At 40.3% G+C, this 72,089-nt stretch overlaps 1 protein-coding gene across 1 annotated transcript; it reads left to right on the top strand.

The window, feature by feature from the left end:
- The first annotated feature begins 3,566 nt into the window (after positions 1 to 3,566).
- Positions 3,567 to 40,646, top strand: LOC145113317 (uncharacterized). Its single transcript, XM_079049424.1, has 2 exons — positions 3,567 to 4,061; positions 40,398 to 40,646. The coding sequence occupies exons 1-2, from the start codon at positions 3,567 to 3,569 to the stop codon at positions 40,644 to 40,646; spliced, it is 744 nt and encodes a 247-aa protein (XP_078905550.1).
- Positions 40,647 to 72,089: the final 31,443 nt, after the last annotated feature.

Below are 72,089 nucleotides of genomic sequence, written 5' to 3' on the forward strand. Positions count from 1 at the left end.
TAATACATAATATAAGGGTATTTTGGGAAATCACCGTTCGGGCGCTGGCTGATCGTAGACACTGCTCTGCTATGCTCTTTTCAAAACCTTTTACTATTTTAGAAAATTTTTGGTTTATTTTGAAAAAAAATCTCTCAAATCCTCAGTTTGAGTTCAGATACGCCCGAAGGTGCACCCGAATCCCTCAAACCAAGGCTCTGATACCAACTTGTAACACTGTAAATTTTAAAACAAATTTTCACTTTTAAAAGTGTAATTTCATTCATAAATATTCTCAAATCTCAATGTATCACATATCAAATCCATAAAAACACATCCCAAGATCAAAATGTATAAAAACTCCAATAGTGTGTACTGATCATGCCGACGCCTTCCCGCGATCCTCACTGGTACCTAAAACACATAACACAAAACACTATAAGCATAAATGCTTAGTGAGTTCCCCAAAATACCACATATAACACATATTAGCCACTCTAGGCTATAACTCTGTGGACCCTCTGGTCCTAACTCTGTGGACCCTCTGGTCCTAACTCTGTGAACCTTCCGGTTCTAACTCTGTAAACTCTAGAACATACACGGCATAAATCACATAGAAATAATGTAGTGCAACACATCACATACATAACACACGATATACTCTGTCACATAACTCTAATTACCACTCAAGGTAAAGTATAGTGAGAAGACTCACCTCAGGTGTCTCGAATAATCTTGCACACGAAAACACTGATCTTGCCCCCGCCTAATCACATAAACAATACTCTCAAATAAATAATGGCTCTCAAAGGCTAGATTAAATCCATTCCTACAATCCCACAGAAGGGTAAAAGACCATTTTACCCCTCCCTAACCCAAAAGTCCAAATGTTGACCAAAACCCTAAAAGTCAACGAAAGTCAACAGGAGACAGTACGCGACGCGTACCATCTCTGTACGCGGGGCGTACGCCGACGATCCATAATCGGGGTCTCAACCCCTTACGCTGCGCGTTCTGAGAGTTACGCCCAACGTAAGTATCAGTTTCAGCCTTTCTTGGATTTTGGTCTTAAACGGTTAAGACATAAACTCAAACTCCAGATCTGACTTCTCTAAGACCACTTAATCCATAAAGTCGAGACCTTTAAGCCTTTGCATGGCTGTAAAGGTTCCTAATCACTCTAACACCTTTCCTTATTCCTCATAAAGTCTAGATCTCATGCATGGCTCAATATTCACGTCCAAGATTGGATTTTTATGAACATACAACTCATATTACCCTGAAATATGGCAGATCTAGACCAATGGAGACCATTTGCTCATCAAGTCTCCACCTTGGGACCAAAAACCCTAAAAATTGGTCCAAGAAGCACAAATCACAAATGACAAGGAAAGCTTTGAGCTTTTTACCTCAGAAAGAAGCTCCAACCTCTGTAGAACTCGGATCTACTCTTGTCCACCAACTTCTAGCTCCTAGAATGGCCTCCTCTTCTCTTTCACCACCTTGAAATAGCACTTTGAAGCTTAGAACACACACACAAGCTAGGAACGAAGGGCAGCTCTCTATTAGGGTTTCATTCTCTGAAATGGTGGCTGAGGATAAGGCCTTAACATTCCTTTTATAGTGTACAAGTCACAAATTAGGGTTTGCATCTGCTCCCGCTACGCCCAGCGTAACCCTGGGTACGCCAACATACCTAGGCGAGTCCGCGTCCAACTTAAGTGCATGAGTACGCACAGCGTACTCTTCAGTACGCCCAACATACTCATTTGCCTTAATATTCCAATTAAGGGCTTAACTTGACAATCTTGGAAAAGGAGAAGGGTTTAAGAGACGCACCTGGAATTCGGGATGTTACAATGTGGAAGGTTGCTGGGGCTCCATGGAATATGGTTTCTCTGCCATTCACGCTACTAGCAGGTCTGGCGGAGTTATAAGCATGTGGGATAATCATATTTACAAAGTGGAAGATGTAATCAAAACCAGGCATTTCTTAATCACCATTGGCACCTGCTACAAATAAAAAGAGAAAAATTGGGAACCTGGATAGTGATGGGGGACTTCAACACAGTACGAAGGCACGATGAGAGATTCAATTCACAGTTCTGCCCTTCCACAGCGTATGCATTCAATCGATTCATTGGTGAAGCGGAACTATGTGACCTTCGTTTGGGTGGACACAAGTACACTTACTTCTGTCAAATGGATTTAAAGATGAGCAAGCTAGATCGTTTCCTTGTGAGCCCTGAATTCATGGATCAATTCCCCTCTACCTCTATGACGGTCCTATCCCGAGAGCGCTCGGACCACTATCCAATCCTTCTCCAGACTTTGACTCAAGATTTTGGGAAACCTCCTTTTAGATTCTTCAACTCATGGATGAACAGGGAAGGATTTGATAAAGTTGTTTCTGAAACATGGTCTACTTTTGTTGGGTATGGGACCCCTGACATGTTTTTACTGGGAAAACTAAAATATCTAAAAAAATGAATTAAAAAATGGAGAAGCCCTGAGTTCCCAAAGGAGAAGATGCAACTGAAAAATCTAAAAAAAAATACACAAACTTGACATAGTTGTGGAGAATCAAACCTTAAGTAATGATGAGATACAGGAGAGAAGTGTGGGCTTTCAGAAAATCGCTGATTTGGAGAGGATGGTCGTTCTTGATCTCAAACAAAAATAAAAAATAAAGTGGGCAGTGGACGGGATGAAATACTCGTTTTTCTCATGGGTACGTTAATAATAAGAAGAATAAAAAACGAATACATGGTCTAATCATCAATGGTGAATGGAATACGGATGCAAAATAAATCAAGAAAGAGGTATTTAACTTCTACAACAAGAAATTCCAGGACAAAATGGCCATTAAGACCAAAGATTCTCAATCATAGATTTCCTTCATTGAGTATAGATGTTAGGAACATTCTTGAGGCCCCTTTCAGTATTGAATAAATTAAATCTGCAGTATGGGCGTGTAGGAATTAGAAGGCCCCAGGACCTGATGGATTCAGTTTCAAATTCATGAAAAAATTCTGGGATTTACTAAAGGAAGATATATTCACATGCGTAAAACATTTTGAGATACATGGGTAGCTCAACATGGTATGTAACTCATCCTTTATAACACTGGTTCTAAAAGTCAAAGACCCACTCAAGTGAGGTGATTACCGACCAATCAGCCTTATTGGTTGTATTTATAAAATTATTGCTAAGACACTTGCAAATCGATTGAAAGGAGTCATTGGGTACAACATCGATGAAGTACAATCGGCATTTGTAGAGGGAACAAACATACATGATGGACCACTTATAGTTAATGAACTATGTTCATGGGCAAAAAAGGTGAGAAAAAAACCCTTCTTTTCAAAGTCGACTTTGACAAGGCATTTGACTCAGTAAACTGTGAGTATCTTGATTCCCTCCAAAACCAAATGGGATATGGTGAGAAATGGCGTAAATGGATTAAATGATGCCTTGTATCTGCTAGAGCTTCTGTCCTTGTGAACGGTTCTCCCACAGTGGAGTTTTCCATGGAAAGGGGGTTTAGGCAAGGTGACCCCCTCTCCCCCTTTCTATTCATTATCGCCATGGAAGGCTTAAACATTGTTATGAAAGCAGCATGGGAAAAAGGAATCTTCAAAGGTATCACAATCCCACATGGCGAGGCGACAATATCACATTTGTTTTATGCAGATGATTCCCTTCTTGTGGATGAATGGAGTAGAAGTAACATAAGGAACCTTGACCGAATACTAAGATGTTTTCAAGTGACTCCCGGATTAAAAGTGAACTTCCAGAAATCAAAGGTATTTGGTATTGGTGCAAGTACACAAGAGGTGGCTAAATGGGCGACTCCATTGGGATGTGAACCAGCAACACTCCTCTTCACTTACTTAGGAGTTCCTGTAGGAGCAAACATGAAATTAAAAAAATACTGGAAGCCGGTGATTGAGAAGTTCCATGCTAAACTCTCCACATGTAAGGCGAATACACTTTCCTTTGGGGGTCGGATGACCTTGATCAAGTCAGTTTTGGGGAACCTCCCAACATTTTATCTTTCTTTGTTTACTGCTCCTATCGAGGTAGTAAACACGCTTGAATATATTAAAAGAAGGATCCTTTGGGGAGGTCATGAAGAAAAGAAGAAAGTACATTGGGTATCTTGGGAAAAGGTCAAAATTTTAAAATAAATGGGTGGATTGGGAACTGGATCACTGAGATCTCTAAACCTACTCTTGATCATGAAATGGTGGTGGAGGCTTAAGACGGATCCCTCACAATTATGGGCTCGAGTGATTAAAGGAATTAACCATCGAATGTCATCTCAAGAAAATCCATTCCAGGGTAATGGAAAAATGTAGTTGGAATCAAAGATGATCTCAAAGAACTGGGGATTGATATGGATGTAGTACTAGAGAAGCACATGGGTAAAGGAGATAACACTTTATTCTGGTCTGACCAATGGATAGGGACACATCCCCTAAAACTAGTATTCCTGGCTCTATACCAACTGGAGAGGTACAAAACGTGTAGAGTTGCAGATCGACTTCAGGTTGGTCGACACACCTGGAGGTGGAAATCAGCCCCTTCCTCGGCTGACCATGTAAACGAATTGCAGTCATTATCCTCACTGTTAGGAACTTTTCAACCATCGACGTCGGTGGATAGATGGCGATGTGGGATATCATCTAAAACATCCCAAAAATATAGGCCAAAAATTTCTTTTTAAAATCATTTATAATAAAACCATACGTCATCAATTATCATAAAGAAAACCATAATCGTGTATCTCAAAACATCGTGTCAAAATACTGTATCAAAATCTTATGAAAATATCAGAGTCTAAACATCCTAGGCTGAAGTTGTGGTGTATGCCATGCGATCATCCCGAGCCCTTCCCCTTGCTAGTGGAAGTACCTGAAACCAAAACTGAAAACCATAAGCACGAAGCTTAGTGAGTTCCCCAAACTACCACATACGATACAAATATCATGCAACTAGGAGATATGGGCCCTGCCCACTCTCTTTGAGATTCGGCCCCCACCCACACTTCGTTGTCTAGGAGATTCGGGCCCCGCCCACACTCCGCTGTCTAGGAGATTCGGGCCCCGCCCACACTCCGCTACTAACATGCATCCAAGTATCACACAGACAACAAGTATATCTACCAAAGAATCACATATCTATACTCAAATGGGGCTTCCATGGTCATAAAGTTTGCACCTTTATGCCATGGAACCCTTTCTAGATCCTAGATCTGAGATATAAGTCACTTGGGACGTCCCAACCCCAAGGACCAAGGTTCTTGACCCAAAACTTTCATAATATGGAGATAACTAGATCTAAGAGAAGAATGATCAAGTTGGAAGCTTGATTACCATAAAATATAGCAAAAGAAGTGTAGCTCCTGGATTTACTCCTTCCCTTTTGAGTCTTCAATCTTCTACTTCTTCCACAAGCTTCAAAAGGCACAAATAACACTTAAAACGACAAGAAATAGCTCAAGATCACTTATGGCGGATTAGGGTTTCAAGAACATGGTTTGGAGATGATGGAGGCTGGAATGGAGGCCAGATATGATGCTTAAATAGGGTGCAAACCCTAAAGATTAAGGTTTCATCCAGCCTATCCTACTCGTCGAGTCAGGGCTGCGACTCTGCGAGTAGTTCACTTAAACCCCGCACACAAATTGTCATCTACTCGAGGAGTCAGGGCTACCAACTCGTCGAGTCCCTTTTTAAAATAAACAAATACTTAATTAAATGCGTACCAGGGAACCAAGCGTTACAATTCTCCCCCACTTGTCTTAGACTTCGTCCTCGAAGTCTACTGCGTCTGAAAACAACTCCGGGTAGTGCTCCCTCATCTCCTCCTCGGGCTCCCATGTACACTCTGAACCCTTGCGTTGTTGCCACTGCACCTTAATTAACTCAACCTTCATGTTCCTCAGCTCCTTCGTCTTGCGATCTAGAATCGCCACTGGTCTCTCGATGTAGTTCAGGCTGTCATCAACCTGAATATCCTCAAAGGGTACCACTGCTGAATCATCTACTAAGCACTTCCGTAACTGAGAAACATGGAAAGTGCTGTGAATCTGGCTGAGCTTCGCTGGAAGATCTAACCGGTAAGCAACCCGACCCACCTGGGCCAACACCCTAAACGGACCTATGAACCTGGGGCCCAGCTTGCCCCGCTTCTGAAACCTGATAACACCCTTCCAGGGTGACACGTTCAAGAGGACCATATCGCCCACCTGGAACTCCAAGTGTGAATGCCGCTTGTCGGCGTAGCTCTTTTGCCGACTCTGAGCAGTCTGGAGCCTGCTCCGGACCTGCTGGATCCGCTATGTGGTCTTGAGTACCACCTCCGTACTCCCCATAACTCTCTGACCGACCTCACCCTAACAGATTGGGGTCCTACACTTCCTCCCATAGAGCATCTCAAAGGGAGGTCGGTCTATGCTGGCATGGTAACTGTTGTTATACGAAAATTCCGCTAACGGAAGATACGTATCCCAACTGCCACCGAAATCTAACACGCATGCGCGTAGCATGTCCTCGAGAGTCTGAATCGTCCTATCGCTCTGCCCACCCGTCTTGGGGTGGAAAGCGGTGATGAAGTGGATACGAGTACCCATCTCCTCGTGAAACCGCTTCCAAAATCTGGACGTGAAACGGACATCTGGGTCTGACACTACCGAGACAGGCACTCCATGACGTGCCACTATCTCTCACACATAAATCTCGGCCAACTTCTCGGCCGAGATGCTCTCCTGGATCGTATAAAGTGGGCGCTCTTGGTCAATCGATCCACGATGACCCATATCGAATCGACCCCACGTGCGGTCTTGGGAAGCTTAGTAATGAAATCCATGGTGATATCCTCCCATTTCCCATGCGGTTCCTGCAGGTCAGTCATCTCTCCACGTACCAAGCTACGACCCGCTTCATGCAGGGTCACCAGTAATCAGGTCGAAGATCTCCGTACATCTTCGTCGCCCCCGGATGGATGGAGAACCTGGACTTGTGGGCCTCATCCATCAATACATGTCATACTCCGCCCCATGCAGGGTCAGCAAACCTCGGTTGTCATAATCAAACGAGGCCACCCGGCCTACAATTTGCTCACACTTCTGGCGCTCTTCCTTCAGGCCCTCGACCTGCGCCTCTCGGATCTGCTCTAGTAATGGAGTAATCACTGTCATCCTTAGAAAGATGTCTCAGATCGGGGTCGTTACCGCCTTGCGGCTCAGGGCATCGACCACTACGTTGGCCTTGCCCGGGTGGTAAAGGATCTCACAATCATAGTCCTTCACCACATCTAACCACCGACACTGCCTCATGTTCAGATTCGGCTGATCCATGAGGTACCTCAAACTCTTGTGATCCGTGTAAATGGTACACCAGACCTCATAGAGGTAATGCCGCCAAATCTTGAGGGAAAACAACACTCCCCCAGCTCTACATCATGCGTCAGATAGTTAGCCTCATGAGGCTTCAACTGTCTCGAAGCATAAGCTATCACATGACCTCGCTGCGTCAACACTGCTTCCATGCCTGTGATCGAAGCATCACAGTAGACTACGAAGTCATCTACACCCTCTGGTAGAATGAGAATCGGTGCCTCACACAATCGCTTCCTGAGCGTCTTAAAGGCTGCCTGCTGCTCAGGTCCCAGCGAAAAACCACCGACTTCTTGGTCAGTCGGGTCAACAGAACTACAATCTTGGAGAAGTCCGAAATAAATCTCCTGTAATAACCCGCTAGACCCAGATTACTCTGAATCTCTGATGGAGACCTCGGAATCTCCCACTGCATCATGGCCTCTATCTTGACCGGATCGACCAGAACACCCTTATGGTTGACAAGACGCCCAAAGAGCTGCACCTCGTGCAACCAGAACTCACACTTGGAGAACTTCGCAAAAAGTCTCTCCCTCCTCAGTGTCTCCAGTACCTCCCTCATGTGCTCCTCATGTTGTTCCAGAGTCTTGGAATAAACCAAGATGTCATCAATAAAAACTATTACAGACCGATCCAACATCGGTCTGCACACTCGGTTCATGAAATCCATGAACGCGTATGGAGCATTGGTGAGCCCAAATGGCATCACCACAAACTCGTAGTGACCATAGCGAGTCTTAAAAGCTGTCTTCTGCACATCATCATCCCTGAATCGCATCTGGTGATATCCTGACCGTAGATCAATATTGGAGAACCAAGATGCTCCCTGAAGCTGGTCAAAAAAATCATCTATCCTCGGAAGTGGGTAACGGTTCTTCACCGTTACCTTGTTCAGCTCCTAGTAGTCTACGCACATATGATGTGACCCATCCTTCTTCTTCACAAACAGGATCGGGGCTCCCCATGGTTGTAATGCCCGTGTTTCTAGGCTAGGCATTTATATTGACATTATAGTCTAGGTTAACCTTTGTAACTCATTTTGAAGAAATGAAAAGGAATTATGTGAATATTATGTGAATTATGTGTTTTATGCTTAATTATTAGGGCTTAATTAATTAAGAATAAAAATGAGCGTCAAAAATTAAATTTTAGATAAAGCCGATATCTATTAAGAAACTTGTAGTGCGCGTGACAAGGATTACGGATATATAAAGAATGCCGAAATCCGAGTTATAACGAAGAAGTTATGACCTGTCGAAGTTTCGCGACAAACCGGCACGGGGCCGGATGTCGTAAAAAGTGAGTTTTCGATAAACTACTTTTTGGCCTTAGTGATCTAAGCGAAACTTGTAGTGTTCGTTAAACCGAGAGTAGGTATAAAAAGAACGCCCAAATCTGACTTCGTATGAGGAAGTTATGATTTTTCGAAATTTCAGCTTAACAGTAGACAGCTAAAAACTCGAATTTTAGATCGAGTGATTTTTAGCCGACACGACCTAAATGAGAATCGAAGGTCTCGTCATTAGTAGCACAACGGTAAAAAGTCTGACGAAAACGGACGTCGGATGAAGAAGTTATGAATTTTTAACGGATTTCCTGTCCCGGTCTGTTAAAAATAATAATATAAAAATTAAATTCAAAGTTAGCCGACGAAGTCTAAACGAAAGTTGTAGAGCGTAATTTTACCTACGCGTGCATATAAAGAACGTCAAAAATGGAGCTTGTATGCGAAAGTTATGGATTTTAGAAGTTTTAGCGCGAAAATCGAGGACTAATGCCAAAACCGGGAATTTTCTCATACGTGGACTTCGGCCACGTGTCCTCGCCTCGCATGTGCCACGTGTCCGAAACGAGGCTGAGTCATCCGAGCTGCTGAAGCGGTCCAGTGCATGTCCGACGCGTGTCCTCCTTCACATGTCCGAAGCCCTCGCAAGAAGCCACGAAACCCTACTTCGGACCACTAGACCTCGGTCCAATCAGGAGAGGACAGCGAGGCCTTCGCACGTGCAGCTACCTGCGTACCCTCGCCTGCGGACCCCACCACCGGAACCGACTTCGGACCCGCTATAAATAGAAGGGTCATGCGAGCCTTCTCGGATACATTTAGAAAATCACCATCTTTCACCCCTTTCTTCATATTTTCTTCATCTTAGCATCCCCCAAAGCCCCGGTATCGATCATAACCCCCGGAATACGCCACGAAGAGCCCGAGAAGCCCGTAAAATTTATCTTTTCGGTTTCGAAGCCCGACCCTCGCAGAGCCCGGTTTCTGAATAAAACTCCCGGTTTTATTAGAAACGAACGTTTTAGGAAACGAATTGCTGCCCGGTTTTCATCAAAACAAGTTAGTGTATAGTCACTTTTATTTTACACATAGATATGAAGTATTTACCTTAAAATACGTGCTATGTGTAAATATATTAATTGTTTATTTGAGGTGACTGTTGAGTTGATGTTTTATACAAGTTTTAAACTGTATAAGTATTTTTATCTACAAATATGTTGGGTAGAACATGGGTAGATAGTTGGTGCGTGATGAAATAAAGTGATGAGAGGCCTCGTTGTGATTTGTGATTCAGTTATCTAGCGGAGTTTGGATGACGACCACAGACTTTCTAGACAGTCCAGTGGGAAACACTAGCAGGCCCGCAACCTGTAGGTGTTAATGAACTTGGGTGTTTATTCGCTGTACTCCAATCCCCCTCATGGTTGCCTTTAGGACATGTATGGCTAAGGAAACCCCTTAGCAGTAGTGTCCATCCCGATGATATTCTTTAGGCTAGGTTCCTTGTGAAAAGTGTTTAGGGACGTAAAGTGAGGATAACGGGAATGGGTAATCAGGGTTATTATTGTTGGATGAATTTAATAAGTTTATTATTATTGTGGGTTGCAAACCCTATATGCTCACCAGGCTCCCAAGCCTGACCCACTCAGTTTTTTATGATTACAGGTAGTGGACCCCGAGCATAGTCGGAGGATGACGTGAGATTTTTGGATTATAGGCCAGTAGTTGTAAATAACTGTAGTAAGGCTTATAATGTCTTGTTTATGCTTTTGATCTGTATCGGAACATGACATCCCGAGGTTTTGATATATATGGAAAATATATACCTTTTTAATGAAGGGTTCTGACAAACTTTTATCATATGTTGTTTGGGGACCAATTCCGCAACATCTTTTAAAAAGATTTCTCTGATTTTATTTTAAAAAGCATAAATTAAATCGGTCTTTTCTGGCCGAGAAATTAGGGGATGCCACAATGGTGAACTGCTCGGCCTGATGAAACCCTTTTCTAGCTCTGCCTGAGCGTCTTAAAGGCTGCCTGCTGCTCAGGTCCCAATGAAAAACCACCGACTTCTTGGTCAGTCGGGTCAACAGAACTGCAATCTTGGAGAAGTCCTAAATAAATCTCCTGTAATAACCCGCTAGACCCAGGTTACTCTGAATCTCTGATGGAGACCTCGGAATCTCCCACTGAATCACGACCTCTATCTTGGCCGGATCGACCAAAATACCCTTCTGGTTGACAAGATTCCTAAAGAACTGCACCTCGTGCAACCAGAACTCAGACTTGGAGAACTTCACAAAAAGTCTCTCCCTCCTCAGTGTCTCCAGTACCTCCCTCAGCTGCTCCTCATTCTGGTCCAGAGTCTTGGAATAAACTAAGATGTCATCGATAAAAACTATTACAGACCGATCCAACATCGGTCTGCACACTCGATTCATGAGATCCATGAACGCGGATGGAGCATTGGTGAGCCCAAACGGCATCACCACAAACTCGTAGTGACCATAGTGAGTCCTAAAAGTTTTCTTCTACACATCATCATCCCTGACTCGCATATGGTGATATCCTGACCGTAGATCAATCTTGGAGAACCAAGATGCTCCCTGAAGCTGGTCAAAAAAATCATCTATCCTCGGAAGTGGGTAACGGTTCTTCACTGTTACCTTGTTCAGCTCCCGGTAGTCTATGCATATACGATGTGACCCATCCTTCTTCTTCACAAACAGGATCGGGGCTCCCCATGGTGAACTGCTCGGCCTGATGAAACCCTTTTCTAGAAGCTCTTGCAGCTGCATAGACAACTCCTGTATCTCGGGAGGAGCCAAATGATATGGTGCCTTGGCTATCAAAGCCGCACATGGGACCAAGTCAATCCTAAACTCAACCTGTCTCTCCGGAGGTACCCCAGGTAAATCCTCGGGGAATACATCTGGGTATTCTCGCACTACCGGTACATCATCAACGGTCGCCTTACCCTTATCCCCGGTATCCATGACATAGGCGACGTATCCTGTGCAACCCTGCTGAAGGTGGCGCCTCGCCCTCGCCGCTGAACATAAAATCGGTCCGTGATGTGGCCTCTCGCCCTGAATCACTAGCTCTCCCCCACTAGGAGTACGAACCCTCACTAGCTGCTGCTCACAGCCATCACTGCCCCATTGGAGCTCAACCAATCCATACCCACTATAACCTTATTCTCACGCAGGGGAATAGGAACCAGATCCACTGAAAACTGCTGATCGAATAACTGTAGCGTACATCCTCTATGAACCCTCGCAACCCTGATAGTCCTATCATCAATTATCTCTACATCAAGTAGGCAATCCAGCTCCCCCGGAGCTCTACTAAATCGCTTGCTAAGTGCGAGCGACACAAAAGATCGGGTAGCCCCTGAATCAAACAGTACCATAGCTGATATGTCGTTCACTAAGAACGATCCTATAGACCAATACACATACATGAGTAATAATCAGAAATAATAAAGAGATAATGGAGAAGATACATACCCATAACCACATCAGGAGCTGCACGTGGCTCCTCTGCTGTCAACTGGAAGGCTCTACTCTTCGCCGCTGGCGCCTCTGCCCGGCCCTGACGGCCGTCTGTAATCCTCATAGTGGAAGGAGCGGGTGCCACCACCTATCCTACTGATGCTAACTGGGACTTCTTGTGTCCCCTCTGATTGCAATGAAAGCAAATCAGATCAGATGTTGTAGTGGTGGTGGTAGTAGCAGTGCAATCCCTGCTGACATGTCCAGTTCGGCCGCACTTGAAGCAGCCCGAACTACCCGCCCTACACGGCCCCTCATGCCCCCTGCCGCACTTGCCACAGTGGCCTCGATCCTGCTGGCCCTTCCCTCGGGAATCTACCTTTGGCTTTTTGCCCGAGCCCTCCGTGCCAGACACTGCCTTTGGCTTCCTCTTCCTCTCCATCTCCAAATCAATCTCCCTCTCACGAGCCCTCTCTATCATATCCTCCAGCGTTTTGTAGCTGGACCGACTCGCAAACTGTCTGATATCACTCCTCAGCATCTCATGGTATCGAGCCTTTTTCATCTCCTCGTCCGCCACGTAGTCACGTACTGTGGAACGAGAAGCGCTCTCTCCCTAAACTTGGCGGTAATCTCCACCACTGTCTTTGTCGTCTGTTGGAGATCCTGGAACTCCCTAGCAAGCTGCTGCACCTAAATAACAGGTGCAAACTCGGCCCTGAACTTGGTCGTGAAATCATCCCAGGTCATTGCATCCAACACTGTATCATCACCAATAGCTCTCCCTACCTCCTCCCACCAGTCACGCGCCCTGTTCTTCAAAAGACAGGATGCAAGCCTAACCTTATCCCCCTCGGGACATCTGCTGGTGCGGAACGAGTTGGCGACATCAGCCAACCACCTGCTGCTAGCAATGGGGTCCCGATCCCCATGATAGTCGGGAGCTCCACATGCCCTGAACTCCCGGAAAGTAAGTGCGTGCGACCCCATCATGGCCGCCACCTCAGTACGGAACGCGCTCAACTTCTCATCCAGAAGCTCCAAAATACCCTCCTTGACCGATCCAAAGATTACAGGAGTCTGATCTAGAATGCTGTGTGTAACCTCAGACGAAATAAACTCCATCGTCTGCTCATCCAACTGTCCGGCTCCAGAGCCCGAGCCTGATCCCTCACCACTGCCTGAAGTACCCACTGGCCTAGTGCGTAGAACCACCATACTGAAAATACACCATAACAAACATCAGTATACTCATCATATCTCGAGGGATCTAACATACTACAAGTTTCCTGGATTCATCTCAGCCTTCCTTGATTCGAGTACGGATCCTCTACTTTCAGTAGTACGGGCCCATACTACCTTCCACATTTATCCGTACTTTCCTCAAGAACTACCTCGACTCCACCAAGTCCCTTCTACTACTACTACTGCTGATCTCATGCTAACTCATCCTAGGCTTGCCCTAGGATAACCACCAACCCACTCTCCGCTATCAGCTGCATAAGAAGTCCCTGCTACCTCCCCCCGAACTAGCTTGTGAATACTATTACATCACTAATACTATATAATTCTTCGAATGAGAGATCCTACCCTACAACGGTTGGACTCAAACAAGAGTTGCGCAATAGAGCTAGACCTAACCTTCTGAAATTATTTAATCCTCGCAATATGTAACGTAACATATTCACTTACTAGTTAGTAAAAGATAACTAGAACTCCTAAAATCACAAAGCAAGCAGCATTCGAGCATCGAGTAAATATAATCAAGCATATCTCTTTCAGGCTATCCCTGACTAATCTGTACTAACATGTAGTTCATAAAGCTGAGATACATATAACAGGCACATAAGGCATCCTTCCATGATCCTTAGTCCTAAACTTGTATGCAATTCTCATAAAGCTCATACACATATAATATGCACATAAGGCATCATTCCTAGATCCTTAGTCCTAATCTAGCATGATGTTCTCATAAAGCTGATAATCATAACATAACATAAACTTGTATGGGTAATTTTGGAGTACTTACTTGAGCTCGGCTAATTGCATGCACCACACCCTTTCCTCTCTTTCAAAGTTCTTTTCTCTTTTCAAAATTCTTTTCTTTTTCTCAAAGTTCTTTTTATAAAAATGATTTTCTTTTGAAAGTTTTCATACCAATTCCTTAGTTTGAGTTCAGACACACCCGAGAGCGTACCTGAATCCCTCAAACCAAGGCTCTGATACCAACTTGAAACATCCCAAAAATATAGGACAAAAATTTCTTTTTAAAATCATTTATAATAAAACCATACGTCATCCATTATCATAAAGAAAACCATAATCGTGTATCTCAAAACATTGTGTCAAAATACTGTATCAAAATCATATGAAAATATCAGAGTCTAAACATCCCAGGCTGAAGCTGTGGTGTGTACCTTGCGATCATCCCGAGCCCTTCCTCTTGCTAGTGGAATTACCTAAAACCAAAACTGAAAAACGTAATCACGAAGCTTAGTGAGTTCCCCAAACTACCACATACCATACAAATATCATGGAACTAGGAGATACGGTCCCCGCCCACACTCCGTTGTCTAGGAGATTCGGGCCCCACCCACACTCCGCTGTCTAGGAGATTCGGGGCCGCCCACACTCTGTTGTCTAGGAGATTCGGGCCCGCCCACACTCCGCTACTAAGATGCATACAAGTATCACACAGACAACAAGTATATCTACCAAAGAATCACATATCTATACTAAAATAATACTATGAGAATCGGGCCCCACCCACTCTAGGCTGTTACGAGATTCGGGCCCCGCCCACACTAGCTATTAAAGGAACTCACCTCGCAAGACTGACTGCTGAAGTTTTGAGCGAGGAATCCCTATCTGCTGCTCCGGCGACTCTCCGGCTATCAATTCCATAATAACACTTAATCAGAATCTTCTAATCCTCTCTTAGGGTAAAATGACCATTTTACCCCTGGTCAAAGTCAAAGTCAAGGTCAACTCCCAGTCAACCCAACTCGTCGAGTTATCTCCCAACTCGGCGAGTCCCTGAATGCTTAAACCTGTGGTCAACTGAGTCAACTCGTCTAGTGTAACACCAGCAAAATTTAGGTCAAAAATAAATTGTTCAATAACCTTAATTGGGATAAATGAAGTAATAGAGATCGTAACTAGGTTTCCAAAAATATAAAGAACGCTAAAATCCGAGTTATAACGAAGAAGTTATGACCGATCGAAGATACACGACGGTACTGGTAAAACACTATTAAGCATAAAACGAGAAATTTCAATAAAATACTTTTCAACCTTAGGTATCTAAATTAAAGTCATAGATATCCCAAAACCGTAAACATACATAAAAAGAATGCCCAAGTCTGACTTCATATGAGGAAGTTATGATTTTTCAAAGTTTCGGACATAGCAGTAGCAGCTAAAAACTCGAAATAGAGATCGAGCGACTTTTTACCAACATTACCTAAACGAGAATCGAAGATCTCATCAATGATATTACAACGGTAAAAAATCTGACGAAAACGGACATCGGATGAAGAAGTTATGGATTTTTAACGGACTTTTCCTGTCCTGGCCTGTTAAAAATGTAATATTAAAAATAAAGTCAAATTTAGCCAACAAAGTCTAAACGAGAGTTGTAGAGCATAATCTCACCCACGCGTGGATATAAAGAACGTCGAAAACGGAGCTCGTATGCGAAAGATATGAATTTTTGAAGTTCGAGGCACGATTTTCGACGCTGTGTCAGAATTTGTCAGAGTTCAGGACGTGAACACTAAAGTTCACGACGTGAACAGTCTGAATGACCATTCCAGAGCCACTTGACAGATGACGCATGCCATGAGCGAATCGGGACAAACTCACGACGTGAATTGGCAAAACTCACGACGTGAACTTCGATTTTTAGCCTATATATAGAAATTAAAGCCTTCCGAGTTTGGTTGCTCATTCCTAACCTCTCTCCCACTTCTACTCTGTGATAAGCATCCCGAGACCACCCCGAAGCCCCGATAACAACCCTAGCACACGACGCAAGGCTCGGAGTCCTGAAGTTCCCGATGACTTGCTTCTTTCCAGTTGAAGTACTGCCCGAGTTTAGTCTCGCCATCTTCAACTCACCACTTCTACCAAGTGAGTCCATACCCCTATTTCTACGCTTTTAACTGATTTTAAATGCTTTTGAACACTTTACGGGGGAGAATACAAGTAAATACACGGTTAAATTTTGTGTGAAAACATCTATCTTTCGTTATACATTTCAGATTGTTTTTAATAACTATCATATGGATCTGTTAACATGCAAAACATCTTACCTTACTTTACCCTCTCGGAATAAAACCTGATTATAAATACTATAAGCTTATTTATATGTTTGCATCATATTAATGGTAACTATTTTTCAGTTTACCACTTTTATACATACAAGAACATCCACCTTTTATTATGCCTTTGTTAACATTGTGAAAAATGATAATCATTTCAGAAACAACATATTCATTTTAATACGCGACTTAATTGAGAATTCGTGAGGTATTCATCTTCAATATACCTTTTAAGGTACCACTAGAAGTCCTGTTTATAACCAGAATCTCCCGTCCGGAGAACGTGACAAGTGTGTATAGATCTATACGGGACTAATGATCCCGCGCCCTGACTGCTAGCAACAGTCCCCGGGGTGACAAGTGTCATCTCCTTTCGACGCCTGAAGAACGTCGCTACAGGCAAATTATGATAGTACGGTTATAAAAACTCACTGGATAGACAATTATTATGGTATTACGTTTTTCACGGGAAAAGTAACAGATACAGTTCTTTTCACATACAAATACAAATCTTCTTATAGTTTTGTTTTACAATAAGACTATACATCATCTTTTGAGCATGTCATATTTGCTTACAGGTTACGGTCTTGGTCATTTGAGACTGCATTCCACTTTTAGGAAAATATAGGATTTTCCTGGTTCAAATACATTCATTTTGTACAATAACGATTTACAACATCATTCTTTTGAGCATGTCATAGTTGCTTACAGGTGACGGTCTTGGACATTTGAGACCGTATTTCACTTTTAGGAAAATATAGGATTTTCCTGGTTCAAATACATACAGTTTATACAACGATCTTTCATACTCATTTCATACATTTGTTAGAAAATATCGGATTTTCTGGAAAACATACACGAACTTTCGAATGACATACATTTTATCAAAACACTACTTATGAACTCACCAACTTTATTGTTGACACTTTTTCTTTGAAATAACTTGTATTCTCAGGAAAACGCTAAATCAGGTAGCAACTACTTTTGAAGACTAACGCGTTGGCGTTAGTAACATATTTTGGATCACCATATTGTTTTTGATATTTAAACATGTAACACATACAATCATGTAAACTTTTCAAATATATTTATATTATGGTGGTGTGTACTTTCTTTACTATTCAATTGTTATGATACTGTACATGACGTCCTCCGCCCCCGAACGTTTCCGCCGTTCAGGTTTGGGGGTGTGACAGATTGGTATCAGAGCATTGTTTATAGTGAACTAAGTATATCAAAACCATTTTTGATATACAACTATAAACACATCTGGGCAAAAACACTCTGAGTGAGAGTTATACTTTTAAAATGAAATTTTTATAAAGTATACATGCATACATTATGTAACAGGGTTAGTATCATAGTGAAAACAATATAGAAGTATTATAGATAAGTTGTACAATACATGTATGCCTTGGGATATGTAATCGGGACTAGGATGAATATAGCCTGATCAACTATATTTGTCCGAGAGCCGAACTGCGTATGCTAGGGTATAGCTACAATGGACAACAAGTCTAAAACTTACCAAACTTACAAACTTTAGAATCAAACATAACATTTAGAATACCATAGGAGTATTTTGCAAAAACAATAGTTTAACTTCGATTTGCATCTTATATACATTAGCTTTTAGACAATTCTCATATCTCTATTCTCGCACAGACACAATGGCTGGATTCCATCTACCAGGGGACCCCTACTTCTCGAACCAAGACAATGGGGGAAGGATAGAGAATGATCCGGAAGAAGAAGACAATGAAGAAATGCACGAAGACTCCGACTCAAATCCCGAAGACAATAACCTACCCTTAGTGGCTTCGATCCAAAATCCTAATCCTCGACCAGAATTTCATGGCTCGACACCTCTATGGGCAACCTGATGGGTTTTGCGCATTCTAACACTCCTAAGTGTACATGCAACCCTAAATACCTTGGATCTATGTTTTCTCTATTATACATGCAATTATGAACTTTCCAAGGTATTACCCTATCTAGCATACAATACTTGATACTTGGGTAATCAAATGGATAGAATACATACCTTTGTTTGTTGTAGCTTGTCTCCATGAAGCTTGAGTGCCTAGTGCCCCAAGTGTGACACCTCAAATGGTTCACACAACACCAAATGCACATGGAATGACTTGAGAGAAATGGAACACTCCTTGAAATCGTCTAGCCCTCATATTCACACATTAGTGCACGATTTCTTGAGCCATGGGATTCTTTTATATGGTGGCTATTAGGGTTACACCATGTAACTCATAACTTTACCCATTCCTTATGCTCCATGGATTTTAACCTCCATGGAGTATCCATGGGTCACCCCATGGACTTAGTCCAACATAAGGAATCTTGGATCACAAGCCCACATATATAAGAATGAATGATTTACACAATCAACCCATATATTTAATTAGTCTCCTTTTGATCACTTAATTAATTCCAAATTAATTCTTGATCAATACTAATTAAATAACCTTATTAATATATTAGAACTTATAATATATTAACCAACCTTAAGTGTTATTTCTCTCATTATAGTCTATCCAAATGCATGATGCCATGCAACCCAAATGGACCATGCCGGGTCGGGTCAAGTCTTACCAATTATAGTTATGGACTTAGACATTAATCCAACAGTCTCCCACTTGGATAAGTCTAAAACTATTATTGCGTATGACTTCAGGAACCGATCAGCAATCGTAGCTCTCAAAAGCTTCTGTCGAACTCTGACCTTGTCGATGAACTCTGACCTTTGTCAATGACTTGTCTATTACATAAGGGATCATATATTCCTCCATTCTAGATATCATATGGATTGAGACATGGATTATCAATCATTCTCTCTGTCCATTTGTTGTTTCCCGATTTCCGATTCATGATGACTGACTGATTGAACAAATCAAATCAGTCCTGGCTTGGCCAAGCACTCACATGTATCATCTTTAAATCATCGAGGGGCCCACAGATATCGCTTTTATCCCGAAGGTAAAAGGAATGGATAAACTTCGACTCATATGGCTTGTTCTACTACTTGTTGAATCATACACAAAGGCACGTTTTATAACATCGAGTTACCTAATGCGTTTTCGTGCAATCAATGTACAACCAACTCATAGTAACAACTCATATCTCTAGGTTTGAAGAATATAAGATATTATCGTCTCATGATCACTCGTGATAAAATACATGAAGTGATTCAAATGAGCGCGGGTTGAATCCAATACTCAGAACTTATGAGCACTCATGAGTGTTGTAGCACCACTTTGTCCACCAACTTGGACCTCTACAAACCAACCCATGACAGTCTTGATTCATATCTACTTCCAACATATGACCGATTGTGGATGGTTTGAATAACTTAATCATTCAGGAAGAGCGACTTAGTTATTCTGGAAGTCAAAACATGCAAAGTGAAACACAAGAATAAATGAATCAAATATGGTATCAAACCCTATGAATATAAATAAACACTTTTATTAATCACCATACTGATTACTCATTATTCATTGTTTCGGTTTTATCAACTTTATACTTGAATTAAAAACACTAGTTGTCCCATGCTCCAAGCATGTACACTATGTTTTTCTTAAACAATAGCTTTGCCATACACCAAGTATGCACTCTATGTTTGTCTATGATCCTTACTTTGTGAAATAAACCAATTGAACATAATTTCAATGATTCTAATTTCACACTCCCAAATCCTTATCGAAAAATGTGAGAATTTCAAATTCCTATCATTTATCGAAATCTGTTTAGATTTTAAACTTATATGCACTGACCCTCTTGTAATGAATATGTACAAATTCACAAAGACTTGTCAACAGTCATTATAAGGTATTCCAATGGAGATCAACTCCATTGAAACTAAGTCTCATATTCAAAGTACATTGCTTTGAACATGCTTCTTGCATTCAGTTTTCTAATCTTACACAGATAACTTCCACCTATGGAGACAACTCCATATTCTCATTTTGACTATCACTTCTGAATAAGAGATGCCTCTTTTCAGAATATGTCAATATGGTCCTTCCAAAATTAGCACTATACTTCCAACTGTCCCTGAGCAACCAATCTTTGGTAAACCTCAGATTGTCCTCGACAATTGCTTAATCATTTTAGTCATATCCAATTCTAGACCTTTTCCCTTCTTAATGCCTCTGGGCATTTGGAAAAAATTTAGAAATGACAAATATTATAGCACATGCAATCGATCCTGTACCCAAAGCAAATGGTACACGATTCATGATGTCTCACATAAAGACATGATTCTAGACCAGTCTTTTGCTACAATATTTTTATTTGCCATGTTTTCAAAATTTGACTATGAAGAGGGATGCCGTAATCATAATCGAATTTTGAGAACGCAATATATAGAATTTCCTTAAGTTGAACCAATCCAACATGAAATTCATATATATATTCTTGACTAAAGATGATTAAGGTCTCAATCTAAGCCTTTAGAACTGAAATGAAGTATATCCTCTCCCTTAATTATAGCAAAACAACTTTTTCAATCCCTGCAGCCTCACAAATTGAAACTTTTGTTTTCTATAATTAACATTGCTAACTTTCAACACTAACAATAATTATCATGCTCCCACTAACATGATGATTATTAGCATAACACTTATGTTCCCACTAGCTTTGACATGTACTCAGAAATCAGCTGGACTTCTAGAAATCAATACTTTATTGACTTCCTTACCAAAGTTCAGATTTCTGATACGAGATGCTTTGATAAAACTTTATCAAAATCATACACCTTTCCTTAGATAGCATGCATGTGTGTCTAAACAATTTCAGAACTATGAAAAGGGATGCCGTAATCATAGTCTCAATTGTTTAGACCTTTTTCCATCTGCTTCAAATCTACTTGGTGGAAGTGTTTCCTCACCATCATTTTCATGAATCGGAGAGAAACCTTATGACCCTTAGATTTTATGGTGTATGTGTTCTTATCCATGTGAATCGTCAAAACCATAGTCACAAGACAAGGATAATGACAAATCCAAACTCATATGGACTGAACTTATGCAATCTTAACTTCTTGCCACCTGGCAGTACAGGGCCTGCCATTGCTTCCAAGTTGTTATGCAACCAATTGAGAACTTTCAGAACTCCTATGCAAATCCAACTTTAACTGGAATGGGCATAGAATATGTCAACATGATAGGTTATAAACCTCAAGTCATGTGCTAGTGAAGAACCTCAGGTTTTATTCTTGAATAGTTCTTGAAATTCTTTTTAGGATCTTTAAGACTCCCACTGTCCTCTTGACATATAAGACTATCTTGCCAAATATTCAAGAGATAGTGCGGATTCTTTATCAAGACAAACACTTCACACAATTGGCCTTAGTTGGTCTTTGTTTAATCCAAAACATCACAACTTACCAACTTCAAATGTACAAGAGTAGGACACTTTTACTCTTACATTTGACAAGTGTTATAAACCTTTCTTTAAGATATGTCACTCAACTTATAGTCTTGGAGTATGACTCTAAGACTTGTTTTGAAACGAAGTATGACTCATCTTCTTGATTTAACCATTTCAACAATTCATGACTCCTCTTCTTAGTCATAAGAATGCACTAAGATGTCCTTAGAAGACCAATTGTGATGTGGTTCTTTAATCATTAAGATGATCACAAAACATGATACTAAAGTACTCTCCCATCTTTTCAGATTTGAGAAACTTTTATCTGTCTGCCTAATTTGATTCTTCCCATTCGTTCTGCTATACATTGAGACTTTTCCAATGTTTCAGAATTATACTTAAACTTGTAAGTATAACCATATTTACTAAAATTTAGTAAATCGTGACGAATAGTCTTAACGAGCTTTGTGGTGGACTTGACCAGTGCACAAGAATGTGTACTCGATCCCTTTAGTCCTTAACTTGACTCACACATCTATGTGAACAAGTCTTAATTTTCCAATGCTTGAAAGTTCTCATTCATCATACTATTCAACTTGCATGATTCCAAGTTTCTATCGAACTGAAGCCTTGGGAATGAGAATCTTTCCTTATTTGGTAAATTATGACACTACCACAAACGAAAGAATCAAGTCCATTTTTTTATCAAATATTGCTATCAAGGGAATCATATAAACAACCATTTTTCACAAATGCCACTTGTAAGGATATTTAAAATAAATATAAAATTAAAAACTTTTATTTTATTTCAAAACTTTGCGGAAAAAACTTATCCTTATAGTGCAAATGCATACGGAAAAACTTGTTGTTATCTATTCCTAAGCAATATATCATAACTCCTAAGTAACAGCTTCAAAATTCTGATGCGATCGAAATCCACCTACGCGATCAGAATCAGCATATACTTCCTTTAAGCTTTTCTCTCTATTCTTTGATTCTTAAAACATCAACATGTGACCCAGTCACATCATGTAATGAGGATCTTAGAATAGAAACTTAACAGAGTTAGATAATGGGCTCTACCTGAAGTAGAGTCAGACTTATTGACTTTAACATCCTTAGGTAAACTTGGCAGCTTTGCAATCAACGCCCCTTCCTTTGGCAAAATAAACATATGGACCCTTTGGTAATGGGACTATCTCAGACTTAGCCTTTCTCCTTACCATTTGGTCAACCGGGTTGACTATGGCCAATCCATTTCCATTGGGAAGAGAATGCTTTTTCTAGATTTCCAGTGTCACCATTGTCATTGTCCATAAAGTTTTTGGGAAGTTGATCTTCTAATCAAATTTGCTTTACTATCGTTCCAAATCATTGCTGATTCAGCAGCACCAAGCAAATAGATATGATCATTAAGGTTCATGTCATAGTCTGTTTCATAGTAGTCCTAAAGGAACTCACTATGTGACTTAGAAAGTGATTGAACATCCAACTTTCTCAAGACTTTGACACCCAACTCTCCCAGTTTGTCAATATGTGACTTCATCTCTAAGATGTGATCACACATAGACCTTGCTTGCCATTAGGGCTTGAGTGACCTTGAACTTGTGGGTTAGGGAGAATAATTGGAGGAGGTGGAGGAAGTAAAGTTCCAAGAGATTTGGGAAGATCATAGATGTCTGAACTAGACATCTTTTGGGAGATATTCAAGATAATTGATCTAAAGTCCTTAATATAACACCCAATATGAAATATTAAGGCTAGGATCCAACAACCTATTTATAACTGGAAGAGGGATGCTGTAATCCGAGTTATAAAATAGTTGAAGGTAGGTAAATGACGATTTACCAATTTCCACCATGAAAAACGAAATAATGTAATTAGGTTTTTAATTGGATTTGAAACTCCTAGATCTTTTGAGATTCATTGAACTTTTCAATGGAATGTTTCAATCTCGAGTGTGCCCTTCAGGTTTTGTGACTGGGATGCCGAGGATCACAAAACAAGGTGTGAAGTAACCATGCAAATATACTTGGTACCCTTAATATTTACCCCTCAATCGATGTGCCGGTTAACCACACGAGCTCCACCGATACTATGATAAATATTAAGTTACCCTTTGCCTACTATGTTAAATCCAGGTTAGTGTGCCGGTTAACCACACACGCTCCACTAACGGCTTAAACAAAGTGCAAAGTGTAATTTCATGGATTAGCACCTTATTCACATTTTCCTAAGTAACTAAGATTGGGAATTTATAAGTGTTTAGTTACTTAGTATTTATCATTAATACTTTTAATGAAGGGAGAATTATAGTCCTTGTCCTACCCGTTCGGCTAACGACCCTCCACCAGTCAAGGAAGCGGTGGGTGAGAGTGGACACCCATTAAACTGCCATTTTATAGGCAGTAACCTTATACCCCCCTTATAGACCGGCTTCGTGAATGAGGCCTACTAACGGTAAGACTGACTTGCTCTTATACATATATTTATTATTAACTTATAATACTATAAAGTATAAGGGTTGAATTTTAACTTTTAAAATTCTAAGGGCTAACTTGGAATTAAAGTATTCATGGGGAAAACTTTACAAATTCCAAAACTTGAGGGTAAGTTTTGAAAAAATTCAAAACTAATTAATTCCATAACTTATGTGTTTAAAGTAGTTTTAATTAAAAAAAAAACTCTTCAAGTTCCATAACTTGAGGACAAGTTATGGAAGACTTAAACTAATAAAAGAATGTAACTGTTCTTTATTTCCGTAACTTATGGAACTAATTAAGGTTACACATTTTATCATTTAATGAAGTGACTCTTGAACCTCCATAACTTGAGGACAAGTTATGGAGTCATAAAACTATTTAATGAGGACAAGACTCTTTATTTTTGTAACCATTGCCAACTTTTTATGAGTTTTATGAAACTTAAATGTGACTTTTCATATAACTTGAGGACAAGTTACAAAAACACATTTTAGAATCAACTCTTAGATTAAAATGGATTGAAAACACATAATCAATTAACTTTTCTATTAATCTAGTAAACTCATATGAACAAAGATAATTCACATCAAATTTTTCAAGTAATTAGCATAACTTTTAAACTAATACAATTCGATTTTTCAGCTAATTTTGCAAGTATAACAAGAAAACAAGCCTTGGCTCTGATACCACTGATGGGTTTTGCGCATTCTAACACTCCTAAGTGTACATGCAGCCCTAAATACCTTGGATCTATGTTTTCTCTATTATACATGCAATTATGAACTTTCCAAGGTATTACCCTATCTAGCATACAATACTTGATACTTGGGTAATCAAATGGATAGAATACATACCTTTGTTTGATGTAGCTTATCTCCATGAAGCTTGAGTGCCTAGTGCCCCAAGTGTGACACCTCAAATGGTTCACACAACACCAAATGCACATGGAATGACTTGAGAGAAATGGAACACTCCTTGAAATCGTCTAGCCCTCATATTCACACATTAGTGCACGATTTCTTGAGCCATGGGATTCTTTTATATGGTGGCTATTAGGGTTACACCATGTAACTCATAACTTTACCCATTCCTTATGCTCCATGGATTTTAATCTCCATGGAGTATCCATGGGTCACCCCATGGACTTAGTCCAACATAAGGAATCTTGGATCACAAGCCCACATATATAAGAATGAATGATTTACACAATCAACCCATATATTTAATTAGTCTCCTTTTGATCACTTAATTAATTCCAAATTAATTCTTGATCAATACTAATTAAATAACCTTATTAATATATTAGAACTTATAATATATTAACCAACCTTAAGTGTTATTTCTCTCATTATAGTCTATCCAAATGCATGATGCCATGCAACCCAAATGGACCATGCCGGGTCGGGTCAAGTCTTACCAATTATAGTTATGGACTTAGACATTAATCCAACACAACCAACCTGAATAGCTGGAGTCGCGAGCAGGGTCAACCCCTTCCATACAATGGAGACCGAAGCTTCTACAATCTGAGCGAGGGAGGCTCAGCAGACAGAGTCCTTCCTATATTGGTTCGCCGAATTTCTCGCATTGATGAACAAGGAAGGACAACCATCCATCGCATTGAGGAGAATGATGCAAACACTGGAGTCAATACAGTTCGCATCCGACAGTTAGGATTAGCTCATGGAAGAATCGTAAATCAAAATGAGGCCTGGCAGAGAGAGCTAACTGCAACTCAAACTGAAGTTAGGGAACTTAGAGCACGCCAGGCAAGGGATGAAATGCATATGCTCGAGATGGAGCGTCAGTTGGCAGAACCAAAGGCTCACCAGAACAGTTCCTGTCACGAGTATAGGATACTCTACTTGCTCCTTCTTTTGGTTTGTGGAATAACCTACGTACGAACTCCAAGTAGTACTCTTTTCATGTAAATATTCCCATCTAGAAATTACTGTTTCACTGGATCTCTAAGCTGTCAAGTTTTTTTCCCTATGTGGTATATTGTAGACCTACTCCAAGGTCAAATTTTCCGAATTCTATGTAACTTCTATACCAACTATTATGACAGACTTCTTGTTTCTTCTAAAAAGATCATCATTATCAACCCATGCTTTGGACTGTGTAAACAGTTCGTGTCATAAACTATTATAGCAACTCACTACACTGTCCCTGTCGATCTAATATATTGTAGTTCAATGTTATTGAGCTCAACAACACTAGCGAAGTCTTGCCACCTTTTCGTCTGTAACCCTATAGCTGGAAATGCCTTCTCGCTATTCAAACAGAATCGATCCTTCAATAAATCCAACTTTTCTATCACCTACACCCTTTAGAAAAAGAGACTGTTACAATAGAATAACAAACCTTTACAACTTCAGCTAAGGACAATCAAAACAATGAAGGAGATTAAATATGCCTGAGGAAAAGCAAGGACGGCGTGTATATAGATACCATGCTATAACAAATAAGTACCACCGAGGATAGGACAGAGAACAAAGGAAACCACTCGTGAAGCATGCGAGGTGGTAGAGAACCTGATACGTCGGTGTAATAAGTTATAATTATTATTATCTAATGAGTTGGTAATTATATTACTCGCGCTATGAGATAGGTACATCACATCTTTCTTCATAACTCGAGATAGTAAGAAAGATACCCTCTCCCAAAACCCATGAAACTAGATCGACTTAAGATTTCAACATCCCTACCCTAAATTGCTGAAACTAAGCTTAAAATACGATACCTATTTCAACCCTCAATCACAAATACATCATAAGAATGTAAGTCAAAACATTAGAAACCGAATAACAAAATAAGGAAATTATACTTATAGAATCCAATTAACAACGATCATAGTTATCTAACCAACTCGTTTCACATCATGTAACAGAATCATGTCTTCACATGGAAGCAACCGACCAACCAACGAAACACCACTCCTGCATATTGACTCATCTACTTTTCAAGCTGCGGTCATAGCCGCCGTGACAGTCATCATGGCACATCTCAACGCAAGAAACACTAGTAAAACTGGGAAGGATGTCAAAAATTCAAATGTTTGTGACAACCAAGGAAATCAACGAATGTCTACCTACAAGGATACTCCAAACCACAAACCTAGTAGCACGAAATGAAGGTTCGGGAATGAAAAAGGGGGCAGTTGAAAACAAGGGTCTACCAAAAGACAACAGATAGTGACAGTTCACGTTGTTACTGTTCCTACCACCCCCACACCCACAAGGCCGTACAACGGCAACCAGCCTAAGTGCAACCGATGCAACTTTCATCATCACGGACCCTGCCGTGAAATGCATTGCACTAGGTGCAACAGTAAGGGACACACCGTCCGCTACTGCAGGGAACCAACCCAACAAACCCTCCAGCCACAAATGTCATAGTAAACCGTACTTGTTATGAGTGCGGAGCAACGGGGCACTTCCGAAGGGACTGCCCGAAGTCAAACAACAGGAATACTGGTGGAGGAGGCCGAGTATTTGCAATGGGCCAAGAGGAAACCGTTGCAGATCCCACGGTTATTCCGGGTACGTTTTTCCTTGATAGCACATTAGCATGCATTATGTTTTATAGTGGAGCGGAGAGGAGTTTCGTGAGTCACAAATTTAAAAATCTATTCAAACAAACACCCCGATCATTAAGCAAAACCTTCATAGTAGTAATAACAAAGATAGATAAGAAGTTCCAAAATGGCTACTAGAAATGGATTGGCTTGGTCTTCACCATGCAAATTGCATGTGCTATGAAAAGACCCTTCACTTTCACCATTGGCTAACGAAACTCTATCAGTTTATAATGACAAACCCGACATAACTTCCAAATCGTCTCCCGTTTCAAAATCCCATAGCACTCATGTGAGGAGTACTATCTTCTTTACAACCTACCCGAAGTATTCCCGACAGACCATTTAGGAATAAGCACGCGTACAGTGAGTCCAGTTCAAACGCAGAGGCTAGGAATAAATACGGTTAACCTATCACTACAAAGTGTGTATGCCACTTGTATACACAAGGCGATGATAGACGGACCAGGTATGAGTTTAGCCATGAAATTCAAGACAGAGATGACCTGTATTACGAGTAATCAATACTAACATTTAGATATACATAGACAATTAAACTCAAATCCACACGACCTCTACCAATCAAAACAATAGACAGGATAATGAAGATCCGCTGGAACACCCACGCTAAGAGTTAGATTCAGTAGAGAACAAGAAGATTCAAATGGAACAGAAGTACGCTCATCTTTCCTCAACCATCGATGTCCCATTCAGATACGAATTTCGGGACGAAATTTTCTCTAACGGGGGGATGATGTAACAGCAGCAAAATTTAGGTCAAAAATAAATTGTTCAATAACCTTAATTGGGATAAATGAAGTAATAGAGATCGTAACTAGGTTTCCAAAAATATAAAGAACACTAAAATCCGAGTTATAACGAAGAAGTTATGACCGATCGAAGATACACGACGGTACTGGTAAAACACTATTAAGCATAAAACGAGAAATTTCAATAAAATACTTTTCAACCTTAGGTATCTAAATTAAAGTCATAGATATCCCAAAACCGTAAACATACATAAAAAGAACGCCCAAGTCTGACTTCATATGAGGAAGTTATGATTTTTCAAAGTTTCGGACATAGCAGTAGCAGCTAAAAACTCGAAATAGAGATCGAGCGACTTTTTACCAACATTACCTGAACGAGAATCGAAGATCTCATCAATGATATTACAACGGTAAAAAGTCTGACGAAAACGGACATCAGATGAAGAAGTTATGGATTTTTAACGGACTTTTCCTGTCCCGGCCTGTTACAAATGTAATATTAAAAATAAAGTCAAATTTAGCCAACGAAGTCTAAACGAGAGTTGTAGAGCATAATCTCACCCACGCGTGGATATAAAGAACGTCGAAAACGGAGCTCGTATGCGAAAGATATGAATTTTTGAAGTTCGAGGCACGATTTTCGACGCTGTGTCAGAATTTGTCAGAGTTCACGACGTGAACACTAAAGTTCACGACGTGAACAGTCTGAATGACCATTCCAGAGCCACTTGACAGATGACGCATGCCATGAGCGAATCGGGACAAACTCACGACGTGAATTGGCAAAACTCACGACGTGAACTTCGATTTTTAGCCTATATATAGAAATTGAAGCCTTCCGAGTTTGGTTGCTCATTCCTAACCTCTCTCCCACTTCTACTCTGTGATAAGCATCCCGAGACCACCCCGAAGCCCCGATAACAACCCTAGCACACGACGCAAGGCTCGGAGTCCTGAAGTTCCCGATGACTTGCTTCTTTCCAGTTGAAGTACTACCCGAGTTTAGTCTCGCCATCTTCAACTCACCACTTCTACCAAGTGAGTCCATACCCCTATTTCTACGCTTTTAACTGATTTTAAATGCTTTTGAACACTTTACGGGGGAGAATACAAGTAAATACACGGTTAAATTTTGTGTGAAAACATCTATCTTTCGTTATACATTTCAGATTGTTTTTAATAACTATCATATGGATCTGTTAACATGCAAAACATCTTACCTTACTTTACCCTCTCGGAATAAAACCTGATTATAAATACTATAAGCTTATTTATACGTTTGCATCATATTAAGGGTAACTATTTTTCAGTTTACCACTTTTATACATACAAGAACATCCACCTTTTATTATGCCTTTGTTAACATTGTGAAAAATGATAATCATTTCAGAAACAACATATTCATTTTAATACGCGACTTAATTGAGAATTCGTGAGGTATTCATCTTCAATATACCTTTTAAGGTACCACTAGAAGTCCTGTTTATAACCAGAATCTCCCGTCCGGAGAACGTGACAAGTGTGTATAGATCTATACGGGACTAATGATCCCGCGCCCTGACTGCTAGCTACAGTCCCCGGGGTGACAAGTGTCATCTCCTTTCGACGCCTGAAGAACGTCGCTACAGGCAAATTATGATAGTACGGTTATAAAAACTCACTGGATAGACAATTATTATGGTATTACGTTTTTCATGGGAAAAGTAACAGATACAGTTCTTTTCACATACAAATACAAATCTTCTTATAGTTTTGTTTTACAATAAGACTATACATCATCTTTTGAGCATGTCATATTTGCTTACAGGTTACGGTCTTGGTCATTTGAGACTGCATTCCACTTTTAGGAAAATATAGGATTTTCCTGGTTCAAATACATTCATTTTGTACAATAACGATTTACAACATCATTCTTTTGAGCATGTCATAGTTGCTTACAGGTGACGGTCTTGGACATTTGAGACCGCATTTCACTTTTAGGAAAATATAGGATTTTCCTAGTTCAAATACATACAGTTTATACAACGATCTTTCATACTCATTTCATACATTTGTTAGAAAATATCGGATTTTCTGGAAAACATACACGAACTTTCGAATGACATACATTTTATCAAAACACTACTTATGAACTCACCAACTTTATTGTTGACACTTTTTCTTTGAAATAACTTGTATTCTCAGGAAAACGCTAAATCAGGTAGCAACTACTTTTGAAGACTAACGCGTTGGCGTTAGTAACATATTTTGGATCACCATATTGTTTTTGATATTTAAACATGTAACACATACAATCATGTAAACTTTTCAAATATATTTATATTATGGTGGTGTGTACTTTCTTTACTATTCAATTGTTATGATACTGTACATGACGTCCTCCGCCCCCGAACGTTTCCGCCGTTCAGGTTTGGGGGTGTGACAGATTGGTATCAGAGCATTGTTTATAGTGAACTAAGTATATCAAAACCATTTTTGATATACAACTCTAAACACATCTGGGCAAAAACACTCTGAGTGAGAGTTATACTTTCAAAATGAAATTTTTATAAAGTATACATGCATACATTATGTAACAGGGTTAGTATCATAGTGAAAACAATATAGAAGTATTATAGATAAGTTGTACAATACATGTATGCCTTGGGATATGTAATCGGGACTAGGATGAATATAGCCTGATCAACTATATTTGTCCGAGAGCCGAACTGCGTATGCTAGGGTATAGCTACAATGGACAACAAGTCTAAAACTTACCAAACTTACAAACTTTAGAATCAAACATAACATTTAGAATACTATAGGAGTATTTTGCAAAAACAATAGTTTAACTTCGATTTGCATCTTATATACATTAGCTTTTAGACAATTCTCATATCTCTATTCTCGCATAGACACAATGGCTGGATTCCATCTACCAGGGGACCCCTACTTCTCGAACCAAGACAATGGGGGAAGGATAGAGAATGATCCGGAAGAAGAAGACAATGAAGAAATGCACGAAGACTCCGACTCAAATCCCGAAGACAATAACCTACCCTTAGTGGCTTCGATCCAAAATCCTAATCCTCGACCAGAATTTCATGGCTCGACACCTCTATGGGCAACCTGATGGGTTTTGCGCATTCTAACACTCCTAAGTGTACATGCAACCCTAAATACCTTGGATCTATGTTTTCTCTATTATACATGCAATTATGAACTTTCCAAGGTATTACCCTATCTAGCATACAATACTTGATACTTGGGTAATCAAATGGATAGAATACATACCTTTGTTTGTTGTAGCTTGTCTCCATGAAGCTTGAGTGCCTAGTGCCCCAAGTGTGACACCTCAAATGGTTCACACAACACCAAATGCACATGGAATGACTTGAGAGAAATGGAACACTCCTTGAAATCGTCTAGCCCTCATATTCACACATTAGTGCACGATTTCTTGAGCCATGGGATTCTTTTATATGGTGGCTATTAGGGTTACACCATGTAACTCATAACTTTACCCATTCCTTATGCTCCATGGATTTTAACCTCCATGGAGTATCCATGGGTCACCCCATGGACTTAGTCCAACATAAGGAATCTTGGATCACAAGCCCACATATATAAGAATGAATGATTTACACAATCAACCCATATATTTAATTAGTCTCCTTTTGATCACTTAATTAATTCCAAATTAATTCTTGATCAATACTAATTAAATAACCTTATTAATATATTAGAACTTATAATATATTAACCAACCTTAAGTGTTATTTCTCTCATTATAGTCTATCCAAATGCATGATGCCATGCAACCCAAATGGACCATGCCGGGTCGGCTCAAGTCTTACCAATTATAGTTATGGACTTAGACATTAATCCAACAGTCTCCCACTTGGATAAGTCTAAAACTATTATTGCGTATGACTTCAGGAACCGATCAACAATCGTAGCTCTCAAAAGCTTCTGTCGAACTCTGACCTTGTCGATGAACTCTGACCTTTGTCAATGACTTGTCTATTACAAAAGGGATCATATATTCCTCCATTCTAGATATCATATGGATTGAGACATGGATTATCAATCATTCTCTCTGTCCATTTGTTGTTTCCCGATTTCCGATTCCTGATGACTGACTGATTGAGCAAATCAAATCAGTCCTGGCTTGGCCAAGCACTCACATGTATCATCTTTAAATCATCGAGGGGCCCACAGATATCGCTTTTATCCCGAAGGTAAAAGGAATGGATAAACTTCGACTCATATGGCTTGTTCTACTACTTGTTGAATCATACACAAAGGCACGTTTTATAACATCGAGTTACCTAATGCGTTTTCGTGCAATCAATGTACAACCAACTCATAGTAACAACTCATATCTCTAGGTTTGAAGAATATAAGATATTATCGTCTCATGATCACTCGTGATAAAATACATGAAGTGATTCAAATGAGCGCGGGTTGAATCCAATACTCAGAACTTATGAGCACTCATGAGTGTTGTAGCACCACTTTGTCCACCAACTTGGACCTCTACAAACCAACCCATGACAGTCTTGATTCATATCTACTTCCAACATATGACCGATTGTGGATGGTTTGAATAACTTAATCATTCAGGAAGAGCGACTTAGTTATTCTGGAAGTCAAAACATGCAAAGTGAAACACAAGAATAAATGAATCAAATATGGTATCAAACCCTATGAATATAAATAAACACTTTTATTAATCACCATACTGATTACTCATTATTCATTGTTTCGGTTTTATCAACTTTATACTTGAATTAAAAACACTAGTTGTCCCATGCTCCAAGCATGTACACTATGTTTTTCTTAAACAATAGCTTTGCCATACACCAAGTATGCACTCTATGTTTGTCTATGATCCTTACTTTGTGAAATAAACCAATTGAACATAATTTCAATGATTCTAATTTCACACTCCCAAATCCTTATCGAAAAATGTGAGAATTTCAAATTCCTATCATTTATCGAAATCTGTTTAGATTTTAAACTTATATGCACTGACCCTCTTGTAATGAATATGTACAAATTCACAAAGACTTGTCAACAGTCATTATAAGGTATTCCAATGGAGATCAACTCCATTGAAACTAAGTCTCATATTCAAAGTACATTGCTTTGAACATGCTTCTTGCATTCAGTTTTCTAATCTTACACAGATAACTTCCACCTATGGAGACAACTCCATATTCTCATTTTGACTATCACTTCTGAATAAGAGATGCCTCTTTTCAGAATATGTCAATATGGTCCTTCCAAAATTAGCACTATACTTCCAACTGTCCCTGAGCAACCAATCTTTGGTAAACCTCAGATTGTCCTCGACAATTGCTTAATCATTTTAGTCATATCCAATTCTAGACCTTTTCCCTTCTTAATGCCTCTGGGCATTTGGAAAAAATTTAGAAATGACAAATATTATAGCACATGCAATCGATCCTGTACCCAAAGCAAATGGTACACGATTCATGATGTCTCACATAAAGACATGATTCTAGACCAGTCTTTTGCTACAATATTTTTATTTGCCATGTTTTCAAAATTTGACTATGAAGAGGGATGCCGTAATCATAATCGAATTTTGAGAACGCAATATATAGAATTTCCTTAAGTTGAACCAATCCAACATGAAATTCATATATATATTCTTGACTAAAGATGATTAAGGTCTCAATCTAAGCCTTTAGAACTGAAATGAAGTATATCCTCTCCCTTAATTATAGCAAAACAACTTTTTCAATCCCTGCAGCCTCACAAATTGAAACTTTTGTTTTCTATAATTAACATTGCTAACTTTCAACACTAACAATAATTATCATGCTCCCACTAACATGATGATTATTAGCATAACACTTATGTTCCCACTAGCTTTGACATGTACTCAGAAATCAGCTGGACTTCTAGAAATCAATACTTTATTGACTTCCTTACCAAAGTTCAGATTTCTGATACGAGATGCTTTGATAAAACTTTATCAAAATCATACACCTTTCCTTAGATAGCATGCATGTGTGTCTAAACAATTTCAGAACTATGAAAAGGGATGCCGTAATCATAGTCTCAATTGTTTAGACCTTTTTCCATCTGCTTCAAATCTACTTGGTGGAAGTGTTTCCTCACCATCATTTTCATGAATCGGAGAGAAACCTTATGACCCTTAGATTTTATGGTGTATGTGTTCTTATCCATGTGAATCGTCAAAACCATAGTCACAAGACAAGGATAATGACAAATCCAAACTCATATGGACTGAACTTATGCAATCTTAACTTCTTGCCACCTGGCAGTACAGGGCCTGCCATTGCTTCCAAGTTGTTATGCAACCAATTGAGAACTTTCAGAACTCCTATGCAAAGCCAACTTTAACTGGAATGGGCATAGAATATGTCAACATGATAGGTTATAAACCTCAAGTCATGTGCTAGTGAAGAACCTCAGGTTTTATTCTTGAATAGTTCTTGAAATTCTTTTTAGGATCTTTAAGACTCCTACTGTCCTCTTGACATATAAGACTATCTTGCCAAATATTCAAGAGATAGTGCGGATTCTTTATCAAGACAAACACTTCACACAATTGGCCTTAGTTGGTCTTTGTTTAATCCAAAACATCACAACTTACCAACTTCAAATGTACAAGAGTAGGACACTTTTACTCTTACATTTGACAAGTGTTATAAACCTTTCTTTAAGATATGTCACTCAACTTATAGTCTTGGAGTATGACTCGACTTGTTTTGAAACGAAGTATGACTCATCTTCTTGATTTAACCATTTCAACAATTCATGACTCCTCTTCTTAGTCATAAGAATGCACTAAGATGTCCTTAGAAGACCAATTGTGATGTGGTTCTTTAATCATTAAGATGATCACAAAACATGATACTAAAGTACTCTCCCATCTTTTCAGATTTGAGAAACTTTTATCTGTCTGCCTAATTTGATTATTCCCATTCGTTCTGCCATACATTGAGACTTTTCTAATGTTTCAGAATTATACTTAAACTTGTAAGTATAACCATATTTACTAAAATTTAGTAAATCGTGACGAATAGTCTTAACGAGCTTTGTGGTGGACTTGACTAGTGCACAAGAATGTATACTCGATCCCTTTAGTCCTTAACTTGACTCACATATCTATGTGAACAAGTCTTAATTTTCCAATGCTTGAAAGTTCTCATTCATCATACTATTCAACTTGCATGATTTCAAGTTTCTATCGAACTGAAGCCTTGGGAATGAGAATCTTTCCTTATTTGGTAAATTATGACACTACCACAAACGAAAGAATCAAGTCCATTTTTTTTTCAAATATTGCTATCAAGGGAATCATATAAACAACCATTTTTCACAAATGCCACTTGTAAGGATATTTAAAATAAATATAAAATTAAAAACTTTTATTTTATTTCAAAACTTTGCGGAAAAAACTTATCCTTATAGTGCAAATGCATACGGAAAAAATTGTTGTTATCTATTCCTAAGCAATATATCATAACTCCTAAGTAACAGCTTCAAAATTCTGATGCGATCGAAATCCACCTACGCGATCAGAATCAGCATATACTTCCTTTAAGCTTTTCTCTCTATTCTTTGATTCTTAAAACATCAACATGTGACCCAGTCACATCATGTAATGAGGATCTTAGAATAGAAACTTAACAGAGTTAGATAATGGGCTCTACCTGAAGTAGAGTCAGACTTATTGACTTTAACATCCTTAGGTAAACTTGGCAGCTTTGCAATCAACGCCCCTTCCTTTGGCAAAATAAACATATGGACCCTTTGGTAATGGGACTATCTCAGACTTAGCCTTTCTCCTTACCATTTGGTCAACCGGGTTGACTATGGCCAATCCCTTTCCATTGGGAAGAGAATGCTTTTTCTAGATTTCCAGTGTCACCATTGTCATTGTCCATAAAGTTTTTGGGAAGTTGATCTTCTAATCAAATTTGCTTTACTATCGTTCCAAATCATTGCTGATTCAGCAGCACCAAGCAAATAGATATGATCATTAAGGTTCATGTCATAGTCTGTTTCATAGTAGTCCCAAAGGAACTCACTATGTGACTTAGAAAGTGATTGAACATCCAACTTTCTCAAGACTTTGACACCCAACTCTCCCAACTTGTCAATATGTGACTTCATCTCTAAGATGTGATCACACATAGACCTTGCTTGCCATTAGGGCTTGAGTGACCTTGAACTTGTGGGTTAGGGAGAATAATTGGAGGAGGTGGAGGAAGTAAAGTTCCAAGAGATTTGGGAAGATCATAGATGTCTGAACTAGACATCTTTTGGGAGATATTCAAGATAATTGATCTAAAGTCCTTAATATAACACCCAATATGAAATATTAAGGCTAGGATCCAACAACCTATTTATAACTGGAAGAGGGATGCTGTAATCCGAGTTATAAAATAGTTGAAGGTAGGTAAATGACGATTTACCAATTTCCACTATGAAAAACGAAATAATGTAATTAGGTTTTTAATTGGATTTGAAACTCCTAGATCTTTTGAGATTCATTGAACTTTTCAATGGAATGTTTCAATCTCGAGTGTGCCCTTCAGGTTTTGTGACTGGGATGCCGAGGATCACAAAACAAGGTGTGAAGTAACCATGCAAATATACTTGGTACCCTTAATATTTACCCCTCAATCGATGTGCCGGTTAACCACACGAGCTCCACCGATACTATGATAAATATTAAGTTACCCTTTGCCTACTATGTTAAATCCAGGTTAGTGTGCCGGTTAACCACACACGCTCCACTAACGGCTTAAACAAAGTGCAAAGTGTAATTTCATGGATTAGCACCTTATTCACATTTTCCTAAGTAACTAAGATTGGGAATTTATAAGTGTTTAGTTACTTAGTATTTATCATTAATACTTTTAATGAAGGGAGAATTATAGTCCTTGTCCTACCCGTTCGGCTAACGACCCTCCACCAGTCAAGGAAGCGGTGGGTGAGAGTGGACACCCATTAAACTGCCATTTTATAGGCAGTAACCTTATACCCCCCTTATAGACCGGCTTTGTGAATGAGGCCTACTAACGGTAAGACTGACTTGCTCTTATACATATATTTATTATTAACTTATAATACTATAAAGTATAAGGGTTGAATTTTAACTTTTAAAATTCTAAGGGCTAACTTGGAATTAAAGTATTCATGGGGAAAACTTTACAAATTCCAAAACTTGAGGGTAAGTTTTGAAAAAATTCAAAACTAATTAATTCCATAACTTATGTGTTTAAAGTAGTTTTAATTAAAAAAAACTCTTCAAGTTCCATAACTTGAGGACAAGTTATGGAAGACTTAAACTAATAAAAGAATGTAACTGTTCTTTATTTCTGTAACTTATGGAACTAATTAAGGTTACACATTAAATCAATTAATGAAGTGGCTCTTGAACCTCCATAACTTGAGGACAAGTTATGGAGTCATAAAACTATTTAATGAGGACAACTCTTGAATTCGTGAGGTATTCATCTTCAATATACCTTTTAAGGTACCACTAGAAGTCCTGTTTATAACCAGAATCTCCCGTCCGGAGAACGTGACAAGTGTGTATAGATCTATACGGGACTAATGATCCCGCGCCCTGACTGCTAGCTACAGTCCCCGGGGTGACAAGTGTCATCTCCTTTCGACGCCTGAAGAACGTCGCTACAGGCAAATTATGATAGTACGGTTATAAAAACTCACTGGATAGACAATTATTATGGTATTACGTTTTTCACGGGAAAAGTAACAGATACAGTTCTTTTCACATACAAATACAAATCTTCTTATAGTTTTGTTTTACAATAAGACTATACATCATCTTTTGAGCATGTCATATTTGCTTACAGGTTACGGTCTTGGTCATTTGAGACTGCATTCCACTTTTAGGAAAATATAGGATTTTCCTGGTTCAAATACATTCATTTTGTACAATAACGATTTACAACATCATTCTTTTGAGCATGTCATAGTTGCTTACAGGTTACAGTCTTGGACATTTGAGACCGCATTTCACTTTTAGGAAAATATAGGATTTTCCTGGTTCAAATACTTATAGTTTATACAACGATCTTTCATACTCATTTCATACATTTGTTAGAAAATAGCGGATTTTCTGGAAAACATACACGAACTTTCGAATGGCATACATTTTATCAAAACACTACTTATTAACTCACCAACTTTATTGTTGACACTTTTTCTTTGAAATAACTTGTATTCTCCGGAAAACACTAAATCAGGTAGCAACTACTTTTGAAGACTAACGCGTTGGCGTTAGTAACATATTTTGGATCACCATATTGTATTTGATATTTAAACATGTAACACATACAATCATGTAAACTTTTCAAATATATTTATATTATGGTGTTGTGTACTTTCTTTACTATTCAATTGTTATGATACTGTACATGATGTCCTCCGCCCCCGAACGTTTCCGCCGTTCAGGTTTGGGGGTGTGACATCTAGTCTCTTCACAGACTCATCGAGTTCTTGCTGTCATAAAAATTGGGACAACCCACTTCAACTCGTCGAGTCCTTCTACAGACTCGTCAAGTTCTACTAACTGAAATCAGGACAACACGATATGAATCGTCGAGTTCCTTTATGGACTCGACGAGTCCTTATGTCTGTTTGGCCATCTTAACAGATGAAGCCCCTATCTTCTAGATCCAAGGTTCTTAGCTCGTTTGTCCACTGGAAAGGCCTTCCTAAGGGTAAAGTTTCCGACTTTACCCGTTCATAGCTCTTCTAAAAGGGTTTAGACAAAACCCTAAATCCTAAAAGACATGAATCTTGTCCAAAAGGCCATAGAATCTCAAATCCACGCATACAAACCCATGTCTAGGGTTTTAGCATCTATTGGACACGTAAAGCTCCGAACTTTCCTTTCATGCATGGTCTTTTAGGGCTAAAAAGACCATAAACTTGCTTATATGCTTGCATGGGGCTTCCATGGTCATAAAGTTTGCACCTTTATGCCATGGAACCCTTTCTAGATCCTAGATCTAAGATATAAGTCACTTGGGACGTACCAACCCCAAGAACCAAGGTTCTTGACCCAAAACTTTCATAATATGGAGATAACTAGATCTAAGAGAATAATGATCAAGTTGAAAGCTTGATTACCAGAAAATGTAGCAAAAGAAGTGTAGCTCCTGGATCTACTCCTTCCCTTTTGGGTCTTCAATCTTCTACTTCTTCCACAAGCTTCAAAAGGCACAAATAACACTCAAAATGGAAAGAAATAGCTCAAGATCAATTATGGCGGATTAGGGTTTCGATAATAGGGTTTAGAGATGATGGAGGCTGGAATGGAGGCCAGATATGATGCTTAAATAGGGTGCAAACCCTAAAGATTAGGGTTTCATCCAGCCTGTCCTACTCGTCGATTCAGGGTTGCGACTCGGCGAGTAGTTCACTTAAACCCCACACACAAACTGCCATCTACTCGATGAGTCAGGGCTACCAACTCGTCGAATCCCCTTTTCAAAATAAACAAATACTTAATTAAATATGTACCAGGGAACCGGGCATTACATCATCGGATGGCATGTATCATGTTGATGTACTTAGGCAATTGATTGATAGACCAACAACAATGGTCTCAACAAAAACATTGACTGGATTGAAGAGATACCTATTAAAGTTCAATGTTTCATATGGTGTGCGTATCAGGGGAGAATCCCAACGTTAAGGGAACTAATGAAGAGGGGATTAATCCAAGGTTCTTCGTCATGTACTACTGTAGCTCAGAAGAGGAAGACGCGAGCCATGTCCTCATTAAGTGCCCTTTTGCAACAATTGTGTGGGAATAGGTCCTACGATGGTGCGAAATTCCGACACCATCCCAATTCTCATATGTTCTTGATATCAGTGAATTTGCTAGGCGGTGGGAGAACTGTCAAAGGAAGAGAAATACGATGATCATTATATGTTACAGAACGCTATGGTAGGTTCGGAAGGCAAGGTGTAACAAGGTTTTCAAGAACCTTCATGTTAACCCGAAAAAAGTGGTGGATAATATCAAATTGCAGGTCTTCACGTGGATCAAATATCGAAAGTCGAAGTGCAGTTATAATTGGTGTGATTGGTCTAGTTGCCCATTTTCTTGTCTATAATATGTAATCGTTTCTTTTTCATTCCAATCATGTACTCTGTTTTCTCTTCCTGTCCAGTTTAGTTACTTGTTGGACGGGTGTCAGTTTTTCATATAATATATTTGTCGGTACCAAAAAAACCATTGGGTTATTGTAAATAAAGGAGAAAAAATAATTAGTTTACAAAATTAAACCATCTAAACGGATGATATGGACTTTTTATGATTAATGAATTACGAAATATGAGATATTTAGGGATATATATGTGCACTCAATATACCTATGATTTCCTTTTTCCCCACACCTAAAAACAAATTTTTCTTTATCATAAAATGGTTAAGAGTGAGCTGGTGTAGCTTATTCTATACCATTGTTATACTTAGGAATAATATATGTGCACTCAATATACCTGTGATTTCCTTTTTCCCCACCCCTAGAAAACAAATTTTTCTTTATCATAAAATGGTTAAGAGCGAACTGGTGTAGCTTATTCTATACCATTGTTATACTTTGGAATTATATTTTGTTTAAGAATTCTCATGGTTGATACAGATTTGATAATCATTTAAAAAATAGAGTGTTTTATATATCATGATAATGGTTAAGAATCAATTTTCTTAGTTAAAACTTCATGCCTCATGATGAGAATGGTTTAGAATGACATTCTTGTAACATATTCTCCTATTTCCCTTCCTTTTGCATTAGTTCTAATAGGAAAAAAAACACATGTCACGTGTGGCGATAAGGATGAAGGCACCTGGTGTTTCAATAGTTGTGGTGTTGCTGAAGAACCGATGGTGGGGTTGTAAAGGTGATGAACAGTGGCATAAAAAATAACAATGACATGGGGAAGATTATCTAGTCGTGTCATTACGACAATGATAATTAGTTTCTCAAACCCTAATTATACTGTAAAGACCCGAATTTTCTACACGTACATCTAGATGGATGTAACGCCTGTAAGTTAAGGCTAGACATTTTAAGTGATTTTAGTTATAATTATTCATTTTATTGAATAATTAAAAATCCTCGAATATAATAATTATTTGTTATATGCGTTACATGCTATATAAATATCTATTTAATATATGCACGTTATGTGAACAAATATTATAAGTACATAATATTTGTAGAAAATCTTACTATAAAATTTATCATTGAAGCGATAAAATAAAGTGTAAAAATAAAAGATTATTTAGGGTAAATAATCTTTATGAAAGTTGTAGTAGTCGTGATCACGAGCTCGTTGATATAAAGAATGTTCAAATCTGACTTCGTATGAGGAAGTTATGATTTTTCAAAGTTTCGCGTTCTACCCTACACAACAATGTGTGTCATAAAATATGAATCGGAGACAGGTTGCTTATTTGCCAAAGTGATCTAAATGAAAGTCATAGTAATCGTAATTATAAAGTTGTGAGTATAAAGAACACCTAAATTTGAGTTTTTATGAGGAAGTTATGATTTTTTGAAGTTTCAAGTCGACACAGTACACTAATGTGCGACACGGAAATCGAAATGAAAATGGGTTGATTGTTAGCCAAAACAATGTAAACAAAAGTTGAAGTCCTCGTAAATATGAAATCGTCGATATATAGAATGTCGAGAACGAGATTCATATGAAGAAGTTATGAATTTTGCAAAGTCTTTTATAGTGTAATATTCATAAACTGTAAAATTAAAAGTAGAATTAGAATTAGCTAACATAATCTAAATGAAAGTGTAATACTCGTTGATACAAAACTGGGGATATAAAGAACATCAAAAACGGAGCTCGTATGCAAAAGATATGATTTTTCAAAGTTTGAAAGTTTTACCTGCTATAACCGACGTGTCACGACCAGAAACCAGACCTTGTTCAGCATGCATAGGCGTGGTGCGCCTAAATATGGGCATGATGCGTCCTCCCTTTTCCGGTCTATAAATAGTACGATGTTGGCCTCATTTCTTCACCCATTCACTCCATAACTTCCTCTTTTTCTCTCTCTCGCTGAGATTTTTCTAAGGTTTTTTGGTTTTCTACTACTTTAGTGAGGCGATGCAATAGTAGAAAGCCTGACACAAAGAAGTTTTCGATATCGAAGTTCTATCCACGACTTTCCTAACTTTTACCAGAAACTCTGTAAGTTACGCTACACTTACTACGTTTTAACTGTAACTTATGTTTATATTTATAGTCGTTATTATGAATTTATAAATAATATTTATCGGTGATTCCAAGTCAAAATATTGATTGATCTACTTACGGGAGTGATGTCTAGGCTAGATCTAGAAAGATATTTAAAGTGGATTTTCCAAATAGTATACTCCATATACCAAACAGATCCTACCTCCGATATGATCTTACTTGGTTATTCCTAATCAGCTAGAACTTGAAGTATTCGTTGGGGTTATTGACGAATCTGGGAAATAGTCATAAAAACTTGTATAAATACGAACGAATACCGAGACGTAGTTATACTCTTATTTGGGTTGTTTAAAAGGGATAAGTTGAATTATTATTCGAGGAGATAGCTTTCCCGTGGATCTTCCACCTCAATCAGGTGAGTGCATAGTTACTTTCATGTGTCATCCTTGCTTAAGGTGCGCCACTCTAGGAACAAGGTGTGCCACATTGGAAGATGATGTGCCGCCACTTGTGTCCTTGATGATCCATGGTATCGCTTGATGAGCCACGATGCTATGAAGTCCTCTATGATGCTCAAGATTGTTCAAGGATGCTCAGAAGTTGAATATTCTCAATAAATACACCATTTATGCGCCAACACGATGGATTATGTGCCATTAGTGTTCATGATGTGCCACCTATGCATCATGATGCTTCACTATGGCTCAAGGTGCTCCATCATGTGCGTTGTTGATGCTCATGTGTTGTATGGCATGGATGAATTTTCCAGAAGCTGCTGCACAGAAGATTTGATTGGTTGACACCTTTCATGGGCCTATGGGCCAATGGGATTGGCCCATTAGGGTTTTAGTTTTGATCCACTCAGTATAAAAAGAAAAGTTTTAGTTGGAGATGAGGTGTTCTCTTCTGAACTCATATGAGAATTTCATTGATACCATGATCCATGGTAGGACAAAAATCACTGTGAATGATGTGAAGGATTCTCTGATGTGTAAGGAACTAAAAAGAAAAGCTTCAGTTGGAGAAGAGGTTTACAGTTCCGGTTTGTTCGTAGGGAGAGGAAGGATAGAAGAGAGGAAATAGGGAAACAGAGGGAGACCACATTCAAAATCAAAGTCTAAAGGTTCATGAAATGCTAAATTTTATAACTGCAAAGAGAATGGGAACTTCAAGAGAAATTTTCCATAGTTGAAGAATGGAAAGTTCAAGAGTGAATCAAGTAGAAATAACACTATTGTTAGGGTTTAGGAGAGTTCTGATGAAGGGGACGATGGTGAGGTACTGACTGTAAGTACATCTTGTTCGACAGATACTTCGGTCTATGATTCTGGAGCATCATATCACATGACGTATAATTGTGATTGGTTCGACTCCTTCAAAGAGTGGAATGGCACAATCAATATGGGTGATGATTGGGTGATCAAAAAGTTAGAATGCTGGTACGTCGTGGAACTTCGGAAGAATCTAAGTTCTCTTGGCACTTTGGCTAAGAATAGGATGAGATATGCTGGTGAGGGTGACTGGGTTAAAGTCTCCAAATTTTCTCCAGTTTTAATGAATGGAAAGATAAATCGTGGAGGGATTTATATCATGGAAGGCAGTACAGTTATGGAAACGGTGGTATCTCTCAATCCTTGAATGAAGGTGATGACAGGACAAAGTTGTGGCATCATAGGTTGGGGCACATGAGTGAGAAGGGCATGACATTTCTAAGTAAACAATGATTGTTTGGTGGAGAGGTTACTGGAAAAATAAAGTTTTATGAAGCTTGTGTCAAGGGTAAACATCGCAAAGTGAAGTTCGGTATCAGTCAACACACGAGTAAGGAGATCCTGGAATATTTTCACTCATATCTATGAGGTCCTGCACCAGTAAAGTCTCATGGTGGCTGATCTTACTTTGTGATGTTCATTTATAAATACTCAAGGAAGGTTTGTGTATACTTTCTGAAGACCAAAGATGTGGTGTTTGGGAAATTCAAGGATTGGAAGACCATGCTTGACAAAAGAACTGGAAAAACATGTCAACACTCTAAGGACTGATAATGGATTAGAATTCTACAACTCTCCCTTTGATAATTTTACAAGACAGAAGGTATAGTGAGGCACCACACTAGACGACACACACCATAAAAAAATAGAGTGTCATAATGGATGAACCAAACACTTATGCAGCGTGCAAGGTGCATGCATATATTTGCTATTCCGTCTAAGAAATTATGGGCAGAAGCGGTTAACACTGCTTTCTATTAGGTGAACAGATCACCATCAACTGATATAGACTTGAAGACTCCTCAATAGGATGGTATGGGAAACCCTCTGACTATTCTGGATTACGTATATTTGGATGTCCCGCGTATGTTCATGTGAATGATGGTAAACTTGAGCCAACGAAAACGAAGTGCATATTTCTAAGATATGTGACATAAGTAAAAGGTTATCGATTGTGGTGTACAGAAGAAGGAAGAACACCTAAATTTATCATGATTAGAGACGCAACCTTTGATGAATCTGCCATGGGTAACCGTAGATGAGGTGATACAAGTCAAGCAGGGAATAAAGATCAAGGTGCTAACCAGAAGGTGCAGTTTGCATCTCAAACTCCAGACAGAGTTCTGATAAGTAATGAAGAGCAAGGTGGGAGTGAACAACCTAGACAATATGAAACCCATTAGCAACCCATGGGATAGATATATGGGATGCTTCAATTCTAGTGAACATGAATCCATTGCTTTTGCTTTAGCAAATGGAGAAGACATTGACACTGAGGATCCTCAATCATTTAAAGAGGTCGTGGCGAGTAAAGAAGCAAATGAATGGACAATATCCATGAATAAAGAAATGCAGTCTTTAGAGAATAATAAAACATGGGATCTAGTTCTATTACCAAAGGGAGGAAAACCAGTGGGATGAAAATGGACCTTTAAGAAGAAGAAAGGGATACCATGAGTTGAACCAACTAGGTTGAATGAAAGGTTGGGGGTGAAAGGGTTTTCTAACAAATAAGGAATTAATTATCACGAGGTATTCTCATCGATCGTGAAGCACAAGACAATCTAGATTCTTTTAGCCATAGTGAGTGCATTTGATCTGGAGCTTGAACAACTTGATGTGAAAACTACATTTCTTTATGGGAACTTAGAAGATAAGATTTACATGTCCCAACCATAATGGTTCCTTGATTCTAAGAAGGATCATGTATGCTTGCTGAAGAAATCCTTGTATCGTTTGAAGCAGTCACCAAGGAAATGGTACAAGAGATTTGATTCATTCATGATCTCGCATGGCTACACTAGGAACCCATTTGAAAAATGTTTTACTCAAAGGAATTGTCACCAGATTCCTACATATATATGTTGCTATATGTTGATGACATGCTCATCGCAGCCAATGACATGGCTGGAATAAATGATTTGAATGCAACCCTGAAGAATGAGTTTGTGATGAAGGATTCAGGAGCAATAAAGAAGATACTTGGAATGGAGATTGAAAAGAAACCATGAGTAGATCCTTAGCCCTAATCTAGCATGCAATCCACATAATAGCATACTAAAGCAAAACATTCATGTATGAGTATTTTGTGAATCACTTACCTGAGCTCCGCTGATGGCATGCACCGCACCCCTTTCTTTGTAAAAACCTTTTTGGAAAATTGTTTTTGTGCAAAAGATTTTATTAATTCCTCATTTTAATTTTAGACACACCCGAGAGTGTGCCCAACTCCCTCAACCAAGGCTCAGTTACCAACTTGTAACATACCAAAAATAACAGGCAAACATTTCATTTTTAGTTCAACCAAAACATTCATTCTTTACTTTCAAAAGACAATCAAAGTATCAATAGTGTTTCAAACTAATATCATAGTAATAACAAAATCAAAAGTGTGGAAACTCCAGTGGATGCGATGCAATCATGTTGGACGATTCCCTTTGGAACCAAATGTACCTGAAACATTTAAACATAAAACCGTAAGCATAAAGCTTAATGAGTTCCCCAAAATACCACATACCATACATATCAGTGGGCCCAACCCTAGGGGTATGTTTCATCCCATATGAATGCTATGATCCAACCATAGTCTTACAATCACTTACATTGCTACAGCCCAACTGTATTTTTTCCTGCCATGATCCAACCATGGTATTCCATACAAGTGTTGTGATCTAACCACAGTCTTTCATTCAAGATTCATATAGACAGTCTAGCATCCTACATAGTATAGTGAGAAAACTTGCCTCACAAATACAGTCGACAGCTAACAAGCTCATACAGTCGAAAAGCGGGTGCTACACACCTCCTACTGAAACATACAAGGTAAACCCTTAGTCTACCTTCAAAAACTAGCAATTTGACAAAAATTCAAACCAAGTCAAACTCAACTCTAGCTGGCCTCCGCGTCGTGGCCACCCCATGGCCATGTCGTGGCTATTAAACTCAATTGTGATACAAAGTCCGCTACCACATTGTGTAAAACATGACACCACAGCGTGATGTTCCCAACTTTTCCCAGGAGAGTCGAGAAACTTCATAACCAACTGAGATGAATGTTTGACGATTCCCAGCCTTGTTGAGCAAAGAAATGCTCAGGTCTCCTTTTAAGGCTGTTGATGGCTGTGGCCTGGACTTCCACAGTGCCTTCATAAGCCACTGTCTGTGTATCCATCATCTCTTGAGCTGACTCACAATTTTGTACGAGATGATACACATGGCAGGGAAGAGAGTTTCCAAAAGCAGCCCTGGCTTTTACATCAAGACTAAGAAGTCTTTTGTCATCGTCATCATAACTCGTTTTTGGCTTTTGCTTCAGGGGGCCAACGGGAGCGATGTTGGACATGGGTTGGTACATAGGAACATGGGTACCTTTTTCAATAATATTTCTCATCTCATAGTCAATGGTTTCAAGAACAACCATGACCTTTGTTTTCCACATAACGAAATTGTGTTCATCAAATGGAGGAATTTTGTTGAGACCAAAGGATTTAGGATTCGACGTCATAACTTGAGTGTATCACAAACCTTCTCTGATACCAATTGAAGATTTGTATCGATCGGATACACTTTAAGTATAAAGATGAAAGTAAAAACTAATCTAAGAAAATAAAGAACAAAAAGTAAATAACACAAAGAGTTCTCCATATTGTTCTTTCACCAAGAAAGGGTTTTGTCTTCACCAAGAAGACGGGTTGTCACAAAGATGATTGACACAAAGCCTAACTCTCTACATTAGGGTTTACCATAATGTAGATTATATACTAATCTATACATATGAATCCCATGATTTAAGGGATTGTATCTTATCTATACTAAGAACCAATCTTCATAACAAAGATAATGGATCTGCTATATATTTTATACTTATCTATATCATTACCTAATGTACAAAAAATTACATAGAATAACTATACTAAGAGTTGATGCTAATAAGATTGATATGCTGGTGTTGGTAGTAGTGAAGACGCTGACGCTGACAAATCTTTAGAGTGTTTGACTCATCAGATCATAAGGTGTGACCTTACAAGGCCTTAAGCCCGAAAAGTTAGGGTTTTACCATCCAACCGTCACCACGTTGTGGCCAATACATGCCTACGTCGTGGTTACCTAAATGAAACATGTGTTTCATGCGAAGATTCCATGTCATGGTGATACCTTCGTCACGTCATGGCCAATCAAAAACCTCAAAAATTTCCAAGTTAAATTCATACCTGAAACCGGGCGTTACAACTCTCTCACACTTGAATCAAACTTTGGCCTTAAAGTCCACTACTACAAACATCTCGGGGTAAAGCTCTCTCCTCTCATCTGCAGGCTCCCACATCTACTCGAAACCTTTTCGGTGCTTCCATTGCACCTTCACTAAACCCACTACCTTGTTGCGTAAAGTCTTCGCCATTCTATCATGAATCCCAACCAGTCTCTCCACATAATTCAGACGTTCATCAACCTGAATTTCATCTAAAGGAATGACTGTGGAATCATCAGCCAAACATTCTGCAACGGAGAGACATGAAAAGTGATGTGGTTCTGTCTTAGCTCGACAGTTAGATCCATTCGATATGTAACCTTGCCCACCCAGGTGATAAATCTGAATGGACCAATGAATATGGGGCCCAAATTTCCCCATATCCGAAATCGGATGACATCTTCCAAGGTTACACCTTCAAAAGCATAAAATCTCTTACCTGAAACTCGAGTCCGGAACGTCATCGATCTACATAACTCTTCTAGCGACTTTGCACAATCTTTAGCCTCCTGCATACCTGCTGAATAAACTCAGTAGTCTTGAGTAATACCTCAGTACTCCCCATCAATTGCTGCCCAACCTCGCCCCAAAAAATCGGGGTTCGATACTTCTTCCCATAGAGCATCTCAAAGGGAGGTCGATCAATACTGGCATGATAGTTGTTGTTATAGGAGAACTCGACCAATGGAAGATAGGTATCCCAACTCCCTCCAAAATTCAACACGCATGCCCTGAGCATATCCTCAAGTGTCTGAATAGTCTACTCGCTCTGTCCATTAATTTGTGGGTCATAAGCGGTACTAAGGTGCAATGGAGTACCCAACTCCTCATGAAACTTCTTCTAAACCTGGAAGTGAAGCGAACATCCCAATCGGTAATCAGTGAGACTGGAACTCCATGACGTGCGAATACCTATCTGATGTAGATTTCGGCCAACTTCTCGGAGAAAATACTCTCTAGAATAGGGATGAAATGAGCACCCTTCGTCAATCTGTCCATGATGACCCATATCAAATCCATCCTACACGCCGTCCTATGTTACTTGGTGATGAAATCCATGACGATCTGTTCCTATTTCCACACGGGGATATCTAGTGACGCTAACTTTTTGTGATGTCTCTGATGTTCGACCTTGACTTTTCGAAAAGTCAAGCACCTCTCCACATACCAAGCCACGTCCTGCTTCATGCAAGGCCACCTATATTAGAGTATGAGATCCTTATACACATTCTTTGCCCCCTGATGAATCGAAAGTCTCGATTGTGAGCCTCCTCCATTAAGGTCTCGAGTCTTGCCCGGGCAGGGAACCCAGACCCTCTAAAGCAAGGTCGATAATCCCCGACTATCATAATCAAAACAGGAAACATGACCCAAAATTTTTTCACTCTTCCGATGCTCCTCCTTTGTAGCCTCAATTTGTGCCCTTTTGATCTCCTGTAGCAGTGAAGTAACAACCGTCAATCGCAAACACAAATCCCTGATAGGTGCACCAGTAGCCTTGCGACTCAAATCATCGGCAACACATTGGCCTTCCCAGCATGATATGAAATCTCACAATCGCAGTCCTTCACTATGTCGAGCCATCTACACTGATTTATGTTTAGATTTAGATGATCCATCAAATACTTAAAACTCTTTTTTTCAGTGTAAATGGTACAATGAACCCCATACAAATTATGATGCCAAATCTTGAGGGTAAATATCATATCCCCCAACTCCAAATCATGTGTAGGATAATTCGCCTCATGAGGCTTCAACTACCTTGAAGCGTATGCCATCATGTGACCTCTTTGCATTAGAATTGCCCCTAAGCCCAAAATCAGAGCATCATAATAAACTGAGAAATCATTCACACCCCTCAGGTAGAGTCAGTATTGGAGCCTCACATAATCTCTGTCTTAAAGTCTCAACCGCTTCCTACTGCTCAGGGCCCCAACGGAAAGTGATATTGTTCTTCGTCAAATGAGTCAAACGAACAACAATATTGGAGAAATCTTGAATGAACCTCCGATAATATCATGTTAATCCAAGGAAACTCTAAATCTGATATGGAGACCTCAGAACCCCCCACTGCATCACAACCTCAATCTTTGTCGGATCGACCAATATACCCATCTGGTTGACAAGGTGCCCAAGAAAATGCACCTCACATAACCAAAACTTGCACTTGGAGAACTTGACATAAAGCCTCTCCCCCCTCAATGTCTCTAAAACCTCTCACAAGTGCTCATCATGATGTTCCTTGATCTTGGAATAGACCAATATATCATCAATAAACATAATCACTGAACGATCCAACATCGGCATGTACACCCAGTTCATGAGATCCATAAACGATGTCGGTGCATTGGTGAGCCTAAAAGGCATTACCGCAAACTCGTAATGACCATAACAAGTTCTGAAGGCCTTCTTTTGCAGATCCTTTTCCCTAGCCCACTTTTAATGATAACCCGATCTGAAATCAATCTTGGAAAACCAAGATGCACCCTGAAGCTGGTCAAACAGGTTGTCGATCCTTAGAAGTGGATAACGGTTCTTCACCGTCAACTTGTTTAGCTCTCTGTAATCAATACACTTCATGTGTGAACCGTAAGTCTTCTTCACAAACAGGATCGGTTCTCCACACGGTAAACTGCTCGGTCTAATGAATCCCTTGTCTAACAGCTCTTGTAGCTACGTAGACAACTCTTGCATCTCCGAAGGTGCTAGACGATATGGCCCTTTGGCTATCAGAGCCGCACTCGGAATCATATCAATTCGAAACTCAACCTTCCTCTCGGGAGGCACTCCCATAAAATCCTTGGGAAACACATCGGGGAACTCCCGAATAATAAGCACACTATCCATGGTCTTCTTCTCTCCGACTCGAGTATCTACCACATAAGCTAGAAGTCGAGAACACCCTTGCTATAATATACCTCCTAGCCCTCGAAGCTAAACAGATGGACGGCCCACGTTGAGCACCTTCGCCATGAATAACTAGTTCTCCCCCACTTAGGGTTCGAACTATCACCAGTTGATGCTCGCAGTTAATCATAGCCTCATTTGGACTTAGCCAGCCCATACCCACGGCAATCTTCGTTTCTCCCAAAGTGTCGCTAAACTTCTTGTTAAGCGCAAGAGACACAAATGATCGGGTGACACCCGAATCAAAAAGAATAAGAGCAGTTAAACCATTAACTAGGAAAATACCTAATAACAACCATAAAACATAAGCTTAAAATAGAGAAAGAAGGAAAAGAGTAAGAAAGAGACACATACCAGTAACAACATCTGGTGCTACCCGGACCTCCTCGACCAACAACTGAAATGCTTGATTCCTCACCACATGAGCCTCTTCATTGCCTTGGTGGCCATTTGTAATCTTCAAAGTAGTTAGACCGGGTGCCGCCAACGCCCTTCCTGACAATCTCGGATAGTCGGCCTTCTTGTGGCCCGTCTAATTGCAATGAAAGCAAATCAGTGCCCCACGAGGGAAATCCCTACCAAAATGCCCTGCCTGGAAGCACTTGAAACAACCCGAACCCCTCGCCCTACAAACCCCATCGCGTGCCTTTCTGCACTTGCCACAATGGCCCCGACCCTCTTGGCCCCTAGAACGTGAGTAAAAAGCCTCGGGCTTCTTCGTTGACCCCTCTAATGTTTGAACTGGAGTTGGCTTCCACTTCTACTGAAGCTCCAACTCAATCTCTCGCTCTTGGGATTTGTCAATCATATCCTCCAAGGTCTTGTAACCTGAGATGCTAAAATACTCCCTAATGTCATCCCTCAACATATCATGGTACCTCGTCTTCTTCATCTCCTCGTCTGCCACATACTGTGGAACCACCAATGCCCTATCTCTAAATTTGGTGGTAATCTCTGCTCTGGTCTCTGTCGTGTAACACAAGTCCTGGAACTCCCTTACTAATTGATGCACCTCGATAGCAAGTGCAAACTCCGATCTGAATCTGGAAAAAAATTAGGCCAATTCATAACCTCGATGGCAGGTGCACCTAGAGCATGGCCAACCTCCTCCTACCAGTCATGAGCTCGATCTATCAGAAGACAAACTGCAAACTTCACATTCGCCCCCTCAGGGCAGGAGCTTGTTGTAACACCCATAAAAATCACAAGAAATTTAAACTTTTAAAATGAACCCAATTTCATAAATTGTTTACAATCATTGTTTTCAAAACATTTCAAACATCAGAGTCTCCCAAAATCATAAGTCATGAATAAGAGGATGTGTACGGTCATGCCTTCGCCTTCCCGCGGTCATCCGAAGTACCTGAAACATGACCCAAAATTGTAATTCAATGCTTAGTGAGTTCCCCCAAAGTACCAACACATAAACAGATAACAAATACAATAACAGCATGTCGGGTCCAATCAACCATCGGCTTGGAATACCCGCAGGCTTCAATCAACCATCGGGTTGGAATGCCAATACATTACGGGTCCAGTCAACCATCGGGTTGGAATACCCCAGGTGCATCAACCATCGGGTTAGAATACCAATCCATAACGGAACCTGTCATCCACGGGATGGAATACCCTCGGGCCCAATCAACCATTGGGTCGGTATGCCTCCGGCCTGTTGGCTTACGCACAAAGCAGTAAAGCCTCAACCACCGACAAAATATGTGCACATATAACAGATAACATATAATAACATTCTACAGACAGTTAGGTAGATCTATAGACCACTAAGCATAGCATCATCCTATATACCAGGATATCAATCTAACGGATCACTACTGCATGATAATATACATAACAGGATATGAAATTCAAAGCGCTGACCTTGGTGCCTTCGACTCACAAGTACAGTGAGAAAAACTCACCTCACAAACTGGACAAAAGCTGATGAGGTATCGACTCCGAATCTCAGATCTCCAACCGACACCTATTCCAACGAATGACCAATTTTCATTAAAATACCCTTCAGGTCAAACTTGGTCAAAGTTAAGGTCAAACTTGGTCAAAGTCAAGGTCAAACTGGTCAAAATCCATAAATCAACCGAGTCAACTCAGAGTGAGAATGTGGGGCATACTTCAAAGGTACACTGGGCATACTCGCATGTTGACCACCTTTGGGGTGGTTGACCTCGTATGCTGGGCGTACTCCGACTATGTGGGGCGTACTCCCAGAGGCTTCAAAACTCATTAAGAGCTTAATGGCTTAAGCTCTTATGTCCATATTTTAGATCCATGGCTAAAATACACTCAAGAGTCATAAAGTTTCCAACTTTATGACTTTTCATGCCCATTAAGTGCTTAAATCAACTTCTTAATCCATTAAGACAGTCTACAAGATGCATGGAGCAAAACCAACCATTGGAAACCCATTTCTATGACTCAAGACCCCTCACGGGTCTGAAAGGACAGCTTAATGGATGAAGAACATGCTTCGTTCAAGATCTAACGTTTTGGGACCAAAAATCTTCATAAAGACATCCAAACATAGGTCTATATAATATAGGGGTAAAGTTGCAAGCTTTATACCTTAGAAAGGTTGCAAATGATGTAGAAACCTCAGATCCAAAGTGCTTCACTCTTCCAAGACGAGCTTGGCTTCCTTCCTTCTTCTTCTAAGCACAAAACACACACTCTTAGGCTTGAAATAGCTTCTCAAGGTGAACTAGGGTTTCAAAACGTCTCAAGAGGGATGGAGGCTGATGAGGTGAAGGGAAATGAAGTCATAATGGGGTTTAAATATGAGCCAAACCCTAAAAAATAGGATCCACATGCCTGACACGTATGCCCTGGGTAATAAGGCGTGCCTTAGTACACTAAACGTACACACATATGCATGGCGTACTCCCAAACTTCCCAAATTACGAAAATGCCACTAGGGCTTCCAATGCACACTTCCTTCTACATAGGGACCAAAATGCAACATAATTAAATTATAGGGTTAAAATTAGAAGTACCTCATCATCGGGATGTTACAATTCTCCCCCACTTGTTCTAAACTTCATCCTCGAAGTCTGCCGCAACAAATAACTCAGGATAATGCTCTTGCATCTCCGCCTCCGGCTCCCAGGTCCATTTGGAGCTTCTCTGATGCTGCCATTGTAACTTTACCAACCGTATCTCTTTGTTGCGCAGGACCTTCATCTTCCTTTCTAGAATAGCCATCGGTATCTCAATATAGTTCAGGCGCTCATCGACCTGAATATCATCCAAGGAAACCACTGCCTCATCATCCAATACGCACTTTCGCAACTGCGAAACATGGAAACTGATGTGAATCTGATTGAGCTCCTCAGGTAGATCTAACTTGTAAGTTACCTTGCCAACCCTGGCAATCACCCGAAAAGGCCCAATATACTAGGGGCCCAACTTCCCCCTCTTCTTTAAGTGTATCACACATTTCCAAGGTTAGACCTTCAGTAGTACCATATCGCCGACTTGAAACTCCAACTATGATTGGCGTCGGTCGGTATAGCTCTTCTGTCGACTATGAGCGGTCTGCAGTCTCTGCTTGATCTTTTGAATAAGCTCCATGGTCTGAAGGACTACTTCGGTCCTTCCCATAACCTTGTGACCAAGCTCTCCCCAACAAAACTGGGGTACGACATCTCCGACCATACAAGAGCTCAAAAGGTGGGGCACCAATGCTGGAGTGATAACTATTTTTGTAGGAGAACTACGCGAGAGGTAAGTAGGAATCCCAACTCCCACCAAAATCAATAACACAGGCCCGCAACATATCCTCAAGGGTCTGTATCGTCCGGTCACTCTGGCCGTCGGTCTACGGATGATATGCAGTGCTGAAATGCAACCTCATGCCCAGTTCCTCATGGAACTTCTGCTGCTTTTAGGAGTGAACTTTCTAAACAGGTGATGAATCGAACATCTCGATTAGAAAAAATGGAAACCAAAACCCCATGGCGAGCAACAATCTCCCGAACATACACATCGGCCAACTCTTCGGCCGAAGAGCTCTCCCGGATAGCCAAAAAGTGGGAACTCTTGGTCAATCGATCTGTGATGACCCATATAGCATCAAAACCCTTGGCCGTCTTCGAAAACTTGGTGATAAAATCCATGGTGATATGTTCCCATTTCCACATGGGAACCTTTAGAGGTTGTAGCTTTCCATGTGGCCTCTAATGCTCGGCCTTGACCATCCTGCAGGTCAACCACCTCTCGACATACCAGACTATCTCCCTCTTCATACACGGCCACCAATAACTCAATATCAAATATTGATACATCTTGGTGGATCTCGGCTGTATAGAAAAGAGAGACTTATGAGCCTCCTCTAACACAATCTGTCTGACCCCACCATAAACTGGAACCCAAACCCGACCACACCGGGTCAATAACCATTGACTATCTGTGACAAATCTATCAATCTCACTCTTGATCCTTTCCTGCTTCCAGTTCTCTTTATGAACCCCCTCTACCTGGGCCTCTCTGATCAATCCCAAAAGCGGATAATCCACGAATATCCTCATACACATCTCCCGACCGAAGACCCAACCGACTTGCAGCTCAAAGCATCCACTACCACATTCGCTTTACTCGGATGGTAAAGGATCTCGCAGTCATAATCCTTGACCACGTCCAGCCACCTACGCTGTCTCATGTTCAGGTTCGGTTGGTCCATCAGGTATCTTAAAGTCTTGTGATCCGTGTAAACGGTACAACGGATCCCATATAGATAATGTCTCCAAATATTGAGGGCAAACACCACTGCCCCCAACTCCAGATCATGTGTGGGATATCGCATCTCATGCGGCTTCAGCTGCTGAAAAGCATAAGCAATCACTCGTCCTTTCTGCATGAGGACTGCCCCAAACCAGTGATGGGTGCATCATAGAATACCAAGAAATCCCCGACACCCTCCGGGAGGGTCAATATCGGGGCCTCACATAACCTCTTACGAAGAGTCTCAAATGCTGACTGCTGCTTAGAGCCCCATTAGAAATCCACCCCTTCCTCGTCAGACGAGTGAGGGGTACCACAATCTTGGAGAAGTCCTGAATGAATCTCCGATAGTACCCTGCCAAACCCAAGAAACTCCTGATCTCTGAGGGAGATTTCAGAACCTTCCACTGCATCACAACCTCGATTTTGGCCGAATCTACCAAAATCCCATCTTGGTTAATGAGGTGCCCAAGGAACTGAACATCTCGTAACCAAAAATCACACTTTGAGAACTTGGCATAAAGCCGTTCTTGCCTCAAAACCCCCAAAAGCTCTCGAAGGTGCTCCTCGTGCTGCTCTATGGTCTTGGAATACACCAAGATATCCTCAATAAATATAATGACAGATCGGTCGAGCATCGGCCTGCAAACCCGATTCATCAAATCCATAAACACAGCAGTCACATTGGTGAGCCTGAATGGCATCACCACGAACTCGTAATGCCTATAACATGTCTGGAACACAGTCTTCTCCACGTCCTCCTCTCTCACTCTCACCTGATGATACCCATACCTCATATCTATCTTGGAGAACCAAGATTCACCCTACAACTGATCAAAGAGGTCATCAATGCGTGAAAGGGGATAAAGGTTCTTCAGCGTTAACTTGTTCAACTCCGGGTAATCAATGCATATCCGATGTGAACCATCCTTCTTCTTGACAAACAGTATCGGCGCTCCCCACGGAGAACTGCTCAGTCTGATGAACTACTTGCCTAACAGCTCCTGAAGCTGAGATGACAACTCCTGTATCTCAAGCGGCGCCAAGCGGTACGACGCCTTGGCAATCGGGGTCACACCTGGCGTGAGATCAATCCTGAACTCAACCTGCCTCTCAGGAGGCACACCAGGTAACTCCTCCGGGAAAACATCAGTAGACTCCCTGACAAATGTTACCTCTGAAACTGAAGTCTGCTCCCTAACCCGAGTATCAACCACATAAGCTAAATAACCGGCACACCCATGCCGAATATACTGTCGAGTCTTGGCTGCCGAGCAAAACCCTGAACCAACCCTGGTGCCCTCTCCATAGATAACCAATCCTCCCCCACTTGGGGTTCGAACTACCACTCGCTGGCCCTCACAATCAATCATGGCACCAAACCTGCTCAGCCAATCCATACCCACTATCATGCATACGTCCGCCATGGGGATAACGATCAAATCAATTGGATAAGGCACTCTGAAGATCTCAAGAGTACAATCCTTATACACTACAGATGCAGAAACCCCGTGTTCGTTGGCGATAGAAACCCACAACAAACACTCTAACTCCCCAATAGGTGTTGAGTCCATTTGTGTTGCGTCATGGGCCTTACGTTTTGCATCCGGATTGGGCCTGTCCTTCCGTGATTATCTAGATTAGCTAGTAGGGTTATACTATATATATGCATGCATGTATGCATTATATAAGATTGATTATCACGTTCATAACTTCGGTAACCCTAAACACCTCTACAGCAGCAGTTCTTAATCGATCTCTTCTGAGGTGTTAAAGTTTTAATCATTCGACACATTCAAAGTCATTCTTGTATTCATTTTTACATTCTTAATTGTTTGCTTGCTCAGAATCTAACGATCCTAAAAGAACTTAGTTCTAACAATTGGTATCAGAGCAGGAGACTGTGTGATCGATACACATTCCTTCTGTATTCAGAATTCCTTAGGGTTTCCGCTTTTAGCGTATAAATAGAAGCCGTCTTCTTCATATCGACGGTAACTCTGTTTCTGATAAAATCCTAATCTCAAGTTTACAGGTTTGATTCTAGCAGCTCACCATGTCTCACGAAGATTCGCCAACAAATCCCATCAACATCTCAAACAACATTGGATCTACAACCAGGATACCCATTCTCTACACTCAAGACTACGAAGTATGGGCTCATCACTTCGAAGACTACGTGGTTGGATCTAAAGATAATGGCTATCTCATCTGGGAAGCTATCACACTTGGGCTGTTTGTTCACTCAGGAACGAACACTACTGTCAAGTCCCAAAAGGAATATAACAAGCTGGTGGCGGATGTAGACAAGATGCCACAGGACGAGAAAGACAAATTGCTATGTAATGTGAAGGCCATGAGGATGATCAGATTCGCCTTGCAATCTGACACCTTTCGGTTGGTTGGTTCATGCACAACGGCCAAAGAAATCTGGGATAGGTTGAAAGAACTCTATTCGACCGATGAAGATCTAGAACACTCCATTCAAACCTTGCTGCTGTCAGAATTTGGAGTTTTCGAACAGAAACCTGAGGAGAAGCTCATACAGACTTTCGATCGGTTCAATCATCTCCTAAGTAAGATGATCAAGCATGGAATAGAAAGAAAGTTGATCGAGCAGAAGGTGACTTTCATGAACGGGCTGAGACCGGAATGGATGGCTGTGGTTTCTACTGTGAAAGCGCATGAACAGTTTAAGTCTTACTCGCTAGCGAAACTTGTGGGAATACTTAAGTCCCATGAAAGTGTAGTAACCAAAGAAGCGAAAGTAGTTTCTGGTGTGGGATCGCTAGCACTTGTTTCAAAAGCGAAAAGCATTGCAGAAGAAGAAGAAGAGTCTGATATATCTGAGTGTGACCTTACAAGCGAGGAGTATGCATTGATGGTCACCAATCCTAAGAAGTTTGCACGAAGAAAATTTCTTGTCAACAAGAACCGAAACTGGCAGGGAAGTTACAGCTCTGAGAAAGTGAAGGATGAAGTGAAAGTCCCTTCTCAAAAGGATGGAGACAAGAAGGAAAGCAAGCTTACAGGAGACTCTGGGTTCGACTGCAACTACTGTCACGGCAAGAACCATTTTGCCAAAGACTGCATGCTAAGGAAAATGGCTGAGAAAAGAGATGATGAAGATGATGAGGCGTACTACATGCGCAAATTGGAAGGGATCAAGAAAAAGAAGACCACTAACAGCTCTATGAATGCCTTGATCGTGCAGGAGGATGCAGGTGAAGATGAGTTCGGTGGCGTCGAAGTTTGGTCAACCGATTCTGAAGATGAAGAGGTAAGAAAGCCCACTCATGGAAGGTCGTATGTGGCAAAGGAAGTAGGTTCGACTGGTAGATGTTTAATTGTAACAGCCGGTTCATCAACCGAAAGTGCAAATGAGGAACCGAAGTTGACTGAGAACAAGTGTTTTGCAGCCAAGCCTGTTAGTGAGAAGATCAACGACTGCGATCGGCTGATCAAAAAGGTACAATCCATCCTTGAATCACTTAAAGTTCTAATAACATATTATGAAGAAGAATTAAATGAATTAAAATTTAAATTTTCTAACTTAAGTGGTAGTCTCATGCAAACTCGCTTAGCGAATTCTAACCTAACTGACCAACTCAGCAGGGTTTCTTCAAAAAGTGAGGAGAGAAGGATGTGGATTGAGCTGAAGGAGGCGGAGTTAATTAGGGCTAGAGATGAAAGTATTTATTTACAAAGAGATAATTTAAAGTTTTTAAAACAAAGGAATGTTTTTTGTTTAATAGCTAAGCGTCTATACTTTAATATTTCTCAATTGCATTTAAGTTGTGAGATAGGAAAGAAGATTCATAAGATGATTTTACCCTTTCTTGAATTTAAGGAGGATGAGATCATAGCTGAATGTGAATCAGAAGTATCATCAGAAGAAACATCTATTCATTACACAATTGGACTGGACAAAATAGAATCCTTCATTGACTCTAAGGAACATAAATGTATGCTCACAGATCTTTTAGATGAAAATGATAGGTTAAAATTAAAGTCCAAAACCATTGAATCATTTGACTCGTCTAATGCAAAATTGCTTTCTGAAAATAAAATAAACTTAGAAAATACATCTGAATTTGATGAGGAGAGTGAGATGAGCGAAATCTCAGTGGAAGATGTGATTGATTGCTTAGAGTTTATGAAAAGTGAAACCGAGAATGAGAAACCACTCATATCTGAAAATTCGGTTGAGTTCGCTCGCTTATCAAAAGACAAGACAAAGAAACTCAAGGAAAAAGCAATGGTCTACCAAAAGGTTCAAACGGTGCCGAATCAAGTGTATGCAGTTACAGGAATCACTGCTAAACAAATAGCAGAATTGCAAATCCTGGTCGACAAAGACAATGCTGAAGGATGCGATGATTACTTCTGGTCTGCCCCTATCGACAACGCAGACGAAACTATAGGCTTATCTGAGCAGACTTCATGGAGGGTTAAAGGAAGATATGTTGTTGAACCCATCAACAAACCCTCGAGCTTTAACAAACCAAGCACAAGTGGAACCAAAGAAATCCCTGAAGAACCAATGGAAGAACCGAAAGTTCCAACTATGACAGAACCACATGTTCCAACAAAGACACCCGAAAGTCAAAAGGGGAAGCCAAAGTCTAGCTTCAATATCCATAAATCACATATGGAGTTAGCTGAACAGAAACGCTTAAGAAATCAGAGATATGCCAAGAATCTGAATGAACGAAAAAGGCACTGGAATTCTCAAAATTCCAACTATGAGCCTCCCAAGAAAGAATCAACGGACAAAGGAAAGGAAAAACTAAAGGAAAATTTCAGTCCAAATTCCTACTATTCCAAAACCCAGAACCGAAAGTCTAGTTTCGGTTCCAACACCGTCACTAAGAATCCAAAGACCAGTTTCAGTCCTAAGACCAGTTTCGGTCCCAAGACCAGTTTCGGTCCTAAGGTTGGTTTCGGTCCTTCTAATTCTCAAAGCAAAACAAATTCTGTGAAGGACATCAAAGGAAAGGGAAAGCTAACATCAGATTCTGAGTTTTATAGGAAAAAGTCAGCTAACCCTAGGATTCATAAGAAAAATTATAAACCATCAAACAACACACCAACTATTGCACCAAAAATTAAACAAGATAAAACTAAAATCAAGGTGTATACCATTAAAAGAAAAGATCAAACCACTCTAGTAAAACGAACATATATGGTTGATATTTCTTCTGTAATTCCATTTTCTGTGAAAGACTCACCAGGACCCAAGAAACTTTGGGTTCCTAAATCTGCTTGAATTTGCAGGTAATAAGTGACGAGCAGTTCGATGATGAATGGTATATAGACAGTGGCTGCTCGCGTCACATGACAGGAAGGAAGGAAGAGCTGAGGGAGTTTCGGTCCCTAAAAGATGGTGGGTGTGTAAAGTATGGTAATAATTCTTATGGAACAATTAAGGGATATGGAATGATAACCAATGGAGATTTCTCAATTCGCAAAGTGGCATATATGGAAGGACTGCAGCACAACCTCATTAGTGTGTCACAACTAGTTGTGGGCACAGGTTTGAAAGTATCATTTGATGATGAGGGCTCAGAAATAATTGAAAAGCAAACGAAAAAGGTTCTGCTAAAGTCTGAACGTAAGGGAGAGATGTATCCTTTGAGTCTCAATCCAATACGAGGAAAACCAGCAATATGTCTGCTATCAAAGGCAAACACCGATGAAAGCTGGTTGTGGCATCGACGATTATCGCACCTGAACTTCAAAGACATTAATAAGTTGGTGCTTGGTGATCACGTTCGAGGCCTCCCTCTTCTCAAGTTTGACAAGGAGCATCTATGTGCAGCATGTGAGATGGGCAAACAAAGCAGGAAGAGCCACCCTACACGAATCAATACGAAGATTGTTGAGGCTCTTGAACTTCTACATATTGACTTATGTGGACCCTCTGCTATTGAGAGCATCGGTGGTAGTAAGTACATTCTAGTTATTGTAGATGATTTTTCACGTTTCACCTGGGTTTTCTTTCTTAAACAGAAGTCAGATGCAACTCCCAAGTTGAAGACATTCATCAAGCAAGTGGAGGTGCAGCTGAGAAAGACAGTGAGGAATATCAGAAGTGACAACGGTCTGGAATTCAAGAATAACGAGTTTGAGGACTTTCTGGCTGACAAGGGGATAACTCACAATTTTTCGGCCCCTTATACACCTCAACAGAATGGGATTGTTGAAAGACGAAACCGTTCTTTGTGTGAGGCTGCCAGAACCATGCTTAGTTTCGCCTCTCTTCCTCTATACTTCTGGGCTGATGCAGTTGCAGCCGCGTGCTACACTCAGAACCGATCATTGCTTAACAAGAGATTTTCAATTACTCCATATGAGATCATAAACAACCGAAAGCCCAACATCAAATTTTTCCATGTGTTTGGTTCAAGGTGCTTCATATTCAATTCAAAGGAGAACCGAAACAAGTTTGACGTCAAAGCCGATGAGGGCATCTTTCTGGATTATTCGCTATCATCAAAAGCATACAGAGTGTTGAATAAACGCTCTAAACGAATTGAAGAAACCTATTATGTCACCTTTGACGGATAATTACATGAAGAAAGTTCAAAGAAGTGAATGTGACTTAGGTGAAATATTTCCAGAATCTGGACAAGTCTCGGTTTCCATATCCAACTTGTTTGAAGAGTACATTCGGCTGTTTGATGAACCAGAGAAAGCGACACACTCAGAGGCGAAAGCAGCAGACAACCAAATTGATAATCTCAAAAAGATCATAGATGAAGCTGCCAAAAATATGGGAACCGAACCTCCTAAAGCTGCAGCTGCTCAACCCTCAACTGACTCTCCAAGTAATGGCTCACAATTCAAGGGGGAGAGTTCAACAGCACCAAAAACAACCGGAGTATCTTTCGAAGGGGAGAATCCAAATCATTCCCGGATTCATAAAGATCCAACCGAAGGGGATAATTCAGCTCCAACACCACCCAATAGTAGTCCAATTGAGGGGGAGAATCCAACTCCCACAGAGGATACAAACTCTGATGCTGCCACTGGTTACACTTCGCCAGTCGAGGGGGAGAAAGAGAAAGCAACTGACGAAGGCGAGGATGATCAATCAGAATTTGAAGAAGAAGTTAATGCTGAATTGGATCCAGTATACGATCCAAACTATCCTCCGTTAGTAAAATAGACCAAGGACCATCCCAAAGCACAGATTATTGGTGAATCTTCTGAGAAAGTTCTTACTCGTTCTCAACTGAAAGCGAAACAAACAGCATTATTCTCTAAAGTTGAATTTTGTTTGTTTAACTCGTTTATCTCCAAGATAGAACCGAAAACAGTTAATGTTGCTCTTGATCATTCTGATTGGGTGCAAGCAATGCAGGATGAGCTCCATGAGTTTGAACGCAACCGGGTTTGGAGGTTGATTCCTACACCAAAAGATGCTTCTGTGGTCGGCTTGAAATGGGTATTTAGAAATAAATTGGACAAAGAAGGAAACGTCATTCGCAACAAGGCTCGGTTGGTGGTGAAAGGATATTGCCAAGAGGAAGGAATAGACTATGAGGAAACCTTCGCTCCGGTAGCTAGGTTGGAATCAGTTAGAATTTTCTTGGCATATGCTGCTCACAAAAATTTCGAAGTTTTTCAAATGGATGTCAAATGTGCGTTCTTGAATGGAGAACTAGAAGAGACAGTATATGTTGAGCAACCTCCCGGATTCGTAAATGAGAAATTTCCTGATCATTGCTATGTGCTGGATAAAGCGGTTTATGTATTAAAGCAAGCACCAAGAGCCTGGTATGAAACTCTAACTCGCTTTCTGAAAATGTCGAAATTTAAGCAAGGTTCGGTTGACCCAACCTTCTTTCGAAAGAAGGAAGGCGAACATCTTATGATAGTTCAGATTTATGTCGATGACATCATCTTCGGCTCCACGAATCCTAGCTTAACAGCTGAATTCAGGAAGTTGATGGAGACTAAATTTGAAATGAGCGCAATGGGTCCGATTAATTTTTTCCTTGGTTTGAATATTAGACAGGGACCAGAAGGTATTTTTATCAACCAGGAGGCGTATACAAAGACCCTACTAACAAAATTTGGCATGACAGGAGACTCAAAAGTGAAGGTTCCTATGGCATTTGGCACCAAGTTAACACCATCTCTGGAAAAACCTGCTGTTGACATAACACTTTATCGACAAATGATAGGGTCCCTCATGTATCTAACAGCTAGTAGACCGGACATTATGTTTTCTGTTTGTTATTGTGCCAGGTTTCAAGCTAATCCAAGAGAACCTCACATGGTGGCAGTGAAAAATATCTTACGTTACCTGAAGCGAACCTCATCTCTCAGTCTCTGGTATCCTGCAAGATCTGGATTCTTCATTCAAGCCTTTTCTGATGCTGATCTAGGAGGATGTGGACTGGACAGAAAGAGCACTACCGGTGGATGCCAATTTCTTGACGAAAAACTTGTTAGCTGGCAGTCCAAGAAGCAAACCTGCGTGTCACTATCCACAGCCGAAGCTGAGTATATAGCTGCAGCATCTTGCACTTCTCAAGTAATTTGGATTCAAAGCCAACAGAGAGACTATGGGCTGAGTATGAAGAAGATTCCTCTCTACTGTGACTCAGAAAGTGCAATAAGGATTTGTCACAATCCGGTACAACACTAAAAAACTAAGCACATTGCACTTAGATATCACTTCATCAAGGATCACGTAGAAGATGGGAATGTGGAAGTGCATTTTGTTCGATCCTCTGATCAACTGGCCGACATATTCACCAAAGCCTTACCTGAAGCAAGTTTCAATAATATTCTTCAAGGCTTGGGAATGATGGAAGCAGAGTCGGTACCGAATCCTTAAATCTCTATCAAAATTTAGACTAGCGAAATGGGGCGACCGCTCAGTCTATTTCGGCTCTGGAATTTTAAGGAAACGAAATGAACCGACCGCTCGGTCTATTTCGGCTCTATAATTTTCGAGAACCGAAATGAACCGACCGCTCGGTCTATTTCGGCTCTATAATTTTCGAGAACCGAAATGAACCGACCGCTCGGTCTATTTCGGTTGTAAAATATGTACATTCCTTTCTCTCGTCTTTAATATGGTTTATGCTTATTTATTTTATCTTTCTGTTTTTATTCTTTTTCAGAAAATTTCAAAAATCCAAAAATGTTTTCTTTTTCTGTTTTTATTCTTTTTCAGAAAATTTCAAAAATCCAAAAATATTTTCTTTTTCTGTTTTTATTCTTTTTCAGAAAATTTCAAAAATCCAAAAATATTTTCTATTTCTGTTTTTATTATTTTCAGAAAAACTCAAATCTTCAAAAATATTTTTCGTTTTGTTTGTTTGTTTTGTTTGTGTGGTGTGTTTGTTGGTTTTTACTTTAATTAGGTCACAAGAGTACCAGTACAACTGAATTTGGAGCTAGGGCACGTACAATTATTTCCATAAGAAAACTAGTTACGGGTCCGTAGAAGCATGCTGCTGCATGTTGACCAAAGCCTCTACGACCTTGAGCAGGCCTTAATGATTCGATCTATACCTATCGTTTCTTCCCAATTAGGCTGTTAACATCAACTCGGTCTAGAGCTACCTTACTCTTCTCATATGAGTTAAGAGTTTTTCTGCCTGTCACGTCTTTATAGCAGAAGGTACTTTCGGTTCTTTAGCCACCTTCCTTAAATTCTCCATCTACTTTCGGTTCACCATTGTAACCTTTGAGACTCTCGGTCTTTACCACTGATGTTTATGGTTGCACAAAATCTGTGTTATTGATCTTAGATACGTATACCACGTGCTGAGTGAAACCCAAAATCCATCACCTATAATGAATTGATGGTGAATTATTATATTCAAGAACTTACTGGTTACTCAATGAAATCTCTTTTTATTTTTTTTGCGTGGTCTTTTATGAAATTGTCTACAACCAAGGCTTTTCTTCGCAAAAAGATCCAGTTTATTTTTGTTTTTGAGATTTCTATTACTTTATATGTCACTCCAACTTATATCCCACCTACTTGTTCAACAGACTACATTGGTCTCACAAGTACTTCTTCCAATGTTCGGTCTTCTATTAAGACTCGATATTCGGTTGAAGATAAGCTACCCTAAGCCTGATATTTAAAAGAAGCCTTTCAATGTTTATTAACAAACACTTGATCGTATTTTTCGGGAAACCACACAAGCACTTCAAGTCTCTTTTGACTCTGAAGGAAGCGATTCTTGCCCGGAATCACCAGCTTTCTGTCTTATAATGAGACATCACTCACATCCCATACACATTTGCTTTATTTCTTTATCTTTTGTCACCCTTTTGCACGAAAATTTTATTTTCCAACATTCTGGTTGATTCGATCTTTGTTTATCTATTGAAGTCAAAAGAGGGGATACTCAGAATTTCAAACGACGATTGATGATAAGATTTGGGCGCGTGAATTTGAACGATTTCTATACCCATGCGTGCTGATGTATTCCTAGGAGTAACCACACTGTCACATCGCGCTTTTTCAGGCGACGTTTCAGTGATCGCGTCATTATCATCATGATTTTTTCTCTCTCCTGGCAATGGTATATAAAGGGTTTCTCGTTTTATTTGTCTTTTACCAGCAACAAATTCTCTCAAAATTACAAGGCAAGAATCAACTGTTCATCTTCCTTCTTCGATCAACAATGGCGACTTCTTCCTCAGTTCACGATTAGACTGTGTCGTCTACATTACTTTCAATCAAGCCAAATCAAAATATGATCATCGAACTTAACCCGTTTTTGTATGATTCATATATGCTGCACGTCGTTGAATGTTTGAAGTACTCACCGCTAGTTTTAGCCCTAACTCAGGTTGAAGCTGTACCGATGTCGCTCTTATCGCAAGTTTATTCTACTGCGACATATGACAAGAACAAAGAACGCATCTACTTTCAAATACACAATAAAAAGGCTTCTATTTCCAAGGGAAGATTTTGTTCGTTAATGCATCTTGACGTCGATTCATCTGTCATCTCGCCGGATTTCATCACGACGACTCAATTATTCTCGATGCTCTACGAGATGGGGTATACGGATGTGCTGACCACCATTACAAAAGTTAAGAATTCATGTTTACCATCTCACTGGAATGGTTTGCTTACTCTTCTTATTAAGGGTTTGGCAGAAAGAAGTGGTGGATCAGATGGCACCAGCAAGGGTTTCCTGACCCTTCTTTATGGTCTTTACAACGGTATTAATCTTGATTATGGGACGATTATCTGGTCTCAGGTGGTGCAGAGCCTCAATACTTCTACGAGGCATTCTGAAGTATCGTGTGGAAGATTTTGGACTCTCATTACGAGAAGGGCGATCAATTCATTGGAAATTCCGGTTATGAAAGATGCTCTGCTTGCGTCTATCGCTACCTTTCACACGAAGAAGATCATTATTTCGGATCCACTCAAGTTCCCTCACAATGGATCAATTCCTGAGTCGATGTATCGTTGTGTCACAGCCGAGAGTCACGTTATGGCTGACTATCGCAAACTTACTCCTACTGGACCGAGAGTTCTTTCTCCAGAACAGAAGGCTGCCATGGATGCTGTGGATAAGCCTAACAACCGAGGGAAACTGATTTCCAAGAAAGCGCCGACAGAGGAGGGAAAGTCTAAGTCTTCTAAGTCAACAAAGCGAAAGTCTGATGCTGGGGATTCTTCCAAGCCCAAGAAGATCAAAAAGATGGCAAAAAGATCAGAGAGTCCTACTCCTCCAAGCTCAGTCAATGACGAGGAAAATGAAGAAGAGTAAATTCGTCAAGACTCCCCGAGAGATAACACTCCTCCCAGATCTCCTACTCCACTTGAATCTCCTCATCACAAGGTTCCAACTCCACCTCAATCACCAAAACAGACAGTACCTGTCTCTGTTCCTATTATTCCTCCATCTTTCACTTCTCAGGAAACAACTTCTTTACCACCACCACCACCAATTACTTCCATTCCTCTTTCTACAACTCCTTTATCACCTCCCACAATTTCACAATCGACCACTACTACTATTCCTGACCCAACAGTGGGAGTCAACGTATATGCTACGGGGGCAACTACTGCAACCGAAACTCCAGTCATCACTAAACCTCTTTCACCTACCAACTCAACCGATTCTGGTGCCACTCTCGGTGGAGAGAATGATGAGTATGACTCTACCTACTTCAGTCCATATCGGCTTCCAACTGATGAAGATAATGATGTCCCTATCAACAGCCAACACTTGCAGGGAATTCATGAAAAGCTGGATCGATTGCTTGAAGACAGCAAGGCTTATAGTGGTGTGGTTCTCAAAGCTTTCCTGGAGACTGCCATAGAACAATACACATCGTCAATTGAAAAATCTACTAAAGCCATTGATGAGTCTACTTCTTCCTATAAAAAGGCAACCAATGATGTTACTGAGATTGTTCATACAACTCGGATTTTTCTTGAATCTTTGAAAGGTCATGCTGATACAAGTGCAACGAAAGTACAAGCCTCTGTGGAATCATTTTCTAAGTCCCTTCAGGAAGAAATCACCAAGTTTGAAGCTGTGCGTTCATCTATCCAAACCGAGAACACTTCCTTTTTAAGTTCAGTGAATTCTCGTTTTGCCTCTCTTCATGCTGACCTGGCAACTGAAAGTGCTCTGAAGGCAGATCTTGCCAAACAAGCATCTACTATTGAAGTCCAGAAGGTGCAGCTAGCCCAAGCTGAAAAAGAAATTTCTTTATTAAAGACAGAACGGGCTGTATTTCAAAGCTGTGCAGGAGATGTAAAGGACATGTTGACCAATCTCCTTGGTGCTCATGATCCCATTCTAACTCTCACCATCAGAAATCATCTCACAACCAAATTTATTCCTTCCCTTGCAATGCTCCATGAAATGAAGGGTGTTTCTGAGAGGTTCATACCTCCGAAACAAGGGGGAGAAGGTGCTCGTGTTGTTCAACCGAAAGTAATTGTAAAGACAGAAGGTGCTCAACCGAAAGTCTCAACCGAACTGAAGGATAATGTAGCTTCAGGTTCTGGTTCACAAACTAAGCGAAAGGAGATCAATGATGACAGTGAAAGTGATGTGGAAGAAACAATTGCTGAAGCTCTCCAAAGAAAGAAGAGAGACCGAGAGCTGGATGAAAATTTGAAAATTGCGAAGGAAGCAGAGGAGAGGGAAAGGAGAAACAAGGAAGTAGAAGAAGCCTTGAATTGTAAAAAGGCCTTGTTTCCCTTGTGGACGAAAGAGACACTTATCAATCAGGCGATAGAGTTTCCATCAGTTTATTGGTTGGAACCTGTTGCTTCATTTGACTGTGATAACTCTAAGGACTCACAGTTCGACATGCCAATTACAAGAAAAACATTCACGTTCCATTGCTTTGATTCGACTGCTGAGGTTCCTTTTCCTCATCCTAAGGTTGACCGAGAGCTGATTGACTTTTATTTGAAGTATGGGCAACCGCAGTACTTGACTTGGAGTGCACAGAAGATCATTACAGTCAAGGTACTGAAACCGACACTTGTTGGGAGATTTATCAATGTCAATTTCAAGATCACTCGTGGTACAGCAAACACGGTGTCGACTATCTCTCTAGCAGACCTTCCTAATCTCAATCCCCATGATTGGATTTTGCTATATAACATTCTGCTCACTAATCCGAAGGAATATGAGCCCATTCTAGAACATTTGAAGAGAATGTTAGCCTCCTACATCCATGAAGTTGCTGCTATGGATCAGGAGATAGCAAAGGTTATGAACAAGAAGCCAACAGTCAAGCCTACACCAAAGCCAGGGGATGTGAACAAGATGAAGATGGGCCAAATAGATTCAACACATCTCACTGTGATGTTTACCAAAGGCGAAGCTCACAAATTTTTGTTTGCTCTCGTTGATAAGCATTTATTTTCCACAGACTGCTTGGAGCACATCATCAACATAATACATCGGTGCAAGCAGAATTCAGAGGCTGACAAGAAGAATTTTACAGACATGCTTCGGTGGTACATTACATTTCGCTATCATCTTTTGGCAATCATACCGAAGGTGTTTAAGACTGTGAAGAAGACTTCTGTTGTTCAACAGAATTGAGGTTTCGGCTCCAAAGACGCAAAGGGGGAGATTGTTGAGTCCATTTGTGTTGCGTCATGGGCCTTACGTTTTGCATCTGGATTGGGCCTGTCCTTCCGTGATTATCTAGATTAGCTAGTAGGGTTATACTATATATATGCGTGCATGTATGCATTATATAAGATTGATTATCACGTTCATAACTTCGGTAACCCTAAACACCTCTACAGCAGCAGTTCTTAATCGAGCTCTTCTGAGGTGTTAAAGTTTTAATCATTCGACACATTCAAAGTCATTCTTGCATTCGTTTTTACATTCTTAATTGTTTGCTTGCTCAGAATCTAATGATCCTAAAAGAACTTAGTTCTAACAATAGGCATATCAAACTTCCTACTAAATGATCGAGATACAAAAGATCGACTCGCGCCCGAGTCCAATAATACAAAGGCAAGCGAAGAGCTCACTAAGAACGTACCTATTTGGATCATAAACATGAGCATAACATAAAACATACTCAACAAAATAATGAATAGAAACATATCGGTCAAGACGTATGGTGCCGACCTGGCCTCCTCTATCGTGAGCTGAAAAGAGCGACCCCGAGCCCTTGGGGGCTCCACCCTACCCTAACTGCCATCCTTGATCCTCAGATTAGCCGGCGTTGGAGCCTGCGCCAGCCTGGCAGCAAGCAAGGGGCACTGGGCCTTCATATGGCCCACCTGATCACAATGATAACAAATTCTGATGTTGGATGCTGGATCCCGTTGCCGGCAGTCCCTCGCAATGTGGCCCTGCTTGCCACATTTGTGGCATCCCGAAGAAGATCGACACGTTACATCATGAACACTGCTTCACTTCCCACAAGTGCGGCCCCTCTGATTCCAAGATCTAGTTTCAGCGGCCCCGAACCACTTCGGCGCAGGTTGCGACTGCGCTGGGACCCATCTCTACTCCCTCGTCTGAAGCTCCATCTCAATCTCACGCCGCCTGGCGGCCTCCTGCAACTCCAACAATGAACCATAAAGCTGAGTGGATACAAACTGCCTGATGTTCGTCTTGAGTATGCTCAAGTAACGGGTCATCTGAGTTTGCTCAGAAGCAGCAAACTCAGGACAAAACATGTCCCTCTCCGTGATTATCTTGGTGATCTCCGTTACTGATTCAGTCCCCTGTCTTAAATCTAAGTACTCTTGGGCCAACCTCTCACACTCGACCATCGAAACATATCTAGAACGCAACATCTCCGAGAACTGCTCCCACGTCACTACAGTCCTCTGCTCAGGAGAATACGAGTTGGTAACAAGTCTCCACCAATCCTTCGCTCCGGACCTAAGAAGATTCAGAGCGCACCTGACCCTCTGGTCAGCTGGGCAAGAGAAAGTGAAGAAGCATCCCTCAATTTCAGACAGTCACCTCATGGCTATGATCGGATCCTAAACTCCATCAAATGACGGGGGCTTCGTATTTTCAAAGTCTTGATACTGAAAGGCTCTCCCAGCACCAATCCCAGCAGCAGCCTCAGACAATACATCATAACGCTCGTCAAAGTACTCCACCATGGTCGTCTTAATAGACCCAAACATCTCTGGTAAATGTGCCCAAAAGAGGGAAATAACCTCTTCCTGCATGATCTCCCTAACTCGCTCCTCTGTCAAAGTTGGCCTATCCTGGCTACCAGCTCCCGATCCCGATCTGGATCCTGCCTCAAATC

Source organism: Lactuca virosa, chromosome 5, assembly GCF_052849685.1.
Source record: "Lactuca virosa cultivar CGN04683 chromosome 5, Lactuca_virosa_CGN04683_v6, whole genome shotgun sequence".
NCBI classification, from domain to species: domain Eukaryota; kingdom Viridiplantae; phylum Streptophyta; class Magnoliopsida; order Asterales; family Asteraceae; genus Lactuca; species Lactuca virosa.

Bases quoted from the DNA above. Each gene is read 5' to 3' on its own strand.
- LOC145113317 (XM_079049424.1), top strand. From the start codon at position 3,567: ATGGAAGGCTTAAACATTGTTATGAAAGCAGCATGGGAAAAAGGAATC. The intron at 4,062-40,397 runs GTAGTAAACACG...TGTGCGTATCAG, and splicing joins TGTTTACTGCTCCTATCGAG to GGGAGAATCCCAACGTTAAG.